At 39.7% G+C, this 72,089-nt stretch overlaps 1 protein-coding gene across 1 annotated transcript; it reads left to right on the forward strand.

The window, feature by feature from the left end:
- Nucleotides 1-2,183: 2,183 nt before the first annotated feature.
- On the forward strand, nt 2,184-54,117 carry fam20ca (FAM20C golgi associated secretory pathway kinase a; the record flags this gene model as incomplete). The annotated part of the gene is made up of 8 exons (XM_079811215.1): nt 2,184-2,227; nt 28,543-28,635; nt 36,776-36,891; nt 42,236-42,416; nt 42,678-42,787; nt 47,437-47,518; nt 50,436-50,495; nt 53,853-54,117. 8 exons carry the CDS (start codon nt 2,184-2,186, stop codon nt 54,115-54,117), a joined length of 951 nt encoding a protein of 316 aa, XP_079667341.1.
- Between the last annotated feature and the right edge of the window lie 17,972 nt (nt 54,118-72,089).

The raw sequence follows: 72,089 nt of genomic DNA on the forward strand, positions 1-72,089 counted from the left end.
AGCATTGTCTGTGAAACCGGGGGTTAAAGTTCCCACACGAACATTTTAAGTATTCTGTCCATTTTATCACGAAATTCAAACGATAAATGCCACGATAAATAATTTCAATAACGAATTGGAGTAAAAACATAATTTTATAATTAGATTTAGAAGTTAATGCCAAAACTGGCTTCTATTTACTTGTTTGCATACAATGTGTTATTTGAGTGTTGGTTATAATATCTAAAAATAAATAGCAACTGAATTTAGTCTAATAGTTGGGCTCTGTTGTTAACCTTTAATATTATAGTAATGTGCAAGTAAGGGCTCCCTATATACTTTACAGCATTATCTTTAATGTTTATTCTAGTTATAATTGAATTAATTTAAGGATAGACACAACTTGTTCAGTAAACCGAAATAAAAAGCAATTTTATATTTAGTTTTATATTTATATTTAGTATATTTACCAAACCGTCAGTTTTGTGTACCGTTACACCCCTAAACTCTTAAAGATACAGTAGCTACACAGCCTGTTCAGTAGTGCCAGACAGTATAGAAAAATATAATGAAAACATCAATTTTGTGCAAGAAACGCAGACTATAATTTTCGAAGAATGTTTAAGCAGTGGTATAGATCAAGTGTGCCACACGAGTCCTGTAAAGTGAAGCGAAAGCACCTCGATCCCCCCAGGTGACTTGATAAACCTCATGAACCCCGCCATGAAATGTAATGGGACAAAGACAAACTAAACAATCAAATTACACTTTTTTTTGAAAGATGGTTTCTGTAATTTTAGACTGATTTTATCACGCTCATATTAGTTCAAGTGTTCGTTCTTTAAATAAGTTTGGTTTTAGTTAGTTATTTGATGCTATAAAAACGGGGGTGTGACGTTATGATTGACAGCTGAGATTGACGGCTTCTCTGAGCGATGTAGTCACTGAGGCACTAACGGACATTTTTCAGGAACTTCGGGAGGAGATTGGAGCTTTAACTTTAATCTCTACATTTCCATAAATGTTTATTTCACAAAAAGTCATTGATTAGGCGGGAGTGTGGGCGAGACCTTGAGATCACGGTCTCGAGACCCAAGATGTCAGCGCCATATTTGAACACTGGCGGCTTCACTTACGTCAACGGAAGAAAGTGAAGGCGCGTCGTCCATCTTTTTTTACAGTCGATGGTATAGACCAGGGGTGTCCAATCCTGCTCCTGGAGGGCCACTGTCCTGCAGAGTTTAGCTGCAACCACAATTAAACACACCTGAACCCGCTAATCAAGGTCTTATTAGGTATACTAGAAACTTCCAGGCAGGTGTGTTGAGGCAAGTTGGAGCTAAACTCTGCAGGACAGTGGCCCTCCAGGACCGACTTTGGACTCCCCTGGTAAAGACAATGGCCAGTCTGTTCTTTGTGGTATTTCTGAATCTGTCTGTGAATTGCAATTAGCGCGTTGAGCCTCAGGGGTCTCCAGTGCTGAGCAGAGTCTGGCTCTGTCGCCTCGTTCATTTTGTTTTTCCCCCTCTCAGATTCTCAGCAAGTATTCATTCTCTCTCTTAATTAAAGAGACCTTGAGAAGCATGTCGCCCATATGTGCTCTCACAGTGGCACACTAGCAGAACAAGTGCCTACTGACATATGTCCAGGCTTCACACTCCTCTCAGGGGGTCAGAGAGGATGCTGGGATGTCTGGGGCCGTTCCAATTTACAGCAGGGCAGCCACTAGTTGGATTGGTTTGTTTACACTGATCCATATAGTGCGCTGGTCTGGTTCCCAAAAGTGCAGCAGACGTAGGGTGTGTTGACACTTGTAGCTTAGTTCTCTTGGATCTATTTGTCCGGACCAAAGAATATGATACATTTAGTCCTGGTTCGCTTCGTGTTCACACGGTCATTTTTAACACCGAAACGTAAGATACAAAACAGCTTGTGATGTATATTTTGCACCGGAAATTACTGAAAACCCGAACCAATGCTGTGTGCAATAGGATAAACACGCTGTGCACAAACAATGCTATTTTGACCAGCTGATAACTTGTGAAGAGCTTATAAAATGTGTAAAGCTTTGCTGTAAGGAGACACAGTCCACAACATCCCGACTATGACGGAAAAAACAGGTCTGCTTGAGCATTCTGTCCCTTTTAGGCTTGAATCTTGTGACATCACTTGCTGGTTTGGTTCATTTTCAATGTCTTTGGTCCATGTCGCAAACTTCACCAGAGTTTGAAGTGGACATCCTGAAAAGGTGGGTCTTGGTACGTATGTTTGGGTGCACACTAGGGCTGCAACGACACCTACGAAAATACGTCGACATGCGTGAAATGCATCGACGCGTCATATTATTTACGTTCTAGAATAGAATAGATCTAGAATAATGGCGGCTTCTGCTCCCGGGCATGGTGAAAATGATAATTTATCATATAAAGCCAGACCGCGACATTCAAAAGTGTGGGAGTACTTTAAACAGAAGACGAATAAAACTGTGCTTTACTCGCTCTGTAACGCCGGTTTCACACTGAAGCTGTGCGTGTGGAGAGCGGGAGCCGTGCATGCCCATTGCGCTTTCACATTGCCAGTGTTTGTCTCGCGCAGCTCAACCATGGTGTGTGTATTGCAAATACAGACGAATATTGTCCATTCCGTCACATTTTCCGGTGTTCTTCTCCGACCCCAGTACGTCTCGTGCTTTGATTTATTATGGGCTGCATATATCTGCTGCAAATTGACCGGGTTCCCCTCTGTCCCAAACACATATGCATATACAACATGCCTTATATAGGTAGTTTACATGATTAAAGTAACATTAAAGTTAAGATATGTCTCTAGTTTTAATCATTTAAATGTGTCTTTGAAGTTTGGGCAAAAACTTCTGGCAGCTTTAGTCGTTGTTTATGCACATGTATATCTTCAAAATAGACGACTAGTTATACATTAACACTATGGTGAAAGCTCCTGTATGTGAACCTTTTGCAGATAAATACAAGTGCATTTTTGTTTACTATTGACACAAATCGATAAGTAAATCATACTACATATATTTCATTATAAACTGGCATACTAACTAAGTACACTACCCTTCCTGAAATACAATTAATATTGTCATCATTCATTGATTTCATGTTAAAATAATATACAAATTCACTACCCTCTTTGAAATACAATAATCAGTAAAAAAGAATCATCAGATTAATCTGAAAAGTAATCATTAGATTAGTCGACTAATCGGAAAAATAATCGTTAGATTAGTCGACAGAAAAAATAATCGTCAGATTAGTCGACAGAAAAATAATCGTTAGTTGCAGCTCTAGTGCACACCAGCGTTCGGATGGCAGCGTTCACACTTATTCAAATGAACCGCACTAACAGAGCAATCGCACAAGGGTTCGTTTCAATCGAACCAGACCTGCTAAGTGTGAACACAGCCTTAGAGAGAACACGAAAGACTTACGTCAATGTCGAAGGACTCGTTGAAGGTGACAGAAGGAAACACCTTCAGGCATGCTGGGTGGGAACTGCGACATGCAGAAAACACTGACAGAAGCTTGAATCTCCGCCCATCAGGAAGCTGCAGCCTGGGGAAAATGTCAATTATATTCTGTGAGAAATAGGTTTAGTACGGCAAGAGAGAGAGAAATTAAATCAATGCACTGTAATCTTCCTAGGGTGCCCTTGGGCAATTCAAATTAAAAATCACAATGACCCTTAATTCTCTTAACCCTGGAATATAATTACTGCAGTAAATTGCACTGCTTCTAATTATTATCATATGTGTCTTAATGCATGTTAAAGTCGTGAGGCAAAGTGTTTGCGACAAAACTGTCAGTAGAAACATCCACTCCTTTTTGTTGCATCAGCTGTTGCAGGATCTACTCTGTACTGACATCTTCACTATTTATTAATCACACTTTAAGGTCAGAGCCTTGCACGTTCACGAAACTTAATTGCATCTCAGAGCTAAATTAGACTTGCTGCATTAATTACACTGCTTATGAAAATATGTCAAGTTTCATTGATTTCCAAACATACCCAGTTACTCGAACATATGGCAGGCGTCATTCAGAACACATTTAGTTTTTCATGTAGCTTTTCTTTCCGACGAGAACAAAAACGTTATTTGTGCGTCATATGCAACTAGGTTTAGATGGTTCCAAATGTCTTATTTATCAATAAGTTAAAACATTAGCTATGCATAAATCACTGAACATAAACGGCAATGGACACACAAAACTGTTATACACTGAAAGATTTGTTTGTCTGAATTAGGATGAGAACCCCATAAGCTGATAAAACTGTATAATATGCTTTGCGCTGGCTTATGTAAGCCCTGGGTAAGCCTTCTGAAGACACTAAATGTTTTGGACAAAAAAAATGATGTTATTCTATTGAGGTTTTCTTTTCTTTTGGTTTCTGAATCGTTTGATCTGTCTGTATGAATCTAGTCTTTTTTCATACTTGATCTTAGTTTTGTAGTGGAGACCACCTAAACCAGGCAAGTTCGGTCCTGCTGTCCTGCAGAGTTTGACTCCAACACTGAAAAACCCTCACCTGCCTGTAGCTTTAGTAATCCTGAAGACACTGATGAGCTTGTTCAGGTGTGTTTGATTAGGGTTGGAGCTAAACTCTGCAGGACAGCGGCTCTCTAGGACTGAACTTGCCTACCAAGACCAAGTCGAGACCAAGACCAGCGTGTGCCGAGACCAAGAAAAGACCAAGACTTTGTGGGGTTGAGACCAAGACAAGACCAAGACCAAGGCAGGGCGAGACAGAGTAAAGACCAAGACCAGACCAGCACACAGAAATGTCTTATATTTAAAGCTGCAGTCCGTAGTTTTTCCTCTTTGTCGCCATCTCTGTTCAAAATCTGCAATTGCAGTTATTCACAGAATTATCAACTTTACGTGAATCGTGCCTCGGCACGGCACAGAGCGGAGGAATCCAATGTTTCGAGCAGAATGTGCGGCTGTCAGTCACCGCGGCGGTGTGGATACAGTCATTTAGAATCACAGATTCTACTTTTTGAAAGCTTGACCAACATAAGAATTTTCACCGGAAAATGTTATCTGACCAAGTAGCTAACATCCCCTTTTATTTTGACCAACTAAGGGGAAAAAAGCATTACAGTAAATCGCGATGATTAAATCTAACGATCGCTTATCATATCATGTCAAACCTTGCAAATTATACTTTGTTTTCAAATTGTTAATGTTAACAACATCAGCATAGCATGACTACATTTAGGGCCCTATCTTGCACCCAGCGCAATTGACTTTGTACACCGACGCATGTGTCATTCCTATTTTGCACCTGCGCAAAGCGCGCTTTTCCCTCCACAGAAGCACGTCGCTAAACTAGTGAATGAACTTGCGCTCCCTGGGCGGTTCAGCGCAAAAAAGGAGGCGTGTTCCGGTGCAAACAATCCCTGGTGCTATTTTGCTGTTCCATTAAACAATTGCGCCACTGACCAGAAAAAACCTAGTCTAAAGTCAGTGGCGCGTTGCGCGTTGTTCCTTATGCTATTTTAAGGGCGCATGCTTGACCATAATGTATAGCGTGCACAACGCGCATACACTTTGCTCATGTAATCTACACAGATGCAACAGTTATTTTTGCAAATCATAAATTGTTACACTAAAAAATATTAACACATGAGATGACGGAAATCATTGTGGTGTGCCACGAAGATGTGAAAAAATAGGCATAAATCTAGCTTACAAATTATTCAGGCTAGTTGTTGTCTAATAATTAAGGATCAGACCTGTTTGCCCAATAGTGGCAACTTCTGGCAAGACATATATGTATATAAGGACATCTAACAAATTGGTTTGTCCGTCAAGAACCAGGAAAAAAAATCGGTGAGGGTGGACGCAGCGATGTCCTCTGCTGGCGTCAGGTCCTGAGTAGAGGCAGATCCACCTCCCGTTACACGGCGTGCCCGATTGATGCTGGCAAGCTTGGACTTTCCCCGTCTTCTGATGTCATTGTAGCGCTTGCGGCACTGGTGCGACGTCCTGGGGATGCCAGCTGATGAAACAATTGTGGCTATTTCCTCCCACGCCTGTTTAACCGACGCTATTTTGGGTGGGTTTCTCCGATCCCCATACAACACAACTTCTCTGTCTTTCACTGCTCTTACAAGCACATCAGTCTCCTCGGCTGTGAACCGCTCCTGGCGTGCGCCTGGTAAATACACCATAATAATAGCAATCCATAATGGAACTTGCGCACCTGCTTTTACAGGGAATGTTGGATGACGCTCTGATTGGTTTATTCACGTTACGCCCAAACCACACCTATGAATAATGAAGCTACTTCAGACCAACCCATTTTAGATTTGCGCCGGGCGCAAGAGCCATTTATCCCGCCGGGAAAATAGCAACAGCGCCGAGACCCGCCCACAAAGTTACTTGCGCTTCGCGCTTTGACACTTGCGTTTCAGATCGTTAAAATAGGGCCCTTAATGTGTATTAGGGCTACCTGTAGTTCACTTTCCATTTCTGTGCAGTCTAATTTCTAATCGTCATATACCAACAAATGAATGTGGAGTAGAGGTGAATTGCTCCCTCTCATAGCTAGCGCAAAATAATTGATATTTACCGTAATGCACATAGCAAAACGAGAAAGGCAAAACAAAGAAAACTCTTTAACTGTATGAAGTAAGCGAACAAGTGTGCTTCTATTACATAATTTAACCATTGAAATGTCTTGTCCAGCAGAAAAAAGCATCTCTGCGTCCGTTTTGAACCCCTTCAAAACACGCAGTTCACGGCAACTTTCAAAAGCTCTTTTTATCCTTGTTTTCGCATGGGCCCGGTTGAAGTCTCTTTTCTGTAGCCACTCCGAAAGTCTGAAGTCTTTTGCATTTTCAACGGGTGAATCTCCGGTGATTGTCGTTTGAACCTTTCTGGATCCGCCATCCGGGGACTGCAGATGGAAACTAGCATTAGCTAATTCTGGTACAAAACATCTTTTCGTAAGATTAATGTATTTTGTACATTGTCCCTGACAAATAAACTAATTAAATTAAATTAAATCAAATTGATACTTTACCGTATTTTCCGGACTATAAGTCACACTTTTTTTCATAGTTTGGCTGGTCCTGCGACTTATAGTCAGGTGCGACTTATAGCCAATATCAAAATGAATTCATACTGACTGACAAGAATAAACATTTAGCTACATCTACAGCTGCGAGAGGGCGCTCTATGCTGCTCCTGTAGCCTACCCCTGAAAAAATTAACTGAAAACAACTGAAAACTGAAAAAACTTTTAACTGAAATATTAACTTAAAGACAACTGAGAAAGACTGAACACAAACAAAATGCCCCCCCCAAAAATAAAATCCTATTCTGCCAATTACAAACTGCAGGTAGTAAAATATGCAGCCGAAAACGGTAATCGAGCAGCAGAAAGAAAGTTTGGAGTGAGTGAGAAACTTGTGAGGGACTGGCGAAAAGCAGAGGTTACTTTAACTTTAATTAAGAAAACAAAGAAAGCTAATTGTGGACTGAAAGCAAGATGGCCAGAGCTGGAGTCCACAGATGGGTGCTTGAAACAACGCTCTGCCGGGAGAGGCTCAGCTATGCGAGACAAACGCTGCCAGTGTGAATGCACAATGGCTCCCGCTCTCCATCCGCACTGCTTCTGCCCTACCAACACTTGCGCGTGCGGTGTGAAGCCGGCGTTAAAGTCCAGTATAATGCGACTTATAGTCCTGTGCGACTTATATATGTTTTTTTCCTCCTCATGACGCATTTTTTGACAGATGCGACTTATACTACGGAGTGACTTATAGTCCGGAAAATACGGTAATTATATCAAGTGCTCTGAGAAAAGGCTTAAATCTCCACCTCCAACATCCTCTCATGCAATATAGCCTACTAGCCGGGACACCATCTTTATGTGTACAGATGTAATGATGCAAAGACATGCATGAATTTCCCGCGGAAATCCACCAGTACCACTGGAATTAAAAACATTATTACAAGCTTACTGTTGTAAATCGAGCTAAGCTGAGCAGATAGTTTTGAACACTGGCTGGTTATGTACTTGCCAATTTTCAACCCAAAAAAGTTACGGACCGCAGCTTTAATGAATAAATACAATTAGAATGGTAAGACACTACAGCGCTGTTACCAATCAAATCACTAACAATCAAATTCATGAATTAGTACACCTGCATAAATAATGTTCAGATTCATTTAACATTAAAATATTAACAGTCACAGAATCATTTATTCAACCGATTTGTTAAAAGCAGCTGATTCATTTTATAACGAAACGTTGCCGAATTAGCAAAGACACAGTTTAAAATTTGTCATTTAATATTAACTTTGTTTATTGAACGTTTGTATGAATCAATATCATTTGCAATCACGCTTATATTCATGAAAACAGCTCTCTTGCTCTTGTAATATTGCTTAACCCTCTGGGGTTCTTCGGATCAAAAATGACCCGAAGTGTTTTATAAAAAAACAAAATTAAATCTTAGCTTCATCGGAATGGTCCAAAACTTGGTGACTTTATTGGTACTTGGTATATGAACACCCAAAAAAATTGGGGACAGGATTTGAAAAGTCTAAGTGGTCGGAAAAAAAAAGTTACACTTAGGACCTTCGGGTCAAAAATGAGCCCCAAAAGCTAATTGTGTTAAATCTATTTTTTTTACGACCACTTAGACTTTTCAAATCCTGTCCCCAATTTTTTGTGGGTGTTCATATACCAAGTACCAATAAAGTCACCAAGTTTCTGACCATTCCTATGAAGCTACGATTTTTAAAAAAGAACCCCAGAGGGTTAATTATATTCTGTTTATTTTAAAAAAAGATAAAATTCACACTTTTGTGGGCATTTATATTAATTTTGGGCATTTTTGAGACAATTCTGCATTGATTTTGAACCCGGCCGCACAGTAACACAAGAAATCACATTACAAAGAACTTATTGATTGCATTTTAAGCAGAAAGCTGTAAATCAAATCACATTAATGATGTTAAATCAGACAGTGCACCGGCAATTTAATGATATCCTTGCAGTTGTGGTCTTGACTGGTCTTGAGATAAAATCCTGAGTCCTCTAAGTCCGAGACCAAGTCAAGGCAGAGGAGAAATGCAGTCGAGACCGAGAAAAATTGTCTTAATACCGGTCTTGAGTACCACAATACTACTTGATCTATACCTATACTTTCTCTAGGTTTCCTTTATGCTCGTGTTCTGCTGTATCTCTCTTTCTCTCTTGACGTGAAAGATGGTGGGCTCAGGTCAAGCATGAGTTGCTAACCTGTCCCCTCCAGCACAGTCTACACAAGGACTCTAACAATCAGTCCTGTCACTGAAGCAGTAACGATATATCCGGGATTATGTCCGAATGATAGATCCCTCCTCTGGATCTGCTTGCATGAGTAAGGACAGGATTCAAGGAGGTTCTGCGTAGGCGGGCCGAGCTCAGCGCTGTGTTTGAGAGCTCAGGGAGAATTCACGACCTGCTTAAAGGTTTCAGGTGTTGGTTACAGTGTTGAGGTGTTCCCCTCGCCCCCTCCAGCACAGACGGCACCATGGGTCACTGAGTTTGAGCAGGTGGCGCTGACTTCTTAATACCTGTGGGAAACGCTGTGAGGACACTGCAGAAGAGCAAAAAACAGGAAAGAGAGGAAAAAAATGGGTGTGTTGAAGCTCTGGCACTCTCGATGCTTGGTTTGGGACATCTGTGGCGGGATAAAACCATCTGGATGTGCTGTTGCTGATTTAGCTGACTGACAGCTGTCACTACTCCTCGTTGAAATGCCATCGTTATTTTAGGATGTGCGCTCGTAACCCTGCTGACTTCCTAGTTGGGTTTCTCGAAAGCACGTATGCATTGGCGAGGAGTGAATCATTGTGTGATGTCTAGATGAATTATCTAGATACAGTCATCAGTGTGTGTAATTCTAAAGCAAAAAAAAATATTGCCTTCATAATATTTCATCAAAATGTAATGGCGTATCTTTTCAGATGAGCCACCAGCTCTCCTTTTTCATCCTCTCCTCTCCAGCCATCTGTCATAGAAACCACTTCCACAATCCAATCAATTCCAATGGATAACATCAAGTCCTGTCATACATTTGTAGTTGTTGTTTATCATGTTTTACTCAGAAGTACATTGCTTTTTGAAAGTAGAATTGGTTGTGAATGCCTTTTTTATGTTGACTTTAATCTGGAAATATGCCATCAAATTTAGAAAAAAGATATTAGTCTATTGTGATTGATCTACTCTGCTCTGATTGGTCAGATGGCCCAGTTTGTTGTGATTGGTCTAGCCTGCTCTGATTGGTCAGATGGCCCAGTCTGTTGTGACTGGTCTACTCTGCTCTGATTGGTCAGATGGCCCAGTCTGTTGTGATTGGTCTAGTCTGCTCTGATTGGTCAGATGGCCCAGTCTGTTGTGATTGGTCTAGTCTGCTCTGATTGGTCAGATGGCCCAGTTTGTTGTGATTGGTCTACTCTGCTCTGATTGTTCTACTCTTGATGATCAGAAACTAAACTAAGCTGAACTAGAGCTATTTTTTAAACTGTTCCCAAATATTTTAAGGGATTTAATTAATTAAATGAGATGTACAGATTACAGGGTTTTGGAGTGCAAACCATTGCTAAATATTATTAAAGTAATAATATTGCATAGACTCTTAGGCCTGGGACAGGGTTTAGATTAAGCCAGGATTAAGCCTTAGTTCAATTGGGACATTTAAGTAGCTTTTAGAAATGTGCCTTAGTAAAAGCATAAATAAAAACATTACTGGTTTGTCTTGAGACAAAACAACGACACTGACATATTTTAAGATATGTCCGTGTGTGCGTTGCTTTCAGTTTAAACAACTCAAACATGCATTTTAGTCTGGGACTAGGCTTAAGCCTTGTCTGTGAAACCGGGAGTTAGACAACTAATGCCAAAATATTTCTCCTGAAAAGTGGTAAAAGCAATTTAAATATATATATATAAATATTGGTTTTGCATTAAAAACACATTTTATGAGTGGAAGTTTCATACTGAATGTTGAATAAGTTAGCATCTCTGTTTGCTGATGTTGTTATATTCAGATCTCGCATGCATTACTGTCCAAAACCTCAGTTGCAAAAAGATGATTCATACGTTTATTTTCTTAAATTACATTTTAGCTGTCTCAGTCAACTTAGTGACACTGCAAAAATATAATATTAAGTTCAAAATCAATGTTTTTTATGACTTCCCTTCCATATTCCTTATTGTTTTATTAGAAGGCTTGTTTCCAGACCAGAGATTGTATTAGTATTTTATTTTCCAGCCAGTTCAGCATGTTCTGTTCACATGGTTTTTGTTTGTCTGATTGACCTGGCCTCCCTTTTGTCTGTCTCTCCCACATCAAGAGAGTTCCCCATCGAAAAAAAAGGACTTCAAAAGAGAACGAATTGCTTAATGCTTTTTTTTCACCCACTAATGAAAAGTCAGTCATCATTTACTCAACCTCATGTTGCTACAAACCTGTATGAGTTTCTTTCTTCTGTGGAATACAAAAAAAGATATTTTGAATAATGCTCAGTCTGCTCTTCTCCACACAAGACGGTGGCCAAAAATGAGACCCTAAAAGTAATCAACATGAGGATGAGTTGACATGTGGCCACATTTGCAGCAAACGTTTTTGGGCAAAAAAATATCCAGCCTATTGTCAGTAGAGTAGCGATGCATTACGCACAGCTCACACTGTTAAACCAAGCAGCTTTCTGGACACTGAATTTGCGTGACCAACTTGAACCCGTTGCGAAATCTGCATGGGGAAATGTTTTCACCGTCGCACAAAATCCACAATCACATTAATTCAAGTGACTGGATTTTGCTGGCGAAAATTTGCGGAACAATGGTAACTTTGACTAGCCTGGTCCTACCAGACTCTCGTACATTTCATTTGTACAGAGAGTCTGGCCACTCTCCATTGACAAGCTTTAACTTCCTTGAAGGCGGGTTCTCTGTTGAAGTTTAAAACTATTGGATCTGCCCAGAGCCGCTCTGGATCTGCCATAACCAATTGCTAACGTTTGGTCGTGACACGTCATCTCAAACTAGCGCACAACATCAACGTCATCGTTCTCAGCCACTCCCTCTGTTCGCTGATTGGACCGGTTAAAATTTGACCGGAGAAAAACGTGATTATGCGATCGCATAATTCAATGCATAATCAGCCAAAGTCTGCATATTTATGCGGGGGCCGAATTTTTTTCAAATACGTCACACTTCGCTGAATAAAATTTCCGCACGCAAAATATGACAACAAAGTTGCAACAAAGTAACATATATCTTAGCAGAAAGTTGAAAAATGTTGCGTGTACTTCACACAATAGCAGCCATTTCGCCCTATTGCCATGGGAACGTTATGAAGTGACGTAATTACGCGACGTGAACATCATCAAAAAGCTGCAAACCCCGCGATGAAACCATTATGAAGCACGCAAATCATTCTCATTTGCCAACAAAAATAAGCGCAAAAGCGTGCAAAGCAGTTTCCCAGTGTGTTACATGACATTCAGGAGTTGATGCAACTTTACAGTTGTAAGATTGCACTTTTTTGTGGGTTAAATCATACTAGTTACAAAAACCTTACAGTTGTAAGTATATTAGTAGTATGTTAATTTACGTTACATTAAGAGATTGCACTTCGTCCATTGGAAGCACTTATTTTAATTAAAGGTGTCTGTTTTGTATAGCTACCTCTGTAAAACAGGAAGCACACATTTTATTTTTTTATATTTTATTCATTCATTTTTACAGAAGTTGTAGCATATTCCTTTTGTAAAGCTACATAACTTGTTTGACTCATCAATGTTTTGTAAGTTTGAGCTATGTGTTTATTAAGGTCTGAAATAAAACAAGATGAGAACTTTCCCTTAACTGTCACCCCCTTTTTGAGAATACACATGAAAATGCACTATCCAAACTTAAAGGGCTGTAATTCAATAATGCTTTGGAATATAGACCTAAGTTTGGTCTTGTTTTAAAGAAGACACTCTGCAGATTATTGCTGAAGTGAAAGCAATTCAAAATATGAAAGTTGTGGAAGGTTAAATGTACTGTAAATGAAAAATACTGTATTAAATATTTTTATTTCATATAAAATATATATTTTACAAAAAAAGTTTTACTCTAAACTTACGATAAATTACGATAAAATCAAAGCCATGTGTCTAACCAAGTTGTGTTCCAAATTTGAAGTTGATATCACAAAAATTGTACTTCCCATGAGATTTTGTTTAGCGCTATACATAAAAAAAGCCACCTTTTTGTTTTTTTGATGCATTTTCCTGTAAATTTCTGTCCAAATATCACTTCCATCACAAAACAGTCACCAAATATGGACCCTTGAGACTCAGACCTTTCCGACGATATGTGTTTTATCAAGATTGGAAAAGATTTTGATTATAAAATAGTTAAAATAATTGTTGTAATATGAAACCCCGCTAGAATAATTTAGAGTACCGTTTCCATGGTAACACAATGTCCGATTTTTTTAAACGGTTTTCACAGGATGAATTTTGAGTTTGTAAGCTTTCAAATGATACCTAATTTATGATAATTACTTGAATATATGATACGAAAAAAAGGCAATAAAAAAAAAGCATTTTTTAAGAAAACGTGCTGCAAAATCAAGGATTTTTGCTCGCAACAATCACAAAAAAAATCCACATTTTCCTGGAAGGACTGATTAATTTATATTTGATTTATTTGGGATTTACTAAACCCCAGCTCAGCGCTTAACTCCACACACTGGCAATATTTGAAAAAAGCTGGAACAGTGGGAAGAGCCCAGCGGAGACAGAGGGGACGAACCGAGGGCGGGGCTGAGTGGAGGGCGTGCACCTGAGACCCGCAGTGACGGATTGATTGACAGCTGTCTGACTCGCGAGTCGCAAAGATGGAGAATGACCGGAGTGACGCCAGTAGCTTTGCAACAGAGCGTTCATTCTCCTACAGTCACTTGGAGTGGAGGAGGGTGAATTGTCTGTAGACAATTATCAATGCGAGCCGCTGGCTCAAACTGCATTAACTCCCGATGCCGATGATGCCAGCGAAGCAGCAGCGCAAGAGAGAATGAACTAATCTATGAACAGTCAAATCCTTAGAGCTACTGAATGCCACTAATAGATCAGATAGATTCGATGTATTTTTATTCAAATTAACTAAATCAATAAGCAGCGCAGGACTAATAAGCTCAAACCTAATAGCCTCTTATAAACAGATTTCCTCAAATACAAGTTAGACTTTATACGGCCAGCACGTTGCGGTATTGTTGTTCGTTACCACGGCAACCACTTGCGTGTCAGGGTTTGAAAGTGTGTCTCATGTATGAAAATTATCTTCTGTACACATGACGGGCGGCAATAATATCGCAAGAAAAGCCTGAAGTGTACTGACAACTGCATTATTCAACCGCATTTTCTTCATTACAATGTTAAAGCAAGTGTCAAGTCAGTTTCATTCATAATGTTTCTACTTCATGTAACATGACAGTTCATACTGGAGTGAAGCCGTTCTCATCGTGTGATTGGGTAAAACATTTCTGAGGGCGTGGTGAGCTCATGCCAGGGGCGCGGATAGTGAGCCGTTGGAAGTGCTGTCCTACGTCACGATGTACCACAACGTCCAATAGGAAAATTCAACTGCAGTAGCCACCGTTCAACCTTAAGAGGGCAGCACTCAGACAGTTTTACACCATATATTATAGAATTAAAACACTTTATACCCAAAACATTTACTCATATCAATGAACAGCATTAATAAAGCCCCAGTCTTACAGATCATTAAATGGTTAGTTCACCCAAAAATGAAAATTCTGTCATTCATTACTTACCCTCATGTCGTTCGACACCCGTCAGACCTCCGTTCATCTTCAGAACACAAATGAAGATATTTTAGTTGAAATCTGATGGCTCTGAAAGGCCTCCATTGGCACAATGGCACGGTTCACTCTCAAGACCCTTAAAAGGTACTAAAGACGTCGTTACAAAGTCCATCTCACTACAGTGGTTCTAAAATAACTTTATGAATCGGCGATAATAGTTTTTGTGCGCAAAAAAACCCTAAATAACGACTTATATAGTGATGGCGATTTCAAAACAAGGCATCATGAAGCTTCGAAGGGTTATGAATCAGTGAGTCGAATGATGATTCGGATCGCGTGTCAAACTGCTGAAATTTGGCGATTCAAACCGCGGATTCGACTCACTGATTCATAACGCTTCGAAGCTTCATGATGCCTTGTTTTGAAATCGCCATCACTATAGAAGTCGTTATTTAGGGTTTTTTTGTGCACAAAAACTATTGTCGCCGATTCATAAAGTTATTTTAGAACCACTGTAGTGAGATGGACTTTGTAACGACGTCTTTAGTGCCTTTTAAGGGTCTTGAGAGTGAACCGTGCATTGAGCCAATGGAGGCCTTTCAGAGCCATCAGATTTCAACTAAAATATCTTCATTTGTGTTCTGAAGATGAACGGAGGTCTGACGTGTGTCGAACGACATGAGGGTAAGAAATTAATGACAGAATTTTCATTTTTGGGTGAACTAACCCTTTAACTAAAAAAATTTGTTTTAGGGTTTAGTTACCCTTTAAAAAAAAAAAAATCTCATTTTAGAACACCACCGCCACTGATATATAGTAACCGCCTTTAAACATGCCACACATGGTGGAACATGGCACATGTTTGTGTTCGCTGGCTCGGACTCAGCGAGCTCTTAACGTGATTGCTGTTCAGATGATGTATGCGTCATGTGACAGTTTCAGGTGGCTGTCGTGATGATTTGTCATGTGTTGACTGTTCATCAAAGCCATCTGCCAGAAAATAAAGCCTGTTGTGTTTGCATTTGTTTGTTAATTCGCTTGCCATTTGTTTGTAATGTATTTAAAATCAGTTTTTCTGCATATTAAAGTGACAGCTGCAATATCAATTAGACTGCTCTGCTATGTGGCGATATGTTTCATGTCAGTATTGTCACAGATTGTCCTTGAAGGGTTCTCCGCAGGCTGCCGTTTAACTGCGAGGTGACCTCTCTTTGTTTACCTGTGCGGACGGGGACTTGTGTATTCGTTTTGAGTGACACACATATTGCTGCCGCTTGGCAAACAACAAATACGCAGGCTGTCTCCTGCTTTTATTGGCAATGAGATTTATATCAACATAATTGATCTGCCCCCGTTCTTCAGCAGAAAAAGCACATTAATACGGCTCGACCGCTGAGCGATACACACCCACCAGCCCCTAGAGCCATGAGCTGTCACATGTCAAACTGCCAGGACTTCTTCTCAAACTGGAGGCTGCACGCAGGGTCAGGGTGACCGTGGCAACCATCCTGCCAATCACAGCCCAGTAAGAGACAACAGCACATCCAGAAAAGTGCTCAGAGCGCTTTTTAGCCACGGTACAAGGTGCTGGAGACATAGTACGTCAAGAACATTTGAAAAAAACGTCATTTGTGTTTTGTTATGGGGGATGTGAAGACATAATGAGAAACAAAAAGCATCTTTTTATTCAACTATTTTGCATGTTAGGTATGAAATTGAGTCACTTATCATTATATTACCCTCTGTTGCATTTGCACAATATTCATAGATATACAGATATACATTAATATACATCTCAAAGTCGTTTCTATTTATGTTTCAGAGTCGTGCCTAACGCACTTGTTCTGACACGCGCTGTGGTGTTGCAGATCTGACCTGTTTTATTACCCTTTTGTCCATCTTCTCTTGACTGTTGCTAATGAAGATGGTTAAAACGCTTAAAAATAGGACAATAAAAACATCACTTTCTGTCTTCTGTGGAATACAAAAGAAGATACAGTTTCAACTGAAAGTCAATGGGGTCCAAAAGATCATTGGATCTCATTGACCCTTGTTAAAAAGAAGTACACTTTACAATACTTTAAAGAGTGCTTATTATGGATATATATACTTAAGTACAAACTAAATCTAATCATTTCATACACTTAATTGCATGTTAAAGGGATAGTTCACCTAAAAATGAAAATTAGCCCATGATTTACTCACCCTCAAGTCATCCTAGGTGTATATGACATTCTTTCAGACGAACACATTCAGAGTTATATTAAAACATGTCCTGGCTCTTCCAAACTTTATAATGGCAGCCCAAAATTTGAAGGCCAAAAAAGTGCATCCATTCATTACAAAAGTGCTCCACACGGCTCCAGGAGGTTAATAAAGGCCTTCTGATGCCAAGCGATGTGTTTCTGTAAGAAAAATATCAATATTTAAGACGTAAGTAAAATATTTTCCTTCCGGCGAGCCGTCTTCCGTATTCAACTTAGGAAGAAAGTGCAATGCCTCGCGCTGTTCAAAAAGGTTAAGCCACGTCCGACCACTGTTAATTTTGACAGCAAATTTTGATTTAATTTTAGTCATAGTCTTTTGACCAAAATGCCATTTAGTTTTAGTCATATTTTTGTCACCTGAATTGTTTTTAGTTTTAGTCTAGTTTTAGTCGGCTAAATATCATAAGATTTTAGTCGACTAAAACTACAGTAGATTTAGTCTCCTAAAATCTAATGAGTTTAGTTTAATTGTAATACATGAAGCATTTAAGCGTTACATAACCGACTGTCACTTGAACTGACATTTTGACATCATTCTGTTTTTGACATTAAAAATACACAAAAGAGCTCAATTCACTTTTTTGTTTGTGTTTTAAAAACATCTATACAGTTTTTATAACTTTGTATTTCTGTTTATTTAGTAGGCCATATCAGGTTAAGCTAAAACTTCAAATAAGTTTGTTTATTTATTTTTTAATTTCAGTTAACATTTATTTAATTTCAAGTAATTACTTTTTTTTTAATGGTTTTAGTTAACTATTATAACCCTGATACTTTATTGAATATGTGTCAAATACTGGTCTTTCCTCCTGACTATTAATTAAATTGGAATGAAATTAAATACAGTTTATTGTGTAACCAAAAACGAATATATAATGCGTGACTTTTAATTATAAACAAGCTCGAAATACACCGGGACTCTTATTTTGAATTTTCTGCGCCTCTATTGCAGTTGTAGGAGCTCATTCAAGTTCAGATGAGGGAGATAAAATATGCATTGTTACAACCGTCTAAAACATATTACTATATAAACATCGTAAAGTAAACATTATCATTATTCATCAGCATTAGTTCATAAACCATATCCTGGCATAAATGTGCGCTATTCATTGATTGTGAGCCGCTCTGGAGCGCTGGATTGGGGATGAGCCTGTAGAGCAACAGCTCCGTGTTTTCCAGCGGTTAGATCAGCACGTTCAGATCAAATGTGCGCATCTGTTACACAGGATACCAGTTCTGACTGGATCTCTTCCCTAATCGACCCTCTCAGTTGACATTTGACAAATCATAGTTTTTGTCATTCAACACTAGTTTTTATTTAGTTATAGTCTCGTTTTCGTCGATGAAAAAGGTCGTTGACGAAAATTATGACAAAAATTATCCATCAACGAAATTAACACTGTGTCCGACGTCATCATAGCACCAGTTACGCTTTATTCCATACGTCGAATATGGTAGGTGGTCTGGCAGAAGATAGATATTTTACTTTACGTGTTAAATATGGATATTTTTCTTACAAAAGCCCATCGATTCGCTTCAGAAGGCCTTTATTAACCCCCCTCTTTATTAGGAGCCAGGACATTTTTTAATATAACTGTATTCGTCTGAAAGAAGAATGTCATATACACCTAGCAATGCTTGAGGGTGAGTAAAACATGGGCTAATTTTCATTTTTGGGGGTACTATCCCTTTAATTGCAATTACAGTTTTTCTCAGTTGCTTTGGTACATTTCTCGAATCATCCTCGACATTTGCAAAACAGTAAATGCATTTCTCAAAACAATTCGTACAAATAGCAAAACACCATGGATCACCTGCGAAAGCCAGTCTCTTGCTCAAAATCCTTAGTTCATCTCTCAAAAGTAAATATCTGTGTCAATGAACATGTCAGTGCCATCAGAATGTCATGTGAGATGGTGTTCCAGTGGGTTAAACCATGGAACTGATATGCAGAAGGTTGCTGGTTCGATCCCAGTGGTCACCACCAGTGTGTCCTTGAGCAAGGCACTTTACTCCATGTTGCTCCAGGGGGATTGTCCCTGTAATTGTCACTGTAAGTCGCTTTGGATAAAAGCGTCTGCCAAATGCGTAAATGTAAATGTCATGTCATTGTGTATGGATAAGACAGTCAAATTGCTTAGTCATGTTGTCCATATAACAGTGTACTCTGGAGGGATGTTCTGATGTAAACTATGGCTAAAGTTTTGATGACAATTATTGTCAATTGTAGGTTACACCTTAGTGTATGTGGGAGTTTGATTGCAAGAGACTGGACAAGATTCACATTTACGCTTTTACTGTTTGTACTGTAATTTGTTGATAGACCATGCCATTGTGACACAGAAAGGAAAAGACAACACTGCATAGCACAAAGAAAAAAACTAAAGTAGAAATGAGAACGTCTAATGGAAATTTATAGAAATATGCTTGATATATTATGACAACTTTTTTGCATGTAAAGTAAGGTGAACATATTTTGATTGCAGAAAAACAGGACACTCGGCCCAGCAATGAGATACTCAAATGATACTCGAAGTTTACTCAAAGATTTTTTTATTTATTTCAATACATTTAAAATATGCCCCCTCTGTATGGATAGAAAATTGTTATATTAGGGCCAGGACATGTCCTGGGAAAACAGGGCGTTTGGTCACCCTAATGTAAAGACTTATGCTATGAACTAATGCCTAAATGTTGTGGGGGGTGAGACTATTCAACAGAGACCCATTATAATACATTTTGATCAACATGAGATAAGCAATTGCTAATGTAGGAAACAGCAGATAATTATTCATAATCATTTGCATGGATGTACAAACGCATTTGCAACTTGTTCAAAGAAATGAGAAACTGCTTTTTTGATGTGCACAAGGGACACAATGATGTGAAGATTGAACAGGTAGTTTCGAGAAATTCAATTCTGATCCGAGAAATGTACCAAAGCGACTAAGAAAAACTGTAAATAAAAATGTATTTTAGTTAATATTTTTATTAAAAGTGCATAATAGTATAAGTAATAGTATGTATAATAATAGATTATATTTATACTAAGTGAAAATAGCTGTATTTTCTTAGCGATACATGTAAATAGTAGGCCTAGTTAGATGCTATATAAGCTTATAAATAGTGGCAGATACTATTTGCACCTCAGTGCTGTTGCACATTACATGGTATGCAATAATAACATAGAGTAAATTATTATATTTATTAAAATTATTAAATGGATGCCGCCTTAATGGGACAATAAAGCCCTCCCTACACCTACCGCTAACCCTAACTGATAAACACTTAATTATTAAGACACTTTATTTCCACTTTTCGAATATTTGCTTAATTTTTATTGACAATAAATGCCTTTCCGATCTGATATGTGATGGGAAACGGTAGTAGAGTGAGTTTGGCAAAAGGCGGATTCGAACTCCGGTCGATTTGCGTCAAAACTGCTGCTGTTGACAATCAAGCGTCTTCCATAATTTTGTCTGGCCCAATCAGACTTCAGTGGGCGGAGTTAGTGCAAATAGCCTCTGCCAACAAGGCGAGCTATTTGCGCTTAGTGCTCAGTCTGAAGATCTATTTATTTGACTAGTCAACAATGCTTATGGACTCCCACTGGCTGAATAAAATCCCACTCTGTGCTTCAGGTGGTAGTATATACGACACTGCAGTCACTTCCGGTGTGACTCATTGCATTCTGGGCCAAAAGCTTTACCCCCCCATTCCCTCTCCAGAGAGGTCTCCTGAATCAGCAGTACGTTTTAGGCATCATCTGGCAAATAAAAATCCATTAGTTCCCTTTTGATCCAGGAAATTGAGTGGATCATAATGGTGGAGGAGGATTTCAGAGCGAAAAGCTTGCTTTGTCCCTCAAATGAAAATATATGAAGTCACAGAAAGTCTTTTTCCATTAGTGTTTTGACAGTGGCGAGGGAAGAAGATATAAGCAGCACTTAGAGTTAATGGCTGGATGAGAATGGGAATTTGGGGACTAAAAAGTTAATATAATAACTTACGATATTGAGGCCTGGTGGCTGGAATATGTGTAAAGAGCAAGGCTTCCTGTAGTAAAGAAAAATCATGATCTCTTTAAAGCAGCATTAGGTAACTTTTCAACCTTCATAATATATTTTCAAAACTCTTGTGATGATACATCGACTTACAATAGGTTGAATGACACGTCTGCCATAGCCTGACGGGGTCTGTATCGTTTTTAATCGTACTTTTAAACTTGGGTTTCGGGTAGTAACCCGAGAAAAAAAAGAACTACAAAATTCGACTGCTTTACAGCATATACGTCACTTCCACCACCACCCCCACTTCCTTAAATTCGGACGTGTGAGCCAAACTATCATTTGTTTGTTTGCCAAATGTTATAGTCATGGCCGAAGCAGCACAGAAAAATAAGAAAGCAAAGGTTTTGTCGGAGGAAAGCAAAAAGAGGAAACGAGAAAGTGATGGGATTAAAGGCAGGACGAGGATCAACATTGGGCCAGCGTTTGCTCGTTGGCGTGAGCTGGAGGAGGAGGGGCTACATTCTTGCAAGAAAATACGTAATACATACAAAATCATATTTTAGGATACCTAACATGTCTGTGATATTGGTTTATTTGTCTTTCCTCAAGCTATAATGCAAATCGATTTTTCAAATTTGCAGATTCATCTAGGGTAGCTTGATATTATAATATTGACGATATATGGTTATTACCTACCACTCAAACATTGAACTGAAGTATCATATAGATTCTGTAAAACGGGAACCAATAGACTAGGCTACTATAATGACGCTGGCTTGTAAACGTGAGCATCGCGATCATTTGGCGTTTGAAAAAAATAAAACCCATGAAATTATATTCATACGACATGCTGAAACATATGCCACTGTACCTGGGATGAAGATATTTCACACGCGACGCAAGCAGAACACATGCATGTGAACTCCTGCAGTGTTCAGGGCTATCATGGTTGTCATGTCAACAAATGCACGTGCGATGCATCCGCTGATGTAGAATGACAGTTTACGACAGTAGTAGAGGACAATACTGTTTCACAACTGTAGGGGGAGCCCGAGAGCAAAAGTTACCTAGTGCTGCTTTAATATCTCAATTCGTTTTCCTAGACAGCTATGAGATTATAAGAGGATGGATTCATCTCCTGAGTAAAAGAGCCCAGTAATCTCACATTATTCTCCTCTGGGTTTCAAAAGAGATCTCAGTGATGGCTACAACTGTGCTCGGATTTGCATTTTAAAACGAACTCTCTCATCAAGATTTTCCTGATCCGAGAATGATATCCACTTTCACAATTTAAGACCACTATAAACAATTCACTTACTGTATGTCTTCTGAGACAAAGTTAATACTTAAGTCAAGTCAAGTCAAGTCAACTTTATTTATATAGCGCTTTTAACAATGTAGATTGTTTCAAAGCAGCTTTACAGTGTTAAACAGGAAAATAATGCAGCATAATTTTATTCAGCTGTATAGCCATTCTGGAAAAATTTCAAGTATCATACAGTGACAGTGTGGGCTTTAGATCAATAATTTGATCAGTAATTTAGTTTAAATGGTTAATTTAGTTTATTATTTAGATGTATTTCGATGTTTAGTTGAAAAATTTAGTGTCCCCAACTGAGCACGCCAAGCCAGAGGCAACAGTGGCAAGGAAACCAAAACCCCATTAGGTGACCTAATGGAGAAAAATAAACCTTGGGAGAAACCAGGCTCAGTCGGGGTGCCAGTTCTCCTCTGGCCAATTAACAAACAGCGTATTATTATTATTATTCTGGCAGTTTTACAGCTCGGAGGTCATAATAGATCAGAATATTCGAGGGACCGGGGGCAACATGCTGGAGACGGGTTTATTGAGGATGATGTTGATTAAATAATTATTAAAGTGCAATATTCGAATGATCGGAGGCAACACGCAGGAGACGGGTTTATTGAGATGCCGTGTCGATGAGGCAGTTTCAGGGGGAGTCTAATCACGGTCTCCCAGACACTTCGGGGTCCTGTGTTGGTCTTCTCTGGGCGCAGGTCCACCATCTGATCTGGATACGGCCCGGATCCAGCTGACTGCAGTAAACCTCGGGATAAAACAGAGAGACTAACATTAGCGTAGATGCCATTCTTCTGATGATGTAACGAGTACATCAGGTGTTATGGGAAGTGTTCCCGGTTCCGGCTGACCTAGTTAATGCAGCCTAACAATCATTTCATTGAAAAAGTGTTTTATGTGTATGCCACAGTAAAGAGATGTGTTTTTAGTCTAGATTTAAACTGACAGAGTGTGTCTGCTTCCCGAACAATGTTAGGAAGACTGTTCCAGAGTTTAGGTGCTAAATAGGAAAACGATCGACCGCCTGCAGTTGATTTGGATATTCTCGGTATGATCAACTGGCCAGAATTTTGAGACCGCAGTAGACGTGATGGAGTATAATATGTTAAGAGCTCGCTCAAGTATTGGGGAGCTAAACCATTTAGTGCTTTGTAAGTAATAAGTAAGATTTTAAAATTTATGCGATGTTTAATAGGCAGCCAGTGCAGTGTTGACAGAACTGGGCTAATATGGTCATACTTCCTGGTTCTAGTAAGAACTCGAGCTGCTGCGTTTTGGACCAGCTGGAGTTTATTTATTAAGCGAGCAGGGCAACCACCCAGTAGAGCATTACAATAATCTAACCTTGAGGTCATGAACGCATGAACTAACTGTTCAGCATTTTGCATTGAGAGCATGTGCCGTAATTTAGATATATTTTTAAGATGGTAGAAAGCAGTTTTACAGATGCTAGAAACGTGGCTTTCAAACGAAAGATTGGTATCAAAGAGCACACCCAGGTTCCTCACTGACGACGAGGACTTGACAGAACAGCCATCAAGTGTTAGACAGTATTCTAGGTTACTACTTGTGGAGCTTTTTTGTCCAATAATTAAAAATTCAGTTTTTTCTGAATTGAGTTGCAGGAAATTACCAGTCATCCAATGTTTTATATCAGCTATGCATTCCGTTAATCTTGTGAATTGGTAAGTTTCTTTAGGGCGTGAAGAAATATAGAGCTGAGTATCGTCAGCATAACAATGAAAACTAACGCCATGCTTCCTAATGATATCTCCCAGTGGTAGCATGTACAGGGTGAAGAGTAGCGGTCCTAGCACTGAGCCTTGCGGTACTCCATACTGAACTTGCGATCGGTGTGACATATCTTCATTTACTACTACAAACTGATAACGGTCGCATAGGTACGATTTAAACCATGATAATGCAATTCCACTAATACCTACATAATTTTCGAGTCTATTCAAAAGAATGTTGTGGTCGATAGTATCAAATGCAGCGCTAAGATCGAGTAACACTAATAGAGAGATACAGCCACGATCGGATGATAAGAGCAAATCATTTGTAACTCTGACGAGAGCAGTCTCAGTGCTATGATACGGTCTAAATCCTAACTGGAAATCCTCACAGATACCATTTCTTTCTAAAAAGGAACATAATTGTGAAGACACTGCCTTTTCAAGTATTTTTGACAGAAAGGGTAGATTTGAGATTGGTCTATAATTGACTAAATCTGTAGGATCAAGTTGCGGTTTTTTAATAAGTGGTTTAATAATTGCCAACTTAAAAGTTTTCGGTACATATCCTAATGACAAAGATGAATTAATGATATTAAGAAGAGGATCTATGACCTCTGGTAGCATCTCTTTTAATAGCCTAGTTGGTATAGGGTCGAGCATACATGTTGTCGATTTTGATGATTTAACGAGTTTAGCCAATTCTTCTTCTCCTATAGCAGTGAATGAGTGTAATTTTTCCTCAGTGACACTACAATGCTCTGTCTGATGTGATGCTGTATTAGACGGCTGCATGGTTAAACATTTTTTCCTAATATTATCAATCTTACATGTGAAGAAGTTCATAAAGTCATTACTGCTGTGCTGTTTACAATCATCAGAAGTTGAAGCTTTATTTTTGGTTAATTTAGCCACTGTATCGAATAAATACCTTGGGTTGTGTTTGTTTTCTTCCAAGAGAGTTGAGAAATAAGCAGATCTAGCAGTTTTTACAGCCTTTCTGTATGTGATCATGTGCTCTTTCCACGAATTACGAAATATCTCTAATTTTGTTTTCTTCCAGCTGCGCTCCATTTTTCTGGCTGCTGTTTTAAGGGCCCGGGTGTGCTCGTTGTACCACGGCGTTGGACTATTTTCTTTAATCTTCTTTAAGCGCAGAGGAGCAACTGTGTCTAAAGTACTGGAAAAGAGAGAGTCAATAGTTTCTGTTGCAACATCGAGTTCTTCTATACTATCTGGGATGCTGAGCAGATGAGACTGATGAGGGAGATTATTTAAAAAGCAATCTTTAGTGGCGGCAGTGATTGTCCTGCCATTTTTAAAGCGAGGGGGCGGCTTTGCAACCTTAGCTAAATTAAGTATACATGATACTAAGTAATGATCTGAGATGTCATCGCTCTGCTGCAGAATTTCAACGGTATCAACATTTATTCCATGTGACAATATTAGGTCTAAAGTATGATTATGGCGATGAGTGGCTCCTGACACGTGTTGCCTAACTCCAATAGAGTTTAGTGTGTCTTTAAATGCTAATCCCAATACGTCTTTTCCGTTGTCAACATGGATATTAAAATCACCAACAATTAGTACTTTATCTACGGCCAGTACTAACTCTGATAGAAAATCAGCAAATTCTTTGATAAAGTCTGTATTATGCCCAGGTGGCCTGTATACAGTAGCTAACACAAATGTTGAACGGGTTTTATCATGTACACTACATAGCGTTACATAAAGCACCAACACTTCGAAGGAATTATATTTGAAACTAGACTTCTGAGTAATACTGAAGATATTATTATAAATTACAGCAACCCCTCCCCCTTTACCTTTCAGACGCGGCTCATGTTTATAACAATAATCTTGGGGGGTGGACTCATTTAAGGTAATGTAGTTGTCAGGTTTTAGCCAGGTTTCTGTCAAACAGAGCACATCTAGATTATTATCTGTAATAATATCATTAACAATAAGCGCTTTTGGGGAAAGGGATCTAATATTCAGCAACCCAAGCTTTATCAATTGTTCATCTGTATTATATATTTTGTTTATTTGTTGGACGTCAATTAAATTTTTACTGTTGAATGGTTTTGATGTTTTTTTGTATTTACTAATTCGGGGAACAGACACAGTCTCTATATGATAATATCTAGGTGAAAGAGTCTCTATGTGCTGGGATTTATCTGACTCCGGTAACGTGAGACAGCTAGCAGACGGTCGGTTTAGCCAGTTTGTCTGCTTCCTGACCTGGGCCCTAGTGAGTCAAGGTTTAGCTCTAAGACTATGTGCCAGATTACTAGAGAGAAGAGCGGCACCACCCCAAGAGGGATGGATGCCATCCTTCTTCAACAGGTCAGGTCTGCCCCAAAAACTTTTCCAATTGTCTATGAACCCTATGTTATTTTGCAGACACCACTTAGACAACCAGCCATTGAGTGATGATAGTCTGCTAACTGCTAACTATCTCATCACTCCTTTTTACTTAAATGAAACTCTGTTTCAGTTATGAGTGACCTTTAGGCAATACCGTTTTCCCTCTGTGTTTGTTAGTCCACCAACAACTAAAAGTGGCTCTGATTTGCCGCTTTCTGGGATCACTTCGTAACACTTCCAGGAAAGGTTGTTGCTTCAGGGAAGCGCCATGTAAGAGACACCATGAGCTGTTGAGAACGATATCATTGTAGGCGGTTGACAGTTAAGATCTGTGGTTTAGTGCATGTCTGTCTGGATTCTATGGCTTTTTTTCCCTGCGCCTGTCTGTCTGAGTCTTGTAATCTGTCTGTCTGAACGCATAGGTACGTGGAACATGCACCTGCAGTTTGTTTTCTGCCAAAAACTGTTCTGTACACACACACACACATCCCTTTAGTTGCTGATCCAGCCATGCGGGCCACTCGGCTGACGTCCATGTTGTCAGCTAACTGAAACTAGCATAGCACTACCTGACAAAACAGACCGCTGGAAGCCACTCTTTCCTTTTGTTGCAGGCATAGCGCTCTTTCAATAAAAATGAAATGTTAAAACAATAACAACTCAAATATAATCCAGTTTTGTGTATAAATGTTTTGATTTTCTGACCAAATAATTAGTTAAGAAGAAGCTGCATTGTTTTACACTGAACATTATGGCATATAGTAGGTCACCCAGCTGTTTCATGAATACAAAATATATACGGGTATATATAGCCTACTGCATAATGCAGAAATAGCAGGCAAAGCTTGGGAGTGTGTTATCCTAAATATAGCCTGTGTGATTAATGACATGGAAGCAATGTCAGCTATGATTTTTACGTTATTTTAAACATACAGTGGTGGCCAAAAGTGATGTTCAACGTCAAGGATATGTTTGATCTGTTTAAGATTGAGTAGGTTTTTTTGAGTTGTTAAAAAACTGTTAAAGATTTTGTAATAGTTGTGATTGGAGTGATTGGAGATAATAGAACAATAAAACATGCCAAATTGTGCGGACATAATAAGAGAGAACCAATAAAATATTAAATACTTTTTTTTTTTGCATAGTAAAACCTGTAGCTAGTTAATTTAGTCAGAAAATACCGTAACCAAATTTACTGTTTTGTTTTTCCTTACTATTTAGCATATTTCAAAAATATTAAATATTTTGTATATTAACTGTGGACATCACTGTTGGCCACTACTGTACAAATGTCATGCTTATGATTTGATTTGACTGCTAAAAGTTGGAACAGTTTTAAACCAGATTTGATTACAAATGCCAAATTTCTTCTTAAACCTGCAGCAGTGAAGTTATGTGTCGACAATGTAGCATATTACTCTTTGAAATGTGTAATATTGCATAGTGTTTCACTCGGGCTGCATCCGAAATCGCCTACTGTGTAGTAGGCGAAAAACCGTATGTGATAAAATAATTATCTCCGAATTCACGGTACTCATAAAAGAGTAGGCGAAAAGTACCGGGATGACCTACTTCTTCCGGTGAGATTCTGAAGTGTGCATATGATGGACACTTTACTATCCCATGAGGCCACGGGAGAAGATTTATGAATGGCAGTGAAGCGACATAACCCGTAGGTCACGTGATAATGACAACATGGCAACAGTAGTACGTCTGAATTACATTCACACTACACATACTATGAACATAGTTCGTACTATGTAAACATACTTTTTAGTGGTCCTTGAGTCATTACTTATTCAAAATAAGTACCTACTCAAGAGAGTATGTGATTTCGGATGCAGTCGTACTGTCTAGAATGAAGTATACAGTATGAGCTGCACACAGTAAACAATACTCTAGTTTTGCATTCTGAAGCTGTTAGGTGGAAAACAAGTGTTTTTGCTGTAATTCATGTGCTAACTGTACCTCTGATTCTGCCTAACTAACATCAACCTTGTTTGTTTCTATTCTCTACCTTTAGACAAACCAGAGAACAGGAAACACCCCCAGACTTCTTCTACTTCTCTGACTTTGAGCGACACAACGCAGAGATCGCTGCATTTCATCTGGACAGGTAAGACTAAAACACCTGCAGAGAGAAAGAAGGGCTTTTCACACTTGAAATAGTTAACCCTGGGTCATTCTAAACCCCGGGTAAACGGAGTCCTGGGTTATCTTGCTTCACGTTTCACACTGGACATTCTTAAATCCTGGGTCAACGTCCGTTTTTTTCTTAGTTTCTTCTCCGGATCAGGGCTTCATAACCCCGGGTAAAAGCGGTGCTAACCCTTCTCCAGAACAGGGATTCATAACCCCGGGTAAAAGCGGTGCTAACCCTTCTCCAGAACAGGGATTCATAACCCCGGGTAAAAGCGGTGCTAACCCTTCTCCAGAACAGGGATTCATAACCCTGGGTAAAAGCGGTGCAACCCTGGGTAAAAGCGGTGCTAACCCTTCTCCAGATCAGGGTTTCATAACCAGGGTAAAAGCGGTGCTAACCCTTCTCCAGAGCAGGGTTTCATAACCCCGGGTAAAATTAATTAAGTTAAAAATAAATGCAAATGATAAACTTTAGTGACGATGCGACACTGCCTCGATTGTGCAAAGTGGCAAATCCTGTGTCAACTGTGCACTGCAGCTCGATTTTAGTGCACATGCGATGAGCTGATGTGAAGCCATTTTATTTGAGCATTTTGAAAGGGAGAGAGAGAGCGCGCGCACGCGGTGATTCACGCACGCTGTTTGTGAACTTGCTTCCCACAGAAAGTTTTCAAATGACTGCGTAAGTTATTTAATATAGAAATATGAATTGTACCTCACCTTCAGCATTATAATTATTTTACCCGCGCTGGAAAGAGAACGAGACGGTGTCGCTGCATATCATGCCCTAGCTCTCACGGCAGGTGCGGGTTTTATGTGTCGTCAGCATGCGATCGGTTCATGAGATCGGCCTTTTTGGAGACCGCCGATCAATCATCCCAAAGCGATTATCGACTGATCGAGATCGGTTTCCGATCAATCGGAGCACCCCTAGTGCTAACCCTGTTCCAGAACAGGGTTTCATTACCCTGGGTAAAAGTGATGATAACCCAGTTATAGAACAGGGTTTCATTACCCCGGGTAAAAGTGGTGCTAACCCTGTTATAGAACAGGGTTTCATTACCCCGGGTAAAAGTGGTGATAACCCAGTTATAGAACAGGGTTTCATTACCCCGGGTAAAAGTGGTGATAACCCAGTTATAGAACAGGGTTTCATTACCCCGGGTAAAAGTGGTGATAACCCAGTTATAGAACAGGGTTTCATTACCCCGGGTAAAAGTGGTGATAACCCAGTTATAGAACAGGGTTTCATTACCCCGGGTAAAAGTGGTGCTAACCCTGTTATAGAACAGGGTTTCATTACCCTGGGTAAAAGTGGTGATAACCCAGTTATAGAACAGGGTTTCATTACCCCGGGTAAAAGTGGTGATAACCCAGTTATAGAACAGGGTTTCATTACCCCGGGTAAAAGTGGTGCTAACCCTGTTATAGAACAGGGTTTCATTACCCCGGGTAAAAGTGGTGCTAACCCTGTTATAAGCCCTATTCGGACAGGATTAGTTTAACATGGGGAGGTGGGGGTAAAGTAATTTTACCTCAGGACGTCTGTAATATTAATGGCCAATTCGCACGGGATAAGACATCTCAGTAAAACTAGCAGAATTGGGAGGGGTAACTCGCTTTACGCACCAACGTAACCTCCTTGTCGTCATGTGAGTTGCTTCCTGTTTTCACGTGAGCAAACACACAATATGTGTGTGTGTGTATATATATATATATATATATATAAATAAACATAAACATTTAGGTCCAGTCTAACGATTCTGTTTGGATTGTATTGTTAATAGACACTTACCTAAAGCTAAAAGAAGTGTTGTGCCTCTAAAAAGTGCTTTCGATCTTATTGTTGCTTTAAATTGTATGCGGAAAATACTGGAGGTTTGCTACAGAGTTGTCCCACCCAGTGACGCCGCTACCACCACGCGCATCACGCGCTGCGCGTAGGGCACCAAGTGCTCCGGGGAGCACCACAAGAAAATGCTCTCTCGACCCTCCCGCGGCTCTGCAAAATTCGCGAACGCCGCCACTGCGGGCATCATAAAGTGATCGCGCTTAGGGCATCAAAGCGGCCAGCGGCGGGACTGGTCCCACCACCTACACCGAAACCGAGTGCTTCTTCAAGCGCTTCCATGCTTGCAAAACGCGCCAAAACTACTTTTAAACAGGAAATGATGGAATTTTACCGTACATTTTTACACCGGGTCTATTCGAACGGGATTAGTTTTACCCAAGGTCATTTTTCCGGACCTTTTTACAGAAGGTAAAAGTCTCCGTAATCTTTACTGACATTGTCCGTAATGATTACCGAGATGGCACATTCGGACGGGACTAAAATCACAGAGAACCTCTGGTAATAATTACTTTACCCCCACCTCCCCATGTTAAACTAATCCCGTCCGAATAGGGCTATAGAACAGGGTTTCATTACCCCAGGTAAAAGTGGTGCTAACCCTGTTATAGAACAGGGTTTCATTACCCCGGGTAAAAGTGGTGATAACCCAGTTATAGAACAGGGTTTCATTACCCCGGGTAAAAGTGGTGAAAACCCAGTTATAGAACAGGGTTTCATTACCCCGGGTAAAAGTGGTGATAACCCAGTTATAGAACAGGGTTTCATTACCCCGGGTAAAAGTGGTGATAACCCAGTTATAGAACAGGGTTTCATTACCCCGGGTAAAAGTGGTGAAAACCCAGTTATAGAACAGGGTTTCATTACCCCGGGTAAAAGTGGTGATAACCCAGTTATAGAACAGGGTTTCATTACCCTGGGTAAAAGTGGTGCTAACCCTGTTCCAGAACAGGGTTTCATAACCCCAGGTAAAAGCGGTGAAAACCCTTCTCCAGATCAGGGTTTCATAACCCCGGGTAAAAGCAGTGCTAACCCTGCTTAATGACACTGTTGACCCTTCCCTTACACCTAACCTTACCTCTATCCCACCTCAATAGCAGCACAAGAGTCTTGCAATACATGAACACAATAAATATAAGTACAATGTAACAGTATGTACAAAATAAGTGCATTGTATCAAATTATTAATTGTGAATGTTATATAGTAGTTAAAGACACTTAATATCAAGTGGTTCCACATAAATATCTGATCCAATGTTTGTGTTGCTGTATTCCTTATGTTCTTGTTTTTTCTTGTTTCTCTGTTTCAGAGACAAACTGGTACCATCTGAATAACAATTAGATCATGTGACCTTAAGCATTGCCAAGAATTTATGCTTAGCTTCCCACTGTGTTTACTTTTTGTTTACTCTGCCTTTATCTTTGTCTGACAGAAATGTTTGGAGGCGTTTAGATATGATGGGTCTGTGATTTTGTTTTAAGGTGTATGACATTAATGATAAGGCTGGAAGAGACAATATCAGATTGCCAAAAAAATTGACAATGTCATCAGTATTGTCTGAACTTTGTACTTGTATTTCTCATTATTTCCTATTTTTCCCCACATTTTTCTTAGATTTATAATTATTAGTTTGCTCAGACAAGCATCACTATTACTATTGCTTTTTGCTCATACGTATGGGTTTATGGGTTTAAAGAATATATAACCTAATAAACTAATTGTTATATTTATTTTTAAGGAACTTTGTTGCTCATTGTTCCGTGAACACAGCATGCTATAAGCCAACTTCCTAATAACAGCCTAATAGTCACAAATCTCAAGTTAAGTATTAAATCAACCATGCATAATCAACTACGACACACTCACACACTTATAGCATATCAGTAGCTGCGTTTCCATTACAGATTTGCGCAGCTGTTTTGCGCTATTATCTAAATATTGATAAAAAAAACTATTTCGAAATATTTTCAATTCGCAATTTCAATTTGCGCAATTTGAAGGGTAATGTAAACACGGCTAGTGTCAAATGCATAATTTACACCACAGCTGGTGCAACTTAAGAAGAGTAATAAAACCAACTGCCCTACTCACGTTCTTAATACAGCTGAAGTCGACGTTTTTGGGAGTGGAATAAACATAGCTTGGATCATGACTGGTGCTGCTAGCCGAGGCTCCACCACCTTCTGTCGTTGTAGCAGGTGTTTCAGGCGCCACAGGTGTCAGTTTCTTCCCTCCAGAAGCTGACGATTTGAAAAAGCTTCGTATTTCCATATTTTAATATTTTCACTTTCACGATTAATTTAAATTTAACCTAGCTAGCTAGCTTAGGCAAAACCGAGCGCACGTCACTTCGCTATAACTTTACCGAGATGCTGCCGTTAGAGCGGGTCAGCGGGAAACCCCTTTTTTGTAAACAATCAGTCAAACTTCGCGGGTGTTTTTTTAAATAAGATTATGAGTCAAATATTACACTTAAATACACACATCAATAAATATATAAATACTACACGTAAATTATTATTATTTTTTAAAATAATTTTTAAATGTAAATTTGATGGAGGGGGGGCACAGGAGCCGGCCCCCCCATAGCGCCGGGAGTGGTTTGAACCATCAGGGCTAGAAAAAAAAAAAAATCCTCATGATTCAATTGCACACCATCACATTATTTTCCGTCATGAACATTTTTCCTCCATTTTGCCGGCAAAAAGTTATTAAAGGCTTTTTGATGTCCCTTTGGTCGTCAGCCATTTTGAATTATGCCGTAAAAAGCTGTATTTTACAAACATATTCACGTATAGTTACGAAACTTGATGTGTATCATCAGCACAATGCCCTAACTCAAAAAGTTTCGAGACAGCGGAACCTTGTTGTCAAAAAATTATAAGGAAATTTCCAAAAATGTGAATAGCTTTGGATCATTTTTGTCTATTTTAATTAAACTAGTGTAAACTCAATGTTACCAATTATGCCATATTCAGTCGAAATTGCCGTCCGCCATTTTAAACTTTTTTAACTCCTCCTAGACCGTTGGTCCGATTTGACCCAAAATTGGCTCAGATTATTGTGAGACCATGCCAACAAAAATATATTAAAAGCTTTTTGATTGACCAAACCATTCGCGAATAACGCATAAACAAAATCGTTGGCTGATGATGCCAAGCTGATTCTGCAACTCTGCAACCCTTTGTCATATAGACACCAAACTTTGTCTTAATGTATTTAACAGGTACCATACACAACACAAATTTTGTGCCAGAGTTAGCTAAAGAGCACATGTCAATTCCAGTGAAGCACTGTTTTTCAGCAAATAAATCAAAATGAATAGAAACGTTAAGAAGTCCATTAGTTATTTGAAAGATATTATAGTGTAAACCCAACAATCTGGTAGTCTAAAGGCTCGTTCAAACCCCATTCAGCCAGTAGCCTTTAAGAGGAAATTCCCCTCACAGAGACGTCCAGTTTTGCTTTATTCCAGTTATTTCACTGAAAACACCTGTAGGGCTCTGATAATGCTCTGAAATGGACATGGGCAGGGGAAAAGAAACCATAACCACACACACACAAACACATCTCCACGTCTCACATTTATGACCGAGAGCACTCACACCGTTGTGATGTCAGAAAGCTAAACCAACTCTTATTATATTCCCGCACTCTGCGCATGTCACTCAAGACTTTTGGACAACGGCCTGAAAAGCACTTAGTGCGATAGAGTCGATACACCTTACGGTTACTTCGAGAGTAACAAGGTGCATGTGAGTGCAGGCAGAAGTCAGAAGAAACTCCCCGCTGACTTTAACAAGAAGCCCCACAGAGAGAGGCTTTGTGGAGTCAGGGAGCTAATTGAGCTTGTGAGACCCACTTGATTTCCTCAAGAAAGTCATTGCTGTCATGTCCGTTATGTATTTTATTTAGGAGAGAAAAAGCGCAGTATGATATGCCAATTTATTGTCAGCTGAGTGATAACGCTGAGAGGATGTTTGCTCGTGAAATACTATATTGATATTCCATTAGCGTGAGAGCATGTGGAAACAATTGAGTTTGACAAGAAACGTTGTGCTGCATGTTTACAGTACGTAAACCAATTCCAACACCCGCTTCCTCGCTGTTCTAGCTTATTTCTATAAATGTCTGTTTCTAGAATGCAGTGTTTTCACACTGGGCTCTTTGTCGCCTCCGTCCAAACTCTGACTTTGCAACTCGCGACCCCTGAGTGGTTTCACCTTAAAGGCTTGGGTTTCTGTCTCTCAGGGGCCGGGAGCCTATGCGTCGTTGGAGGTTGAATGTTGAAAGCGCTCACACCACACGATGTGATCTGTTCTCTGAGACGGCCCAGTGCACACGCAGACAAAGACTGAGAGCTGAACAAACCCTCCACCAGGGTTGTGCACCAGTCAGAGTTGAATTCTGAAAGACTTTTACATTACAATTCGATTCCTCTATTTCAATTGGAATGGCAAACAGGATGCAAGTTCAAATTGTATGTCACACAATGTGGCTGTAATGTACAGGACATGTTCGGTTCACTTAGTTTTGTGGTTGCCATGACATACACTATATATTGGCAAAAGTTTTTCCATGCGCATGAACTTTAATGATATCCCATTCTTAATCCGTATGTTTTAATGTGGAGTTGGCCCACCTTTTGCAGCTATAACAGCTTCAACTCTTCTGGGAAGGCTTTCCACTAGGGTTAGGTGTGTGTTTATGGACATTTGTGACCATTCTTCTTGAAGCAAATTTGTGAGGTCACTGATGTTGGACGAGAAGGACTGGCTCTCAGTCTCCACTCTAATTCATTCCAAAGGTGTTGAGGTCAGGACTCTGTGCAGGCCAGTCAAGTTCCTCCACACCAAACATGCTCATCCATGTCTTTATGGACCTTGCTTTGTGCACTGGGGGGCAGTCATGTTGGAACAGGAAGGGGCCGTCCCCAAACTGTTCCCACAAAGTTGGGAGCATGAAATTGTCCAAAATGTCTTGGTGTGCTGAAGCATTAAGAGGTTCTTTCACTGGAACTAAGGGGCCAAGCCCAACCCCTGAAAAACAACCCCACACCATAATCCCCCTCCACCAAATGTAACACTTGGCAAAATGCAGTCAGGCAAGTCCCGTTCTCCTGGCAACCGCCAACCCCAGACTCGTCCATCTGATTGCCATGGAAACTCATTCCATGAAGCTCTACACACTGTTCTTCAGCTAATTTGAAGGCCACATGAAGTTTGAAGGTCTGTAGCTATTGACTCTGCAGAAAGTTGGCGACTTCTGCGCACTGTGACCCTCAACATGCGCTGACCCCGCTCCGTGATTTTACGTGGCCTACCACTTCCTGGCTGAGTTGCTGTTGTTCCTAATTGCTTCCACTTTTTTATAATACCATTAACAGTTCACCGAAATTTCACAAATGGACTTATTGCACAGGTGGCAACCTATCACGGTACCATACTTGAGTTCACTGAGCTCCTGAGAGCGACCCATTCTTTCACAAATGTTTGTAGAAGCGTCTGCATGCCTAGTGCTTGATTTATACACCTGTGGCCATGGAAGTGATTGGAAAACCTGAATTTGGAGGGGTGTCCCTATACTTTTGGCATTATAGTGTATTAACTTTTGGGAACGTGATAAAAAGTCGTGGCCACAAGATCACATTAAGGGATACAAAAAACATAATTCAAATAAATAATAATCTAAGGTTGTGTTTTACTGCAAATCTTCGGTTAATGAAATTAACCTCTTTTGAATTTCTTTAAATTGAATTCTGTGAATTCCACTCCTTGTGAGGCGTGTGGCTAAATTAATAAAAAAATTCACACTCTGAAATAATTGAAAAGGAGCCAATTCTGACTTTTGCACAAGACAAGTACACAAGAAAGAGGAAATGAGAGAAGGCATTTATATCCTGTAGTGTGTGGCCAGATGCTAAAATGCCAATAAAAGTCTTTAAATAGCTAATAAAGAACAATCGCAGAGGTGTCATAAAGCCAGTGAGTAAAGAGTGGGCTCAGTTGCTTAGCAGTAGCACCTTGAAGAAAAAATCGTTATCCAGCCACTTTAGAAATTGCTTTATTCTATGGATTTTCTGCACTCTTTATTGTTTGCTTCCTCATTATTGAATGCGGCAGAAGATTGAATGTCTGGTGTCACTGTTCTCATAAAGCAGCCTATGAACTGTCCAACGTCTAGATGAAGAAACGGCGCGCGTGTTACATCTCATAATGCGTTGCAAATGAATAATTGACACTGTTGTTTGTTTGTGGCGCACAGAATCCTGGATTTCCGGAGAGTTCCCCCGGTGGCCGGCAGGTTGGTGAACATGACACGGGAGATCCGAGACGTGACCCGTGACAAAAAGCTCTGGCGGACATTCTTCGTTTCCCCAGGTACGAGTGGCTTCCGCATGGCCTTTTCTTCAATCCCATCAGGCCATGCTTCCCCCCCTCCTGATTGTTGGCTTCTCACGCGTATAGAGTTCAGATAGAAACTGCATCATGTGCGAAAAGTATGCAATTCGCTGCTAAATCCACAAAATAATCTGCACTTCTGAGCAGTAAGTAAGCCATTTTTATGACAAACTTTCAGGTGCCTATGTTGTGTAGATGCGTTAGCATTTAGCTAAATGTGTTGCACAGCCTACATAGCGTCACGTTAGCATCTTGCTTTACATATTTATAACTGCATATTCCTTTTTTAAACAGCTTAGAAAACCCACAGAGAACCCTCACAAACAACCGCGGCCAATATTAGTGACACCCAGCCAAGATGCTAGGCTAATTACAGCCTTTAATTGGGGAGTAACAAGCATGCAATAACACACGTGCTGCAAGTTTGGCAACTAAATTACTGACATTTAGATGATGTAAGTGTTCGGATGAGGCACACAGATTGGCCATATTCTTTCACTGCAGGGCTATCATTAGCATTCTGCCTTCACTTTTCATGACAAATGTGTTTTTGTGGGAAGGAGTGAAAGGGCTCCTCTTCCCCCGGGGAGCCGTGTCAGGAAACATTTGAAAAAGGCGTTATACACAATGATTCATCATTGGCTAAACAGCAGCGTTTAATGAGCCCTTGGTGATTCTGAGCATTTTAGATCACTGACATCCTTCATCACATAAAGGCACATCTGGAGGAGTCACCTATTTCAAAAACATGCTCTACAAACTGTATTAACACTATACACAAGGTTTCTGCACAAAAGATTGACACAGTTGCTTTCAAATGTGTTTACCATCATGATGACGGGGGTAGGGCCGGGCGGTATGATGGTATACCAGGATGTGTCAACAATTTTTTACATTTATGTGGCTATTACTGGGGGCGGCTGCTTTCCATTATTTACATATAAGACTTATGAAGATACGTGGAGTGAAGCAAAAATACAGAGCAGAATGTGTCTCAAACAAGACAAGATCTGAGCAATTCAACTGTGTTGTGTTGTGTGTATATATTGGCTATTTTATAACAAAATGTTATAGAAACAGAATTTATAATACTACCCTTGTGGAAAAAGAAGTACACTTCAGCATACTTTTAATTATTACAGAAATAAAATACTTTAAAACAAGTGTGAACGAACTGAATGTAATGTTTTGGGACGTTTAATCAATTAAATGAAAATGCATTACATTTCAAATTCATATAACATGCTGAACTTAGTGCTTTTTTGACATCTGTATATGTAATTTCATAATTACGGTGTTGAAATATGGTTAAAGTGGACTGCTGAATGTAAGAATTTATGGTAAACTGAATATACTTCAATGAAATGTACATATATTTGTAATTTCACATTAAAATTAAGTACTTGTGCTTTAGTATCTTATTCAAGACATCAAAATAAGTTATTTAAAGCATGACAAAAGAGTATCAAAGCATAATAATTTAAAATGTACGTAAACTTGATATTATTACAAAGTGTATTTTGGTAACACTTTAATGTGTTACACGTTACTTACTGTAGTAATAACAGTTAATTATGCATAAGTACATGCACTAACCCTACTCTAACCCTATGTTATTACTATAATAAGTACATGTAACAAACGTTGTAATAAGCGTGTAATAAGCACACAAAAATAAAGTGTTACCCAATTAAGTGCACTTCTTTTTCACAAGGGTACAGTTACACTTTATTTTAGAGTGTCATTGTTACATGTTACATATATTTACCATAGTAATAACAGTAAATTATGCATAATTGCATGCAACTAACCCTCAAACAAATCCTAATCCTACCCTAACCTTATAGTAAGTACATGTAGTTCATTATTATTACTCAGCACTTCATTCTTTAATTACAGTGTTAAAAAGACACCTTGTTACAGTGTAATTATATATTTTACTACTGAGTAATAATAAGTAACTACATGTACTTACTATAGGGTTAGGGTAGGATTAGGGTATGGATAATCTATAGTTATTACTACAGTAACTACATGTAACGTGTAACATTGGAAAATAAGGTGTTACAGAGAGAACATGTACTGTTTTCAGTCTTTGTTTAACACTTTGCCACATTGCTAATAGGTGGGATATTAGTAATCATACTTTATTAAGTGGCTTTAACTACTATGTACTAACATCTAAATTAATCTTTAATACAGTATGTATTACAATATAGTTATTGTCCTACAAAATCAATGAAAACTGGTTAATTCATGATTTGAAACATGATTTAGGCCTACTAGATTATTGTCTCTCTTTTTTCCTGAACTGGTCCCACTTTATATTAGGTGGCCTTAACTACTATGTACTTACATTAAAAAAATAAGAACAATGAACTTATTGTGTTCATATTGTATTGCAAAACACTTTTACTGATACTGAGATGGGATTTGGGTAAAGATAGGGACAGGTGTGGTGGTATGGGTGAGTTTAAGGGTAAAGTTAGGGACAGGTGTGATGGTATGGGTAAGTTTAAGGGTAAAGTTAGGGACAGGTGTGGTGGTGTGGGTAAGTTTAAGGGTAAAGTTAGGGACAGGTGTGGTGGTATGGGTGAGTTTAAGGGTAAAGTTAGGGACAGGTGTGATGGTATGGGTAAGTTTAAGGGTAAAGTTATGGACAGGTGTGGTGGTATGGGTGAGTTTAAGGGTAAAGTTAGGGACAGGTGTGGTGGTATGGGTGAGTTTAAGGGTAAAGTTAGGGACAGGTGTGGTGGTGTGGGTAAGTTTAAGGGTAAAGTTAGGGACAGGTGTGGTGGTATGGGTGAGTTTAAGGGTAACGTTAGGGACAGGTGTGATGGTATGGGTAAGTTTAAGGGTAAAGTTAGGGACAGGTGTGGTGGTGTGGGTAAGTTTAAGGGTAAAGTTAGGGACAGGTGTGGTGGTATGGGTGAGTTTAAGGGTAAAGTTAGGGACAGGTGTGATGGTATGGGTGAGTTTAAGGGTAAAGTTATGGACAGGTGTGGTGGTATGGGTGAGTTTAAGGGTAAAGTTAGGGACAGGTGTGGTGGTATGGGTGAGTTTAAGGGTAAAGTTAGGGACAGGTGTGGTGGTATGGGTGAGTTTAAGGGTAAAGTTAGGGACAGGTGTGGTGGTATGGGTGAGTTTAAGGGTAAAGTTAAGGACAGGTGTGGTGGTATGGGTACGTTTAAGGGTAAAGTTAGGGACAGGTGTGGTGGTGTGGGTGAGTTTAAGGGTAAAGTTAGGGACAGGTGTGGTGGTGTGGGTGAGTTTAAGGGTAAAGTTATGGACAGGTGTGGTGATGTGGGTAAGTTTAAGGGGAAAGTTAGGGACAGGTGTGGTGGTATGGGTGAGTTTAATGGTAAAGTTAGGGACAGGTGTGGTGGTATGGGTGAGTTTAAGGGTAAAGTTAGGGACAGGTGTGGTGGTGTGGGTAAGTTTAAGGGTAAAGTTATGGACAGGTGTGGTGATGTGGGTAAGTTTAAGGGGAAAGTTAGGGACAGGTGTGGTGGTATGGGTGAGTTTAAGGGTAAAGTTAGGGACAGGTGTGGTGGTGTGGGTAAGTTTAAGGGTAAAGTTAGGGACAGGTGTGGTGATGTGGGTTAGTTTAAGGGTAAAGTTAGGGACAGGTGTGGTGGTATGGGTGAGTTTAAGGGTAAAGTTAGGGACAGGTGTGGTGGTATGGGTATGTTTAAGGGTAAAGTTAGGGACAGGTGTGGTGGTGTGGGTAAGTTTAAGGGTAAAGTTAGGGACAGGTGTGGTGATGTGGGTAAGTTTAAGGGTAAAGTTAGGGACAGGTGTGGTGGTATGGGTGAGTTTAAGGGTAAAGTTAGGGACAGGTGTGGTGGTGTGGGTAAGTTTAAGGGTAAAGTTAGGGACAGGTGTGGTGGTATGGGTGAGTTTAAGGGTAAAGTTAGGGACAGGTGTGGTGGTATGGGTAAGTTTAAGGGTAAAGATATGGACAGGTGTGGTGGTGTGGGTAAGATTAAGGGTAAAGTTAGGGATAGGTGTGGTGGTATGGGTAAGTTTAAGGGTAAAGTTATGGACAGGTGTGGTGGTGTGGGTAAGTTTAAGGGTAAAGTTATGGACAGGTGTGGTGGTGTGGGTAAGTTTAAGGGTAAAGTTATGGACAGGTGTGGTGGTATGGGTAAGTTTAAGGTTAAAGTTAGGGACAGGTGTGGTGGTATGGGTAAGTTAAAGGGTAAAGTTAGGGACAGGTGTGGTGATGTGGGTAAGTTTAAGGGTAAAGTTATGGACAGGTGTGGTGGTATGGGTGAGTTTAAGGGTAAAGTTAGGGACAGGTGTGGTGGTATGGGTACGTTTAAGGGTAAAGTTATGGACAGGTGTGGTGGTGTGGGTAAGTTTAAGGGTAAAGTTAGGAACAGGTGTGGTGATGTGGGTAAGTTTAAGGGTAAAGTTAGGGACAGGAGTGGTGGTATGGGTAAGTTTAAGGGTCAAGTTAAGGACAGATGTGGTGGTATGGGTAAGTTTAAGGGTAAAGTTAGAGACAGGAGTGGTGGTATGGGTAAGTTTAAGGGTCAAGTTAAGGACAGATGTGGTGGTATGCGTAAGTTTAAGGGTAAAGTTAGGGACAGGAGTGGTGGTATGGGTAAGTTTAAGGGTCAAGTTAAGGACAGATGTGGTGGTATGGGTAAGTTTAAGGGTAAAGTTAGGGACAGGTGTGGTGGTGTGGGTAAGTTTAAGGGTAAAGTTATGGACAGGTGTGGTGGTGTGGGTAAGTTTAAGGGTAAAGTTAGGGACAGGAGTGGTGGTATGGGTAAGTTTAAGGGTCAAGTTAAGGACAGATGTGGTGGTATGGGTAAGTGTAAGGGTAGGGTTAGGTGTAAGGGAAGTGTCAACAGTGTAATTATAAATGTAACTACAGAAATTCATTACAGATGTACAATGAAGTACAATGTAAAAAACATGTATGCACACAATAAGTGCATTGTATCAACTGATTAATTTAAATGTACATAGTAGCTAAGGCCACCTAATATAAAGTGGGTCCTCTAAACTTGATAGATGCAATCCTATAGACAAGATGATTTATTCATTACAAATCAATGCATCCGTGAGAAACAGCTGCTTCACATTATATAAAAGTTGAGTTAACTATCTGGGGATTGTGAAAGGTTGTAGGTTCAAACCCCGTAATGGGTGGTCAATAAGCTATTACCATTGTGTACTTGAAGACACTTAACCCCATGTTACTCCAGAGGGACTCTCCCTTTCCTCCTCTTTGTCTCACTAACGGTCCATTTCTGAGACCCCACGAACAGTTTTTCTCTTTCTTAAGACCCTTTCTTCCTCACCTCTGCAGCCAACAACATCTGTTTCTACGGCGAGTGCTCCTACTACTGCTCTACAGAACATGCCCTGTGTGGGAAGCCCGACCAGATCGAGGGCTCCCTGGCTGCATTTCTTCCTGACTTGGCACTAGCTAAGCGCAAGACCTGGCGGAACCCCTGGCGCCGTTCCTACCACAAACGCAAGAAAGCTGAGTAAGCTCTTTTTCTCCGCTTTATCTCAGGTCTCCACGCACCACCCCATATCTTCATTAAACTACAGTCTGGCTTTATCAGCAAAAAAGACTACTGTGGTTCTCACTTACTCTCAGAGAAATCCTATCTGAGCAGTAAAACAATGGGCCATCCTGTTTTAGATGGCAGCTGTACTCTAGTATGGTTATATATGAGACGGGGCAAAATGCAGCTCAAATTCAAAGGTGAAGTGAGTTTCTTAGTCGTTTTCTGTGTTTTAAGGTGGGAAGTGGATCCGGATTATTGTGATGAAGTCAAACAAACTCCTCCGTATGACCGAGGCTCACGGCTTCTGGACATCATGGACATGACTATCTTTGACTTTCTAATGGGTAAGTCTTTTAAATATCTGCAGATTTTAATTTAATATTTGTATAAACTCATGAAGTCTTGGTTAAAATTGAATTGACTTTCATGCAGGTAAAAGACACAGTTCATTGAACACCTTTTGTGACAACATGCCCCTGATGATATTGATAACCTGTGTCTCCTGGAAGTTGTGTAATAGCCAGCCAATCAAGTTGATTGTACTTAAAAATTCAACATGTCCTCCAACCAATATGCCTATATAGGTTGTTTGTCACTTCCCTGAAATACGACCCATAGGAGCGTTTACTAAAGTTGCGCCCCAATCGACAACAGGACACTTTCATTTTAATTCATGAAATACGACCCATAGGAGCGTTTACTAAAGTTGCGCCCCAATCGACAACAGGACACTTTCATTTTAATTCATGAAATACGACCCATAGGAGCGTTTACTAAAGTTGTGACCCAATCGACAACAGGACACTTTCATTTTAACTCATGAAATACGACCCATAGGAGCGTTTGCTAAAGTTGCGCCCCAATCGACAACAGGACACTTTCATTTTAATTCATTAAATACGACCCATAGGAGCGTTTACTAAAGTTGCACCCCAATCGACAACAGGACACGTTCATAAAGTGTACATGCACTATAAATCTCTGGGTAGGTTTAGGGGTGTGGTGGGTGTAGTTGTTATTAAAAAAGGATTTTTGCTAAATGGAAATATGACATATGGTGGTAAAGAGTTCACACATTGCATTTAAATGAACACGCATTTTGATAGGTAACGACAGTCATACGTAATTTCATGATGACAGACGTAAAACGACACTGTCATTATTTTTACGCCAGCTAGAGGGCGCATGACTTTAAAATGTAAATAAAGGTTGTAATAAGATGCTTGAAAAACGACTCAGGTCGGGGGTCGGGGGGTTTGGAGGACAGTCTGTGAGATAAATATGTGTATAAAGTCACATTGTGAGAGGAAGTCACACTGCGGAATTAAAAAAAAGTTGCACTGTGAGATATGGTCACATTAGATAAAAGTGTATATAACGTAAGATTGTAATATGTGAAATCACCACTATATAAAATATGTCTCAAAAATAAGGTCAGGTGAAGTTTAGAGCCCTTGTTACATGTACTTGCTATATAATGAAAATATATATATATGCAAATAACCCTAAACATAACTCTAATAATAACCCTAACCCTTTAGTAAGTGCATGTTGTTAATTAATATTACTCTGTATCTCCCAGTTGTAACTTTATTGCATATCTTTCAATATGACTTTAAGGTGTCCTTGTTGCAGTGTAATTATACACTTAAGTACACTTTATACAAAGTCACACTTTAAAGGTATAAAGTCAGAATTGATGGATGTAAGGCTTCAGTGGTGATCAGACTGTGGGTGGTCTCTGGGTGTGTCGTCTGAGGTTGATCCCGTATTTTGATCCCGTCATCATCTGATGGGATTTCCCCTTTTCATCATAAGTCTATGCTGCTTTTCTATGGGGACATTGTGTGAACATTATGGAAACTCCTCCAGCCCTGGTTGTGTGTGGATAAATACTGGGTGCGTCTCAATCAGCTCCCTAGTTCAGAAATAAGGACACTGATCAGGGAGTCGGCCATTTTAAGGGCTGTCACAATCGCAAAATCCTTCCAGAGCCCTGGAACGCTCGTGCAATGTGTAGTGAACCAGGGTCCTTATCAGTGCCTGGATTCGTGTACATGATATACTGAGTGAGCAGATTGGGAGCTGATTGAGATGCACCCATAGATTTTGACTAATGAGTGTTAAAGGCACAATATGTACAATTTTTTTTATTAAAATATCCCCGCCCCTAAACCTACTTGTCACTGTGGTTTAGACAGAACTTACAAATTCGTACGAGTGAGGTCGTACAAATTCGTATGAATTAGCCACCTTGTAAAATACGTACGAATTGGTCGTGAGATAGCGTTGCGTTACCCCACATACGCAACGGAAAGAGCAGAAGGGGCGACTGCAGCAAAAGCAGAATAAAAGCTCAGAGACGATGTTTCGCGCAGGTCTCTCTCATTAGCATTCACTCACACGGGCTCTCATGCATCCTGCTTCATACCACTGTAACGTTAATAAAACTAATACATTCGCTCATTCATGAACATCATTTTTGCCCGAGTCCGTCGGATTCCTTTCCATCGGCTGTGGAGCTGAAGAGTCAAGACTACAACTCCCATGCTCATTCACTGCATCATCAAGCTACGCCTTTGTTTTGAATAAGTGACCTCTAGTGGCGAAACTTACATACTGTGCCTTTAACTCATAAGTCATTAAGACAAATAACATTTAATTTATATAAATATTATTTAACCCCTTAGAAATTATGGCTTTTATGGCTCATATAGTATAGTATGATATAGTGAGAATATAGGTAAAAACACCTCAGAGTGTCAAACTGAGCAAAAATATGCAATTTGGTGCAGATGCTGACATTTATATGACCAAAAAATAAGATGAAATTATAGTTTGTAATGTAAATCAATGAGATCGTTATGACAGATACTTGCATAAAATATCAGTTGTCACTCTATATCTCTCACTAACATGATATTTAAATGCTTTTATTATCAAAGCGCTTTAGTTTTTACCGTGGGGAAAAAAATATATAATGCAATGCAATACAATGATGATTGAGAGATGAACAGATAAACATTCCTCAAAAGCCTGATTTTAACACGATTTTACAACATGTTGTATGGATATTCAAGTAAACCTAAGATGCTTCAATCCAGCAAGTGTTCATCATGAATTATTACTAACAATATAAAAGTTATTCTTATTTTAAGACTTCACAGCAAAAAGAGCTGATGGGTTTTTAGAATGATACTAAAAGGCCATATGCTATCATACAGTATGAACTATCAATCAGACGACAGAAGGCATGTAATAGATAGTGTGCAACAGGTTTTTCAGCAGTTGTGATCATGTTTATAATTTAGAGGCCTTAGACATTTGTGTGTAATATAATACAGTGGGCTTATTGGGTTAATTTAGGTCCTACGGACACCCTTTTATGAGTAATGAACATTAAAATTGTTTTTAAAATGTCGGACCCACTTTATATTAGGTGACCTTAACTACTATGTACTAAAATTTAAATTAATAATTTGATACAATGCACTTATTGTGCTTGCATCTTAAAAGATTACCTGCATGTAATTACATCTGTAATTAATGTCTGCAGTTACATTTATAATTACACTGTTGACCTGTCCCTAACACCTAGCCCTACCCTTAAACTTACCCACACCACGACACCTGTCCCTAACTTTACCTTTAAACTCACCCACACCACCACACGTCCTTAACATTACCCTTAAACTTACCCACACCACCACACCTGTCCTTAACTTTACCCTTAAACTTACCCACACCACCACACCTGCCCCTAACTTTACCCTTAAACTCACCCATCCCACCACACCTGTCCCTAACTTTACCCTTAAACTTACCCATCCCACCACACCTGTCCCTAACTTTACCCTTAAACTTACCCATACCACCACACCTGTCCCTAACCCTACCCTTAAACTTACCCATACCACCACACCTGTCCCTAACTTTACCCTTAAACTTACCCATACCACCACACCTGTCCCTAACCCTACCCTTAAACTTACCCACATCACCACACCTGTCCCTAACTTTACCCTTAAACTTACCCATCCCACCACACCTGTCCCTAACTTTACCCTTAAACTTACCCATACCACCACACCTGTCCCTTACCCTACCCTTAAACTTACCCATACCACCACACCTGTCCCTAACTTTACCCTTAAACTTACCCATACCACCACACCTGTCCCTAACCCTACCCTTAAACTTACCCATACCACCACACCTGTCCCTAACTTTACCCTTAAACTTACCCATACCACCACACCTGTCCCTAACTTTAACCTTTAACTTACCCACACCGCCACACCTGTCCCTAACTTTACCCTTAAACTCACCCGTACCACCACACCTGTCCCTAACTTTACCCTTAAACTCACCCACACCACCACACCTGTCCCTAACTTTACCCTTAAACTCACCCACACCACCACACCTGTCCCTAACTTTACCCTTAAACTTACCCATACCACCACACCTGTCCCTAACTTTAACCTTTAACTTACCCACACCGCCACACCTGTCCCTAACTTTACCCTTAAACTCACCCATACCACAACACCTGTCCCTAACTTTACCCTTAAACTCACCCACACCACCACACCTGTCCCTAACTTTACCCTTAAACTCACCCACACCACCACACCTGTCCCTAACTTTACCCTTAAACTCACCCATACCACCACACATGTCCCTAACTTTACCCGGATCCCACCTCAATATAGTGTTTTGCAATACAATATGAACACAATAAGTACATTATACTTATTTTTTTTTATGTAAGTGCATAGTAGTTAAGGCCACCTAATATAAAGTGGGACCAAAACGTCAATTTGTTTTTATGGATGGACACAGATGGTCCTGTTAGTACTGGTGTCCCTCAGGGCTCAATTCTTGGTCCTTTGCTCTTTAGCATTTATATTTTTTAATGTATTATTATTCAAGTTGTACATCCCACGTCAATCCTCCCATATTTCACTCTCTCTCTTTTTAAATTGAACAGGCAACATGGATCGTCACCATTACGAGACTTTTGAGAAGTTTGGAAATGAGACTTTCATTATACATTTGGACAACGGCAGAGGGTAAGCCGTCTTTATTAATGTGTAACGCCCTGTCCGCCCCTCACACCACGCTCCTCAAAGCTCCACATGTCTCCACAGGCACTTCCTTTTTACACTGAAACCATGGAAACAGAGTGTTTCTATCTTAAGAGGTGTGAATATGTAGATGTGGAGAGGAAGGTCAGGCTGATATGGCGTCGTGTCTCAGGGTGTAATATGTGTGCAGTTGAAGGGCTCACAGTGGGTAGAAGTCACACAGGTGCTTGCGCAGATAAAGGATTTTGATTAAACTGACATTCTGCTTGACTGAAGTGGCAGCTTTTTCATTCTCTACATTTGTTGCTTAAGTAGGCCTCTGTGTAGCGCCAAAGGTCTCTCAATGCCAGATTAATATAAGGCCTGGCTTCAATTTACCAAACTGAATTTTGGTTTTACTGTTACAAATATGTTGCAAAGTTCCTGTCTCGAGGTTATATAAAGAGCTAGTCTTTATTTGTCAGTATTTTTGATGAAGTTACTGTTCTGTCATAACTTGTGTTACATATACAGTTTTGCAGAACAGAAATAAGAATATAGTTATAGTTAAAAAACACATTTCAGCCCCACTGAACCGCACAAGCAATGTGTACAATATGGCACACCAATATGAAAGTAATAGTGAAAGATGAATATAGGTGATTTAATTGCTCATTTTATGAACTGCATTTACTTTGGTCTTAAATTAAGAGCTTAAAGTACAATTTGGTGTGGTCTTCATATTCTAACTTTTATGACTGAAACACTGATTAAAAGTTGAAATAAGTTACTGCATATCATGCGTGTGATTTCCCTGAATCATTTGAACATCATACTGGACTTACTAGTATGTTGGAAATTGGCTATTGAGGTTTTTAGCATCTTTACCATTATGAAAAAGAAGCATAGAATACTTTTAAAACAAGTACTTTTTCTGGAAATAATATATTAAAGAAGAGAAGATACTTATGTGTGAACTGAATGTAATGTTTCCGTACACTTAATTAAATAGTTTAACTTTTTGTAACCCACTTAAGTAGGACTTAATTAAATCTGTATACACCGATCAGGCATAACAGGCTGTAAGTTGTGAGGTGGGGCCTCCATGGATCGGACTTGTTTGTTCAGCACATCCCACAGATGCTCGATTGGATTGAGATCTGGGGAATTTGGAGGCCAAGTCAACACCTCAAACTCGTTGTTGTGCTCCTCAAACCATTCCTGAAGCATTTGTGCTTTGTGGCGCCGCATTATCTGCTGAAAGAGCCACAGCCACCAGGGAATACCGTTTCCATGAAAGGATGTACATGGTCTGCAACAATGCTTAGGTAGGTGGTACATGTCAAAGCAACATCCACATGGATGGCAGGACCCAAGGTTTCCCAGCAGAACATTGCCCAAAGCATCACTGCCTCTGTCGGCTTGCCTTCTTTCCATAGTGCATCCTGGTGCCATGTGTTCCCCAGGTAAGGGACGCACACGCACCCGGCCATCCACGTGATTCATCAGACCAGGCCACCTTCTTCCATTGCTCCATAGTCCAGTTCTGATGCTCACGTGCCACTGTTGGTGCTTTCGGCGGTGGACAGGGGTCAGCATGGGCACCCTGACTGGTCTGCGGCTGTGCCGCCCCATACACAACAAACTGAGATGCTCTGTGTATTCTGAGCCCTTTCTGTCAGAACCAGCATTAACTTCTTGAGCAATTTGAGCTCCAGTAGCTCGTCTGTTTGATCGGACCACACAGGCCAGCCTTCGTTCCCCACGTGCATCAATGAGCCTTGGCTGCCCATGACCCTGTGGCCGGTTCTCCACTGGTCCTTCATGACCCTGTGGCCGGTTCACCGCTGGTCGGTCTTTGGAGCACTTTTGATAGAGACTGACCACTGCAGACCGGGAACACCCCACAAGAGCTGCAGTTTTGGAGATGCTCTGACCCAGTCGTCTAGCCATCACAATTTGGCCCATGTCAAACTCGCTTGCCCATTTTTCCTGTTTCTAACACATCAACTTTGAGGACAAAATGTTAACTTGCTGCCTAATATATCCCACCCACTAACAGATGCCGTGATGTAGAGATAATCATTTTTTTTCACTTCACCTGTCATAATGTTATGCCTGATCGCTGTATAATTCATAATTCATTTCTGTAAGTTGACGAGTTGATCTATCCATGTTTTAATTAGCCTCTGGGTTTTTAGGTTGGGTAGAATCTGCGATCTCTGACCCAGTTTGTTTGAAATACGCTGTGTTTTATGCCAACTGGCAACCCGGGGTGTGGAAATACTATTGGGTAAATTAGCAGTGGGCGGGATCACACAGACCAAAACAAAAACAGATGCTGCGTTCGAAATCGCCCCCTATACCCTCATTCCATTCTGGATCAGTGGTTTGAAAAAATGTATGGGTGATTGATTCAGCTGCGGGCACCATCTTCTGGCAAGACGCAGGAATTTGTTCAGTGCGCAACTGTCCTTTTGCATTATGGGTATTTTCTTTAGCCATTGAGCATACATCAGTTGTACACTCTCACAAATAGTGCCCTATTTAAGGGTAAAGGGGGCGATTTCGGACACAGCCAAGACATCCCAACATGAAACATTTTAAAGTAGAGTAACTGGCTGTTGCATTGTTTTTCAGAGAACATGTTATGATATTTTTGCGCTTTAGTACAGTCAAAAATTACATATATCACCTTTAATTTGACTTAAAAAAATGTAACTTAAGTCGCTAGTCATAAAATTCACTAGTCATAAAAGTTTGCTCTCTTTAAGTGGCCTTTTATTTCAAGTACATATATGTGTGTATATATATACTTTCAATATTTGAAATACACTACAAGCAAACATTCTGTACAATTAATCACCATTTAAAAATATAAAAATATCAGACATTTGACTTCTGTTTCTTTCTAACCCCTCAGATTTGGAAAGCATTCACATGATGAAATGTCCATCCTGGTCCCGTTGACTCAGTGCTGCAGGTAAGATTATTTTTTTCTCCTCTTTGAGAGATCTCTTGAATTGAGGCAATAGCCTCCCAACTGAGAGAGTGACTCTGCAGTGCAGTAATTCACTATAGCACTGACACAAACACATCCTGCTGTCTGCTGTGCTCTGTTATTGCAGCTATATCCTTTATTGACAATTTACATGTATTTCCTGTGGCTGATGTTTTCTTGCTATAGAACAATCTATATGGATGGTTGTGAAAAAAAACACTGGCACGTCAATGCATACTTCTGCTATGTAAGCTGGTCATGGTATAGACCACTTTTTTGCTTTTGTCACCGTTTGCATGTAGTTAAATTGATTATTCTAAGTGGCTGTTCACACAGAACAAATTTTTGCATTACACTGCGCTACATTTTTCATAGATTTTCTAAGTAAACGTGCTAGATGGATGTCTTTGACCTTTTAAAAAATGCGTCTTTGAACTTAAAAAAAGCATCTTGAAACCTTGTATTATTTTCTCAGATTGTGTTTTTTTAAAACCTTAAAAAATTAAACCTTTTTTGCCAAACAAAGCCTACACAACAATGGTTTACTGTTAAAATTAAATTGGGTGATATTTCATAAAACATTACGTTTTAAAGGGGTCATTAACTGGCTTTTTAATTTTGTTATACTGTTGTCTGAGGTTAACTTATGATGTTTGCGTGGGTTTTACATTCAAAATCATGATAATAGGCTAATAGGCTATTTTCTGCCCTGGTTTTGAGCCTCTCTCCTGGAACGCTCTGTTTTGATGGGCGTGCCGCACTGGAGACTTGGAAGTAAACACCCAATGCTGTGATTGGATAACAGTTTTGCATAATAATGAGTTTCGGCTCCCCAGTCAGTACCAGTGTTAATTTCGTTGACAAATAATTTTCGTCATAATTTTGGTCAACGACCTTTTTTCACTGACGAAAACGAGACGATAACTAAATAAAAACTAATGTTGGATGACAAAAACTATGACGAAATTCAACTGTCATTTTCGTCAACAAATAAAAACGAGACGAAAATGTTAGGGAGGGTCGATTAGGGAAGAGATCCAGTCAGAACTGATATCCTGTGTAACAGATGCGCACATTTGAACTGATCTAACCGCTGGAAAACACGGCGCTTCTACAGGCTCATCTCCAATCCAGCGCTCCAGAGCGGCTCACAATCAATTAATAATGCACATTTATGCCAGGCAATTGTTTATGAACTAATGCTGATGAGTAATGACGATGTTTACTTTACGAGGTTTATATAGTAATATGTTTTAGATGGTTGTAACAATGCATATTTTATCTCCTCATCTGAACTTGAATGAGCTCCTGCAACTTCAATAGTAAGGCGCATTTCAAAATAAGAGTCCCTGTGTATTTCGAGCTTGTTTATCATTAAAAGTCACGCATTATATATTCGTTTTTTGTTACACAATAAACTGTATTTAATTTAATTCCCATTTAATTCATAGTCAGGAGGAAAGATCAGTATTTGACACATATTCAATAAAGTATCAGGGTTGTAATAGTTCACTAAAACCATAAAACAAAATCTTCACTACTTGAAATTAAATAAATGTTAAATGAAATAAAATTAAAAAAACACTTATTTGAAGCTTGAGCTTAAGCTGATATGGCCTAACTAAAACAGAAATACAAAGTTATAAAAACTATATAGATATTTTAAAAAAAACAAACAAACTTTGAATTGAGCTCTCTTTCGTTTATTTTTAATGTCAAAAACAAAATGATGTCAAAATGTCAGTTCAAGTGACAGTCGGTTATGTAATGCTTAAATGCTTAATGTATTACAATTTAACTAAACTCATTAGATTTTAGATTCTAGTTTTAGTCGACTAAATATCATAAGATTTTAGTTGACTTAATCTACAGTAGATTTAGTCGACTAAAACTAAAAACAATTCAGGTGACTAAAATATGACTAAAACTAAATGGCATTTTAGTCACAAGACTATGACTAAAACTAAATCAAAATTTGCTGTCAAAATTAACACTGGTCAGTACATGTGGTGAATTGTTTTGAAAACTTCCAATGTGGAGAAACGGCAACCGGAATCCGCCCACAGGGCTCGCGCCAAATGTCTTTATCAAACAAACACAATAATTTATCTTTCATCCACTCGCAATTAATATGAATGTTATATTTTATTACTTGGCCCGCCCGATCGGTGGATATATCCGTGAACCACGCATCACTAACACACACACACACACACACACGTCAAGTACGTGCATCAGCAAAACTTCACTGCAGACAAATCGGCATGTTCAAAACTTCCGCAACATAATCAGAAGATATCAAATGATCTGTAACAATGCAATACTAACACATATAAAAAACAAGTTTTACTCACATGAGTGTTGCACCATTCCTGTCTGATCCAGTATAAAAGGCACAGCATTGTGTATTAATCTCAATATGTCTGCAAATCCTGTCTCGACCTGTTTACAAATGAATCCGCGGTGAAATGAAGAGAACAAACGTGTAACGTCTTACACACATGAGCTGGAACTTCATTAAAAATAAAGTTCAACCACACATTCCTAAAAGTAGAATCCGAAGGATGCTTATGCAGCCAGGAACAGCGCAGTATCTTGCTATCTTCGGCATGTTTATTGCTCGGTAGCGCGATCCGTTTAGCTCCACGAGTCGGTGGGCGGGACTACAGAATCAGACGACTCTATTCTTCTGTTGAGGCGGCGTTTCACCACACGATGACGGTTGGCCCATTCTGAGATTGAGCGTTTGCTGGGCCTGGTGTCAATAAAAGCTTTTATTTGGCTAACAAGGATGTTTTCAGCTCGGAAACTTGCAGGATATTCTTACACAATTAACTTTTATATATCAAAGGCTCAAAGGAAAGTTGATTTCTCAATTCATCACCCCTTTAATAATTGTATTATTATTATTAGTGTTGTTATTATTATTATTAGTTTGAGAAGTACATTCTACTGTACCATAGTAATATATTTATGTTGCAATCCCTTCAAGTGAAACCAAACTTTTAATTTGCTGGGTTGTACTGAAGACACTTAAGTTTCTGTGTGCATCTGACGATAGTGTTAATGAAATGTAATGATGTAATGCTGGTGAAGTGGCTCTCAGAGCAGCTCTGGAAATTAAGTTCATGTGTTCAAGTCCTCGTGTTGTGAGACGTCAGACGCTGAAAACCACCATGTACGCTTCACTATGTATAGTAGAGGAAACTGTATCATTCCAGTCGACTTTCTGACTGGACTCCACAGTTCTGTCTGTGTAAAGCTCTACATACCAAACCAATTATAATGCTGTAACTTCACCATAGTTGTACCTATTACCTTTCTCTCTCGCACACACAGAGTGAAGAGGTCGACGTACCTGCGGCTACAGCTGTTGGCTAAAGAGGAGTTCCAGCTGAGTTCACTGATGGAGGAATCGCTACTGCAGGACCAGCTGGCGCCCATCCTCATCCAGCCCCACCTGGAAGCCATGGACCGTCGCTTGCGCCTGGTGCTCAAGGTGCTGGCTGACTGCGTGGAGAAAGAAGGCTTCTCATCAGTGGTGGAGAACGACCTGAATGGACAGCCCTCTTCGCACCACCACCAGGCACACGGAGGGAGGTAGTGAGGCCTGAACCTCGGCCCCTGTCAGTCAGTCCCCCACCATGAGCCCCACCAAGGCTTGTGCTCGAGTCACACTCTGAATTCAGTGAATTCCACGACTAGCCACCAATGCCTCTGAGGAGCCAACCTATCCTGTGTGTAGATGCGTGATACGGATGTACAGAGACACAGCTATCAGAGGAACGCTGGGATGAAAGAGTTATTTGGTTTCTGGAGGGCCGAGGCTGTTGTTTGAGCTGTGCTCGGTGCTGAAGTACATACTTTTCTGTTGCATCCTGATTTGTTTGACAAGTCTGCTTCTATAATTTAACACATATCGAGTTGCCGAGTGTACAGAAGACTTTACAGAAGGGACCAACGTTGGAACAGAGATCTATATATTCAAGTGCACAACTGTTATTTACTTTGCTCATTTAGGTCTTTGACATGAGGGCACGTAAACGAGCTTTAATGGCAGTGCTGCAGTGCAGTGCTACTGTGCAAGGACACCTAAACACATCCTCCTCTGTATGTTCACAATTCAACATCATTTCCTGCCATCTGAACTAAGCCATCGTTTAAATCCCACATCGTGCCATCAAGCCTTCAGTCATTCTGCACATTATTTAGGGGAATTCAGAGGTGAAGTGCACGCTTCATTTAAGGTTATTCAGTGGTGAAGCACGTGTTTAAACATCTCCATGGAGAAAGAGAGAATGACGCTGATTGGTTGTTCAGGTGTCCTTTACCCACAGTCAGTGTTTCCCATCTCAGGCGCCATGCTGAATACACCTGCTCTCTCTTAATCAGAACCTTAGCGGAAGTTCATAATGTTGTTAGTCGTACTTCACGCTGCACCTATCTTGTGTCTCATCTGGCAGAGCATTTTCAGCGTTTGATTATAGAGTACAGGCTTGAGGGAATGAAACAAACCAATCAAACTTGTTCTATAGGGGAACTGACTCTGTGTCCTAGCTATTGCCCTGTTTACACCTGGTATTAAGATGCGTTTTGGTCGATCGGATCACAAGTACAAGTTTACACCTGGGCTGCATCCGAAATCGCATACTTCCTACTGTATAGTAGGCGAAAAACAGTATGTGACAAAAGAAGTATGTCAGAATTCACAGTACTCATAAATGAGTAGGCAAAAAGTACCCGGATGACCAACTACATCTGGCGAGATTCTGAAGTGTGCATACGATGGATACTATCCATGAGGCCACAGGAGAGGATTTGTGAATGGCAGTGAAGGAATGCAACTGAAGCCGTAGGTCAAATGATAATGAAACATACTTTTTTAGCGGCCGTGAAGTAATTACTTGTTCAAAATAAGTACCTACTCAAGAGAGTATGTTGTCTGGCTATCACTAGACCAAGCTCAATTTAAGATTGAACATTGGTCTGGGGAGTCTGCAATGTATTTTCTACTGCACAAGAGGCAATAAACGAGCATAAATTAAATGACTCTGTACGCAATTGGATAGTTCTTCAACCAATCAGACCACAAGAGGCGTGATAAACGAGCATAATTCAAATGACTCTGTATGCAATTTGATAATCCTTCAACCAATCAGACCACAAGAGGCGTGCTCAACGGGCCACGACCCATCGCTTCTCTACCCGTCATCGTGTTAAACCCGCCAATAGCTCGCCAGGTGGATAAGCCAGTCTGTGATTGGTTCCCACAAAAGTGTAACAGACTTAACTGTTAAACTGTTAAAAACAAACGTGTTTTGGACACAACCCTGGTGTTTTAATCCATCTCCTTTGAGGGGAGGGTCCAAGGGCAGGTGTATGTATTTATCTGATCTTTCATTCTAATATTGCGAAATATGAACACGAAAGGATACAAGTGAAAACAATGCAGACAGCAGCTTTCGTTTCTACTCTGATAGCCGCAAAATTTCCAGCCGGATTGTGTTAGAATCAGGAATTCTTTCTAAATTTTTTCGCCTTATGATTTCAGACAGCAAAGTTTAAATCCTATCTAGCTTGTGCGCTTCAACAACACTCCTCGTAATGTCTACGCATTAGGACAGTAGGCGGAGAGTAGGCGACCTTTTGTGGCTGTTCGAATGCATTTGACCCCGAGTGTCTACACTACGAAAGTAATTCGATGTAATGAGTTTGGACAAGCTCAAAAGGTTTCAGACCCCGTTTACACCTGCATTTAGAGACGTCCACTGATCGGATCTACGAAAACAAATCTAAATAGCAGGTGTAAACAGGCCCAAGGAAACTTGAAGCGTCAATTTTTTGTCTCAACCAGTTGAGAACACGACAAGTGACAAATGGTTGGTTTGTGTTTCTTTTAGGTCTGTTTCTTTTAGTGAACTCTCACTGGTCCTAGATCTTGCATCCAAAGTCAAACGTGGGATATTCGTACTTGATATCTCCTTTTGCAGGTGTTGCATGGTCTATGAAGATTTGTCCTTGAAATAAAATCGAGGAGGTTACATGATGGTACGTATTGCAAGCATTTGCTGTTCTGCGATTGCTGACAAAGATGATCAATCATAGTGTTTTACACACCTGTTTTTCTGAGAACCTGGGAACTCATTAATGTATTTTAGTAATTTATAATTGAATGTTTAGCATTAACTGTGTGCATCCCCCTGTGTGCCACCATGATCATACACCCATATCTATGTGCACAAAATCTTCTAAAGTTAGAAGTTGGAAGTGCCATTCTATTACACTTTTCCAAGTAAGACATTGGAATTTTCGACTTTGCGGGTTGAAGGGAATTCATATATGTTCTGGGGCCGGATTCACAAAAATGTTTTAATAAAGAAGGAATTTCTTAACTCCTTCCCCGCCAGCATTTAATAAAAAAGTTGCCAGCCAGCACATTTCAAACAGAAAGCTGAGAAAATTGCATTTTTACATAGTTTACGTAGATCTTCTTCTTCTTCGCTCGTTTTTGAATCCGGAGATGCTGTACTATTTCAGACTATCCATAACAGAACCCCCCACACACACACACACCTTATAACAGTGAAAACATGGATTGCCCGGAAAAACTCAACAATGGCAGGGAAAGAGTTTAGATCAATTCTAAATTTGTGCAGTTCTTGGAAAAATTCTTGCGAACTTCTCAATTATTTTCTTGTTCTTTCCTTAAGAAAACCACAGGCTTTGGTGTATTTGCCGAAGACTTGCTGATCAACTCTATGACAAAGTTCAGCACTCTGCGTTACATTTTTTAACGTGCTGTGTATTTTAAAAAGACACTGTCTCAAGATGGAGCCGTCTGTTGCATTCATTTGCACTCTCTCTTGAGTGAACGCATCCTGTGAATGGGTGCTCGTATGTGCTGAGCGCTGATGAAAATTATCGCAATTATTAAATTAAAAACAAGAGTTGAATTTTGAATTCAGCATAAAGTCATGTTATGCACAGTCATTGTTCACATTATCAATCAGTGGGGTCTCCTCTGAGTACTTGTGCACATCCCTAGTAATATTCATGTGACCCTGGATATTTGAAATCGAGATTTATACATCATCTGAAAGCTAAATAAATAAGCTTTCCATTGATGTATGGTTTAGGACAATATTTGTTTGAGATACAATTTGAAAATCTGGAATCTGAGGGTGCAAAATCGCCTTCCTAGGACTAGGAAATTTACAAAATATCTTCATAGAACAGGATCTTTACTTAATATCCTAATGATTTTTGGCATAAAAGAAAAATTGATAATTTTGACCCATACAGTGTATTGTTGGCTATTGCCACAAATATACCCGTGTGACTTATGACTGGTTTTGTGGTCCAGGGTCACAAATGTATTATATGTAGTTAGAGTTATGTTTTAATGCTTAATATTTGAGAAAAAAATACAATAAATTCATTAAACATCTTACCGGCATTTAAGACAAGTTGGAGCTTATCTTAACTCTTCCCCCTCCATTGACGGAAATTTCCTGCTTTCTGCATTTCCACTGTTATGTAGGAGGCGCTATTACACATCTTCTGAAAGAGTACTGAATCTCCTGATCAAAACATAGGCGAAGAAGAAGCAGAAACAAGTGATAGCATATGTAATGATATGCATATGTAAAATAATGCGATCACCAGCATTAAATAGCATATTAATAAAAACGGCCTAATGTTATGAATGAAATGTCGACCCAGGACAAGCTATAGGACTGTGAAGCTTTGGCGGTCTTGATGGATTCGATCTACTCCATTTTGATCATCGTTGTAAATCCGATCCGGATGAAGTCTTTCACAAAAATGCGATTTTCTCATTGTTTCAAAATGTAGCTTTTTTATGAAACCACATTCAAGTGTTGATAAAAAAAAGGGAGGCATGAAGCTAGAATAAAACAGTTATTTTTGTTTGTTTAGAGCAGAGGATTGGGTCTTTTTTTCAAAAAAATATTCTGGGGGTCAAAAAACTTTCAAGAATTTTCAAAAATGTTGGCACTGGCAACTTTTTTCAAAAACGCTGGCGGGAAAAGAGTTATTAACAGTGATTTTTAAGAATAGTTTTATATTCAGGACTTCAGTTTCTTCAAGTTTTTCTCTTTAGAACACTCTTAAGAAAAATTAGATGATTATGTAGAATTGAGAAACCCATGTTATTAGTGACACCGGTGGCCGTTAAGTGAACTGCAGCAATGTGCTCGCACTCGTGCACACGTATACACAAGATACTGAACGTGATTCACGTCAAAGTTCTCTTTCGTTCTTCGCTTAGAAGTAAAAAATAAAATAAAAAGTTGGAAGAATGTTTGTGAATCCAGCCCCTGAATAGCAAATGCTGGGAATTGGTGATAGATCATTTTATTTTTCAGCGTTAGTCACATATACTGACTTTTCAGCAGAAGTTACTATTGCATTGTTCTGTATAAAACATGTTTTTAGTGCTCACTTATTTTGTATTGTGTAAACTACAGCCAAAAAGGCAATAGAGTGCCTTTTAATCTTTCTAGCAGTGGTAATTGCCACTCCCAGTCATTCATTCACCCATAATCACGCCATAACATTGTAAAGAAATTTGAGTTGGTCTCTAAATTAAACCTTTTTGAAGTAGTCAGTCATGTGTGTTGTATGTTAAAAGCTCACGTTGCTATTTATTATGAGAGAGAGTGCATTTGTGAGGAAATCTTGAGCATTTGAGATTATTTTTGTGCTTTAAATGAAGTCCCTGTTCCTCACAGACATTGTAAAGATGATAATCTGACTGCTCTGCGTACAGTGTGACAATACGGCTAAATCTTTTAAGAGGGGCCACGTGTGTTTTGTGTTTAACCCCAGTGCCTGTGCAATGCTCAAGAAACTTGAATGTTTTGGGATTATTCACAAACTGACCGTTTAGTGGCCCATGGCCTGGTCTCAGAGGTGTTCTTTGTTTTTTGTTTTGTTTTGTTTTTTGTGGGCAGTGAGGAATTATGGGATGGTCAAGGCTTCTATTAGCCAAACAGAATCAAATACGTTCCCAATACTCTCAGTGTTTCTGTAAATATCTGTAAATACGATACGTTGATCCAAGAGGCTGTTTTTGGAGCAAAAATGCTTCAGTTTTCTTTTCATCTCTTAAGCATTGTTACTGTGAAGATCTGTTTGCAAAATGATAAAAGTGTGCAATAAATGAAGCTATGTTGTCGAACCCTTTTGTGTGTTAACGCAAAGCAAATACAGATTGTGAAAGATCAAAAACTTAAATTAATGGTCAGGGTCCAATACAAGTTAAGCCACGGTCACACTGGGCATGCTGCGACTTATCAATCTTCTATTGGTCACACATCTTCTCGTGATGCGAATTCGTAGGTCAGAGTTCACCACATTATAACTTTGGAATACAGAGAAATTTGCATGTGCTCGGATTATATGCGTATAAATGGAAGTCAATGGAGCAAAAAAAGTGTAGTTACTGTCCCTTTAAAGGGCAAGATGGCGTGAAGGTATTAAAAGCAGACATGAAGTATGAATACTTTTGTTGAAGTGCTATAAAGCCGCCGTGTTTCCACTGAAATTACCCGGAACAATTTGTCCCAGGGACTTTTTTTCCCCCCAGACCTGTTGCCATCTGCATTTCCATCGCCGTCTAAAGTACCGGGAAGATTAGGCAAATTAGTCCGCTGACGTAGTACTGCGCGACTTTCCAGTTCCCGCTGGATTTCGTCCTCCACATAAGCTTAATAAAGCCTGAACCTTGTCGTCGGTCCATCAGTCGTATTATTTAAAGGTGGGGTAAGTGCTTTCTGGTAACCAATGTTGATTTCAAATCACCAAAACAAACACGCCCCTATTTTGATAGCTCCACCCCACAAATGCTTAACCCAGGCAACGACTATGGCGGAATCTGCTGTGCCAGCCGGCCGAGGCTATGATGTTGTCAATAAGTGAAAGCAATGTGTGTTACTATGGTAATCCAGGTCGAATGTTCAGTGAAAAAGTCATCCCATACATCCCAAAAACACAAACACAGTTCTCATGAACAACTCGATAGCACAAGCACGACAGCCCAACTAACGAACATATTACAATTATGACAAGATTAGAGGGTTATACCAATCATGAAAAGAGGAACCAAAGGAAACAAACATACACTCCCCTAAAGGATTATTAGGAACACCATACTAATACTGTGTTTGACCCCCTTTCGCCTTCAGAACTGCCTTAATTCTACGTGGCATTGATTCAACAAGGTGCTGAAAGCATTCTTTAGAAATGTTGGCCCATATTGATAGGATAGCATCTTGCAGTTGATGGAGATTTGTGGGATGCACATCCAGGGCACGAAGCTCCCGTTCCACCACATCCCAAAGATGCTCTATTGGGTTGAGATCTGCTGACTGTGGGGGCCATTTTAGTACAGTGAACTCATTGTCATGTTCAAGAAACCAATTTGAAATGATTCGAGCTTTGTGACATGGTGCATTATCCTGCTGGAAGTAGCCATCAGAGGATGGGTACATGGTGGTCATAAAGGGATGGACATGGTCAGAAACAATGCTCAGGTAGGCCGTGGCATTTAATCGATGCCCAATCGGCACTAAGGGGCCTAAAGTGTGCCAAGAAAACATCCCCCACACCATTACACCACCACCACCAGCCTGCACAGTGGTAACAAGGCATGATGGATCCATGTTCTCATTCTGTTTACTCCAAATTCTGCCTCTACCATCTGAATGTCTCAACAGAAATCGAGACTCATCAGACCAGGCAACATTTTTCCAGTCTTCAACTGTCCAATTTTGGTGAGCTTGTGCAAATTGCAGCACTTTTTCCATTTGTAGTGGAGATGAGTGGTACCCGGTGGGGTCTTCTGCTGTTGTAGCCCATCCGCCTCAAGGTTGTGTGTGTTGTGGCTTCACAAATGCTTTGCTGCATACCTCGGTTGTAACGAGTGATTATTTCAGTCAAAGTTGCTCTTCTATCAGCTTGAATCAGTCGGCCCATTCTCCTCTGACCTCTAGCATCAACAAGGCATTTTCGCCCACAGGACTGCCGCATACTGGATATTTTTCCCTTTTCACACCATTCTTTGTAAACCTTAGAAATGGTTGTGCATGAAAATCCCAGTAACTGAGCAGATTGTGAAATACTCAGACCGGCCCGTCTGGCACCAACAACCATGCCACGCTCAAAATTGCTTAAATCACCTTTCTTTCCCATTCTGACATTCAGTTTGGAGTTTAGGAGATTGTCTTGACCAGGACCACACCCCTAAATGCATTGAAGCAACTGCCATGTGATTGGTTGACTAGATAATTGCATTAATGAGAAATTGAACAGGTGTTCCTATTAATCCTTTAGGTGAGTGTATATTTGGAGTTTATTGTCTTACTTTTCGGACACACTCTGAGAGCTGAAGCTTGAAACAGACAGCGAGGAGGTTTAGACGCTCCAGGCTTATCAGGTGTGGAAATGAATGGCTCTTTATCATCGCTGAAGTGAACGACAATACGATCGCAAATGGACAAGCAAGCAAACATGACACACGAGCATATTCAAGCAAAAGCCAGCATATATTAGTTCTGTGAAACTAAACAAAATCAAAGTTTACTCGCCTATCGAGAAGAAATAAAGCGACCTCGGCCTTCGCTGGAAAGCTGATACTTCTTGTCTGCTCACGTGTTTTTTTATCTGCCATCTCTCTCTCTCTGTCGTCGCACAGCTAATGTCCGTCCTGTGTCATGTCTTTTAGATAATGAGGCATGACACGCTCTCTTCTCCCCATCATTAGTAGACACGCCCCTTACTGCTGATTGGCTAAAAGTTTGTTTTGGTACTTGGCCCGAGACACTTTACTAAAGCAGTTTTGAAATACCACTTACCCCACCTTTAAGTTGGAAAAAAAGCACTCAACTTAATGTATTTAATATCAATTTAACCTAAAGTTAATTTTCATTTAATTGTAAACAACATAACATTCAGTTCACACTTATATTCTTTTAAAAGTATGTTATTTCTTTAATTAGTCCTCCTTTAAAAGTATGCTTAAGTGTATTTTTCACAAAGGAATAAAGACAAAAGTTATATTAGAGTTATATAAGAGTTATATTTGGACTCTCTTTGAACAGTCCCTTTCTGATATCCTTGTGCATATCATGCATGTTTAGTAGTCATGTCAGGATTTATTAAATATCATAGATTAAAAATTTACGCAGATAATGCCAGTAAGTGACTTTTTGTATAGTGCCGTTTTAATTACACCATAGACTTCCATTGTAAATGCATTACGTTAAATAGTGTAAGTTACTGTCTGTAGTACTAAAGCTTAACCTGTATCAAGCCTGTACCTTTATCTCAAGTGAAGTCTATGAAGAAAATATTGTGGCTGCATGCCTTAAACTCACAACCACTGTACTATATCTGTAAAAAGAAACCCTGAAAGCAGGCAGATTTATCAGCTCTGTGCTTCTTCAGATACGAGCGGCTGCTCTCTTCCTCTGACACTCTGCCAGGTCATATACAGACATACATTTAGAGCCGCTACATAATACCCCTCTAATCCGTAAACCCTCTATCTCTCTCTACCCATATCCTGCTATTTTCACTTCTATTACGTTATAATCATTCGCATGCTGAGGCAGATACAGGACACGCAGGAATGTCACTGTGACCTTAAAGTAAAAACCTTCCTGTCGGCACCAGAGATGAAGTTCAAGTCTGCAATTACATCAGTTGGTGTCTGTCACCATTTGATAAAGATTTTTTTTAAATGTCACAAAAAAAAAACTGAAATATCTCCGGCACACTACATATACCCCATTGACACCAAAAAAAGTTTTTCGCGTCCAGACGACAATCGGATCGGACACACGGATCCGTGAAGACGATTAAAAAACACTGAATTTTTTCATGCCAGACCAGTAGATGGTGGCCAATGGAGGTCGAGGTCCGCACCTGGCGGCCATCTTGTCACAGTCAGCTCACTCACTCATGAGTATGTCCTTTTTAAATAACCATAACTTGCTAAATTTTCTACCGATTTTCAAACTGTTTGGTTTGTTATAAACGCCAGATGTAGTTATGACACTGCATACTTATGAATAATTATTCATAATTTTTTCAAGCATCCAGAATTATAGCCACGTTAATAATGTTTGTAAGAAACCAAACCACTAGTAAATCCGTCAAGATTTCAGCGAGATAAGAGTATTTGTGTTCGTGCAGATCACTCACCTTACATCAGGTACCTCAGAGCCCGCCAGAAAGCTTCCCTGTGACAAGATGGCCGCCGGTGATGACGTTAGAGACTCTGCTGTAAGATATCTAGCCTTTATTATGTATATCTATGTATAGACTGAACACAATAACAGTATCATATTCAAAAACCTGCACTTTGAAACCCGTATTCAAAAGTCTTCAGGTCCCAAAAACACTTTTGTCGTGTAAATGAATGGCCAAAACACATGAAAAACGTTTCAGTTTTTAGTTGAAAACAGTAGTGTATACTTGAATTGCATTGAATTTCCCTCCATTTACATTACAAAGTTAGTTTTTTTACATTTACAGTACAAAGTTAAACAAAATAATTGCGTAGTGTATTTGTCAGTGATTCAAAAATGAGCAGTGTTGGGGAAAGTTACTTTTAAAAGTAATGCATTATAATATCACATTACGCCCTAAAAAGGTAACTAATTGCAGTACTTAGTTACTTTGTATGGAGTAATACGTGACGGGACTTTTGCATTAAGGTCTATTTTTGGCAAATGTAAAGGCACTTTCACAACAAAAGTCTAATGAATAAGCCTCAGACGGAAGGAAATGTACAGTAGAGGGCATCGCTCAAACAAACCTGCTGTTCTGGACCGCAGAAGAATAGGGCACAAGAGAAGAAAGTTCACCACTCTTACTTCAGCAATATGAAACGCAAATGTGATGTTTAACTAAAGTCATTTTTGCTTATGGTTGAATTGGCTCATCAAAGGTCAGCGGCAAAGACATTTGTTAATAAAGTGAGATTAAATCCATAAAGTATTTTTGTGTTATTTACCATCTTTAATTATTGTTTTCTTTAAACAATCTTTACATCTTTAATTATGTTTTTATTCATTTTGAGGAATACTGAATCGGTTTTTGTGCGAGTGAGATAAGTAAAGGCCTGCTCACATTTAGTCTAGAACAACAATAAGCATCATGATTTTTACTCATGATTTCTCTCAACATGGGGAGCTGTCAGGCAGTACATGGAAAAACTTGCATTACTTGTTTGAAAAAGTAACATGTTGTAAATTTAAAAGTAATGCAATACTTTACTAGTTACTTAAAAGAGTAATCTGATTGCGTAACTCGCGTTACTAATGCGTTACCCCCAAAACTGTAAATGAAGTTGAAAAAAATCATGGCATAGTTTATTATTAAAGCTGCTGTCCGTAAATTTTTTTGGGTTAAAACTTATCCATATTCAAATTTTGAGCAAGTACATAACCAGACAGTGTTCAAAACTATCCCATTACCTAAGCCCGATTCACAATGGTAAGCTTGTAATAATGTGTTATAATTTGAGTGGTACTGTCTGGTGGATTTCCGCGAGAAATTCGAGCATGTCTTTGCGTCATTACATCACGTCTAAAAAGAAAGAGTCCGGTTACTCGCAGTATCGTATTTGAGAAGCGGATCGCATGTTCCTCACAGCAGCTGGAATAATTAAACATATCATTTTGGTCCAAACGACAATCATCAGTATGAAAGCAAAAGATTACTGAACAGAAAAAAAGGTACAGTAGAGGTACAATTTTGCTTCTTTTGCCTCTACTTAGAGCAGGGGTAGGCAAGTTCGGTCCTAGTGAGCCACTGTCCTGCAGAGTTTGGCTGCAACCCTGAAAGACATCTGTAGAAGCTCTTATTGAGAATTAACAGAAGTTTAGATGTTGATGTTTTATTGACAAGGTCACCATTATGGTAATCAGTGTTTCATTTAATTGGCCACTTTTACTCTTCACTCTTTTTGGGGGTTTTGATAGTGTTAACAAAACACATAATCTGTTCAAATCAAAAGAAGCCATGAACAAAAATTATCATGAAGAAAAATTACTAAAAATGTTAGTTTTACAATGTAAAATAATATTCACCAACAATACTTTCTTGCCACAGATCAGACATTCTGAATTTAGATTTTTAAATACATTCTAGGGGGAAAAAAGTTTAGACGCACATAGATATCAAGAATCAGTACATGAACCTCAATAATGGTGACATACTTAATGCTGCAATGCATGCTGGGAGCCATGAGTTTTATACTATGGTGGCTTAGTAGGGTTGGAGCTAAACTCTGCAGGACATCAGCTCTCTAGGACCGAACTTGCCTACCCCTGACTTAGAGATACAAAAATGTACCCTTAAGGGTACCACCCCAGTGACGGCCACTTGTACCTTAAAAGGTACTCTTTTGTGTGTGTGTGTGTGTGTGTGTGTGTGTGTGTGTGTGTGTGTGTGTGTGTGTGTGTGTGTGTGTGTGTGTAATGCACACTAAATACAAGTAGTCACGCAATGCTGATGTTGTTAACATTAACAATTTGAGAACGAGGTATAACAATACTAATAATTTGCACGGTTTGATGTGTCATCAGCTAATCGATAGTTAGATTTATTGTTACATTATATGGGAGCCATGGGTGGCACTGGACATCCTTGATAGGCCTTCATGTCTATATATTGGATTCAACATTGAGCATTTGGTCTTAAAGTGACCGCACCACCAAAAAAATTACACCCACTGACTTTTGTAGCTAGTTTTAACATCTATAATCTATGTTTATCTTTGATTATTCAAATTCTGTACCTGAACATAACCTGTATCTGTTAGACTTGAACCTTCAGGCACTTAATTCTTAGAACTGTTCTCACTTCATGGCTGACTGTTCACTTATATTCAATAATGTTTTAAATTCATGTACTAGCCTACTTGTAGTTTTTGCTGTGGAATATCCGTTAGAATCAAGAATTTCTACAATTTTGGTTGTTTATGTATTAGAATACAATGTTACATCGGTCAAAACAATGAAAACAAATAAGTATTAGCCTACACATTATATTCTTTCACTGTCTATGGACCCCCTAAACTACCCCTGGCCACCCCCCAGCCACCCCATGTATAAAAGTCTAGTTCCGCCACTGGCGCTGAGGAGCCATGCCGATCCACAACCCACGTAAAGATGATAATGCCGCAAATAACTGCAAACTGCATTTATCTAAAAGCATTTATTAAAATTGCTTAGAATCAGCATAAATCTGTTCGTTGTAAAAGTATTCAGCCATAAATTATGAACACTGAGGAACAAGCAAGATTCATTTTCGTCAAAATGTATTAGACTGAAAGAAATTTGATTGATTGATGGTAATTATAAAAAAGCGTTATGAATCAGTGAGTCGAATCAGCGGTTTGAATCATTTGACACGCGATCCGAATCATGATTCGACTCACTGATTCATAACGCTTCGAAGCTTCATGAGGGCGTGTTTTGAAATCGTCATCACTATATAAGTCGTTATTTAGGGGTTTTTTGCGCACAAAAACTATTCTCGCCGATTCATACAGTTATTGTAGAATCACTGTAGTGAGATGGACTTTGTAACGACGTCTTTAGTGCCTTTTAAGGGTCTTGAGAGTGTAAAGTGCATTGAGCCAATGGAGGCCTTTCAGAGCCATCAGATTTCAACTAAAATATCTTAATTTGTGTTCTGAAGATGAACGGAGGTCTTACGGATTTCGAATGACATGAGGGTAAGTAATTAATGACAGAATTTTCATTTTTGGGTGAACTAACCCTTTAATCTAAGCCCTGTCTGTGAAACCAGGCCTATATAGTGTATCAGAAGCAGCAGGACGTGCAATTTATTACTTGACCACTGGATGGCAGTACAACTGTGTTACCGTATGTTGTGCTGTATTACCGTAGCACACCATCATTTGATGCACAACGCTATAGGATGCCATATGAAACATTCCAGGCTTTGTTTCTTACTGCTTGAAATGTTTTAAAGCGTACACATGCGCTGTTGTCCCGGCTTAGTTAGCCAAATCATCCTCAGCCTTTCATGTGAGGAGTACAGGAGGCGTTTCATGTCCTGAAACAGACCCCTCTAAACCTGCGTCCCGCCGAACGGATTAGACGGCAAGATGACTGAAGGGCCAACTGCTGTCTCCAGGCAACAGCTTGTGGTGGCGCACTGTGAGGAAATGTCTCACATGTAAACAAACCTGAGATGTCGATGTCTTATTCATCCCCCTATTGCTAAATAGCAGGTTGCATTTCAAAGGGAAAAAGCCTTTTTCACCTTTCCTCTGAAATTAAAAAGCTCTACCTGCAATAGCCAAACTCTCAAAGCTGATATTTCACACACACAGAAGGGCGATTGAAAGAGACGTGTATTAGGTCTCGCCGTGCTTCCATTTAGGATTGAAATTGAAATGTCTCCATCTACATGTCATTCATAAAGGTCATTAGCAATATGCAGCCCTGCTCCCCCTATAATTGCATTTTCCAATATAGATCTGAATTACTTTGGCAGAGCAGATTTTCCTGTCTAGTACCGATTACGTTTCGCAAGGATTATTATTTTGAAGAGTTTAGTGAATTTAGTGTGAATGGGTTTTGAGGGTCTGATTTGGAGCGCTCATGCTGTGACTGTGACAAATTAATATACAAAATCATGTAAACAGGTCATGCATATTCATCAGACAGACAGGTGGCTTGATTGTGTAGTTTTTGATTAATATTACTTATGAGCTACATTTACATGTGCCATCAGCCACAAGGGTGAATTTGCAGCCAATTGAAAAAAAATTATAGTCCAATTTATTCAAATCCAAGAACTGCTTTTTTTTCTTGTTTCTTTGGAATTCACACTTTGAGGATTTGTCATGCCTAAATGAGTGATTTGTAAGTATTTATTCTTTTTTTATGGAATATTGCATACATGGGCATCTGAAGCAAAAAAAAAATGTGGGTGGGTCCTCTCTCAGAAAAATTTTACTGGAGTAAATGCCATTTAAGTACAAATAAACCGCCTTGTTTGCTAAACATCTGGTTGGGCAAGACCAATAGTGTAGGGGTAAGACGCATGACATTAAGTTTTGACGCAAATCGACCCGAGGTTCGAATCCGCCTTTTGCTGAACTCATTCTACTCCCTTTTCCCATCACAGATATCAGATCGGAAAGGCATTTATTTTCAATAAAAAGGAAGAAAATATTAGAAAAGTGGAAATAAAGCGTCCAATATCATTGATCGTAAAAACTGGGTAGGTCTTGTCCCACATACAATGGTTCCGACGCCCATGATTGCATATATGTTTACTATAAATGATTTATCCGTGCACATCATTATTATTTCTTTAATCAAAATATCTTCCCCTCTTGCACCTCATCTCTTCTCTGATAATGTATTTACTGGCGTGAGGGGCGGGGCAACCTGTCACTCACATGAGATCCACCAATAGCAAACCACAAGCATCTGATCAATTCCCCATGGACAAAATCAAGCCCCGCCCTACATTTGTTCTTGTTTGAGAAGCATTTTCACTCAAATGTCGCAATAGGGACGAAAAGCCTATCTACTCTTAGTAAGAACACATGCCTTTTTTGGCCTAAATTATCCAGTGTTCATACAACACTGGCTAAATTAGCTATTCATTTAAGGTCACAAAAAAAATGACCCAAATTACCAATATATTATTATTCCAGATTATAAGAAACAAATTCAGCTGTGCCTGATTATTCTAAATCATTTCTCGCTAATAACCGACATGTGTGAGCCAAATGTAAGTTAATTATGACTAAGTAGTCAATTAGTACACTAATTACAAGTTCAGTCCCCTTAGAGTAGCCCGAGGTTGTCTTGATTGAGGACGCAAAGAAGCCGTCTTTGGGTTTTTGAACTTGAAGTTCAAATCTTTGATCAAAAAAGTGTTTAATAGCCAAATTCTCCCTGGAGAACTACATTACCCATAATCCTAAAGTGATATCCACCAATCAGAGTCAACTTGGAAACTCCTATAGACCTTATATGTCAGAGAAACAATTTTCTCTGAAAAACCATCACACTCTCAAGCTACTTACACTGATCAGGCATAACATTATGACCACCTTTCCTGATATTGTGTTGGTCCCCCTATTGCGCATTATCTACTGAAAGAGCCCCAGCCACCAGCGAATACCGTTTCATGAAAGGGTGTACATGGTCTGCAACAATGTTTCGGTAGGTGTCAAAGTAACATCCACATGGATGGCAGGACCCAAGGTTTCCCAGCAGAACATTGCCCAAAGCATCACTGCCTCCCCTGGCTTGCAGGTGTATTCTGACACATTTCTATCTGAACCAGCCAGTATTTAGCCTTAATGGTTCTCATATATAGCACTTGCCGTGTATCTCCACTAGATGGCCACAGAAATCAATAAAAGACAACTGAACTCAACACACTGATGTCGTCTATTAACCTTATACTGTAGCAACGCATAAGCTATATTTTCTGCTATTGTGTAGGGCCATCGTAAATAACTGGAAGAACACCAAAATGTAGTAAATGGACAAGTTAATACAATAAAATTATGTATTAAAATGATATGGTAACAAATAACAGCTTGCAATATCAAGCAGAACAACGGACAGTTTTCCCAGCTAAAATAACTGGAAACTGAAACCGGAAGCCTCACATGAAATTACAATGGCTTTACGAATTAGTTTAGCTGATTTATATATGAGATAACTTCATATTAAATCCAAATCAGTCTTTTTGATTTGTTGGTCTGTCAGCTAGAGGATTTGTCCTGGTCAGATCATCGCCTTTAAACGGAGTCTGACTGAGAAGAGTTGTATCACTGTGTCGCCGCTAGGTGGCAGCACTTCTGTTATTGTTGTGTCATTTCAGCTGTGTTTACTTGAGCTGGCGGTGTAGTAAACATTTCCTTACATCTGCCGAATGAATGACAATATCATGAACGATTTTAAAACATGTAAGAAAAAAAACAAGTGCATTAATTTGATTCTATAACCACAACATTGAGCCTTTTCATGTAGTGCAATGGCAACAAACATTTGGATTAGCCTACCAATTACAGCCGTGTCTTCTGTTCTGGCATGTCTCTTATTGTCATGCACACCAGCGTTTATAACCTTTCCCACAGCTTGTATGAGCATCCCTCCTGCTCAAAAGTGATGTTCAAGACCACTGTCCTCTCGTCTCTATGGTAACAGTGAGACACCCTCTCCCCCAACACACACACACACACACACACACACACACATTGATCATGAGGCTCGTGTCCTCATGAGAGCATCTGACCCAAAGATCCTCTCTCTCTCTCTCTCTCTCTCTCTCTCTCTCTCTCTCTCTCTCTCTCTCTCTCTCTCTCTCCTCACCCAGCTCTCATTAACATGATTCCTCTGCGTCAGGCATCCATTCACCGTTAAAAAGAACAAGTAAATGGAGAAGAAGAAAGAGACACACATTCATTATTTGCTGCGTGGGGCCTCATTAGTGCGTCCCAAACAGGGGCGAGCATGTGACAAAATCTCCACCTCAACAAGCCATTAATGAACCTGTGTCTACCTGCATCACCTATCTATCTATCTATCTATCTATCTATCTATCTATCTATCTATCTATCTATCTATCTATCTATCTATCTATCTATCTATCTATCTATCTATCTATCTATCTATCTATCTATCTATCTATCTATCTATCTATCTATCTATCTATCTATCTATCTATCTATCATCTATCTGTCTGTCTATCTATCCATCTGTTTGTCTATCTATCGTCTGTCTGTCTGTCTGCCTGTCTATCTATCCGTCTGCCTGTCTATCGCCTGTCTGTCTGCCTGTCTATCTGTCTGTCTATCTATCCGTCTGTTTGCCTATCTATCGACTGTCTGTCTATCGTCTGCCTGTCATCTGTCTGTCTGTCTATCTATCGCCTGCCTGTCATTCTGTCTATCTATCTATCGTCTGTCTGTTTGTCTGTCTGTCTATCTATCTATCGTCTGTCTGTCTATCTATTGTCTGTCTATATGTCTGTCTATCCATCTATCTGTCTGTCTTTCTATCCGTCTGTCTGTCTAACTATCGTCTGCCTGTCTGTCATTCTGTCTATCTATCGTCTGTCTGTCTATCATCTGTTAGTCTATCTATCGACTGTCTGTCTATCGTCTGCCTGTCATCTGTCTGTCTGTCTATCTATCTATCGCCTGCCTGTCATTCTGTCTATCTATCGTCTGTCTGTCTGTCTATCTGTCTGTCCATCTATCTATCGTCTGTCTGTCTATCTATTGTCTGTCTATATGTCTGTCTATCCATCTATCTGTCTGTCTATCTAACTATCGTCTGCCTGTCTGTCATTCTGTCTATCTATCGTCTGTCTGTCTATCATCTGTCTGTCTATCCGTCTGTCTGTCTATCTATCGTCTGTCTGTCTATCTGTCTATCGTCTGCCTGTCTGTCATGTCTGTCTATCTATCTATCTATCGCCTGCCTGTCTGTCTGCCTGTCTATCTGTCTGTCTATCTATCCGTCTGTTTGTCTATCT

This window comes from Gobio gobio, assembly GCF_949357685.1.
Source record: "Gobio gobio genome assembly, chromosome: 1".
Lineage (NCBI taxonomy): Eukaryota > Metazoa > Chordata > Actinopteri > Cypriniformes > Gobionidae > Gobio > Gobio gobio.